The sequence below is a fragment of the Vicugna pacos genome, chromosome 32 (genome assembly GCF_048564905.1).
Source record: "Vicugna pacos chromosome 32, VicPac4, whole genome shotgun sequence".
Classification (NCBI taxonomy): Eukaryota; Metazoa; Chordata; class Mammalia; order Artiodactyla; family Camelidae; genus Vicugna; species Vicugna pacos.
Genome location: NC_133018.1, coordinates 17,857,430 through 17,925,507, shown reverse-complemented (window position 1 = coordinate 17,925,507; position 68,078 = coordinate 17,857,430). Strand labels below are relative to the sequence as shown.

At 48.0% G+C, this 68,078-nt stretch overlaps 2 protein-coding genes across 7 annotated transcripts; one reads left to right on the top strand and one right to left on the bottom strand.

The window, feature by feature from the left end:
- The first annotated feature begins 11,666 nt into the window (after window positions 1-11,666).
- On the top strand, window positions 11,667-47,977 carry CCDC63 (coiled-coil domain containing 63). 5 transcript variants are annotated; one of them, XM_072953568.1, is made up of 13 exons: window positions 12,132-13,476; window positions 13,812-13,967; window positions 17,911-18,020; window positions 18,419-18,582; window positions 21,456-21,645; window positions 28,081-28,200; window positions 30,336-30,517; window positions 31,363-31,544; window positions 35,199-35,419; window positions 39,924-39,998; window positions 43,692-43,884; window positions 45,486-45,689; window positions 47,775-47,977. In XM_072953568.1, exons 3-13 carry the CDS (start codon window positions 18,012-18,014, stop codon window positions 47,918-47,920), a joined length of 1,686 nt encoding a protein of 561 aa, XP_072809669.1. In that variant the 5' UTR covers window positions 12,132-13,476; window positions 13,812-13,967; window positions 17,911-18,011; the 3' UTR covers window positions 47,921-47,977. The 5 variants fall into 5 exon arrangements, with proteins under 5 accessions (XP_072809665.1, XP_072809666.1, XP_072809669.1 ...); XM_072953566.1 differs by having other exon boundaries at window positions 12,133-13,476; window positions 18,416-18,582; XM_072953564.1 differs by lacking the exon at window positions 47,775-47,977 and having other exon boundaries at window positions 11,667-13,476; window positions 18,416-18,582; window positions 45,486-45,936.
- Window positions 47,978-49,837: 1,860 nt separating this feature from the next.
- MYL2 (myosin light chain 2) lies at window positions 49,838-55,891 on the bottom strand. Of its 2 annotated transcripts, none has more exons than XM_072952893.1 (6): window positions 55,841-55,891; window positions 53,606-53,681; window positions 52,396-52,500; window positions 51,750-51,828; window positions 51,604-51,652; window positions 49,838-50,201 (listed from the first exon to the last, which is right to left on the bottom strand). In XM_072952893.1, the coding sequence occupies exons 1-6, from the start codon at window positions 55,874-55,876 to the stop codon at window positions 50,103-50,105; spliced, it is 444 nt and encodes a 147-aa protein (XP_072808994.1). In that variant the 5' UTR covers window positions 55,877-55,891; the 3' UTR covers window positions 49,838-50,102. The 2 variants fall into 2 exon arrangements, with proteins under 2 accessions (XP_072808994.1, XP_015095224.2); XM_015239738.3 differs by lacking the exon at window positions 55,841-55,891 and having other exon boundaries at window positions 49,838-49,948; window positions 50,066-50,201; window positions 53,606-53,677.
- Window positions 55,892-68,078: the final 12,187 nt, after the last annotated feature.

Below are 68,078 nucleotides of genomic sequence, written 5' to 3'. Positions count from 1 at the left end.
GCATATAGCGAAGATCTTGTTGTCTCTTGTTTCACATAATTGTGTGTTCCCTTTCTTACCAGCTCTGTGACCTTGGGCAAGTCCCTTCGTTTTTCTGAGCTTCCATTTCCGTTTGATGTTAGAAAGATGAAGGGCTCATCCAAAGTCACATACTAGTAGAAAAGAAAGCCAAATTTTTTTAACCACAGAACTTTCCTGAGTTCTTCATACATGAAAACCTATTGCTATTTTGGGACAGGAAGTGGGCAGAGCAGATTAAAACGCTACTTCTGCTCTCAAGGAGATTATAGTCTCTGGAAGGTATAGCAAATGCGGTTTGTTTTTTCTTTCTTGACAGATGGCTTGAATCAATTAGTAATGGCTGCCTGCCTGGACTGCGGCAGCCCGGTCTGTGGGAAAGTGTGCCGGGATTGATTAAGAATGTCTGCCAGGGGATTCCCCGCGAAGGACCAAGTGTTTGCCGCGCCTGGAGTTGGAGACGCCCGAGGTGGTGTTTGGAATGGCCTTTGAGGTGGCCAGACGGGGACGACTAAGAACAAAGCGAGCGTCTGCATGGAGCTACGCCGCGGTGAGGGGAGGAGAGAGGGGAGGCAACCATTGGCACTGCAGGGAAAGCTCCCTGGAGGCGGCAGGGGTGCCCCGAGGGAGACGGGGCGGACTGTGGCTGCGGAGGCGCGCGGGGTGGCGGCTCTCGCGGCTGGAGGTCTCCGGCGAGACGCGCCGGCGGATGCGGAGCGCGCGGGCTCCGGGAGAAAAGACGCTCTGAAGTCAAATCCTGACTCAGTCACTCGTTTAATGCGTGACTCGGGACAGACCATTTAACCGCTCGGAACCTCCGTTTCCTGACCTGTGAAACGGGGGAGGGTTATTGGGTTGACTGCCGAGTGCTTGCCGCTGCCGTAGTGAACGCAGACTCAGCAGCCCACGGAGGGCGCGTTGTCCTTGCCGGACGCCGGGGGTGGCGTCCACCCCGTAGCCTGTGAAAATGGCGCCCCCAGGCGCGCCGGCGTGGACGGTTACCTCCTGGCGGTGTGTGACGTCCCGTGTGCCTGGATGAAGAAACAAGACCCAGAGAGGTTGAGTCATTTGCCCAAGTCACACAGCTAGCACACGGCAGAGGTAGGGTTTGAGCTCAGGTCTGTCTGACTCCACAGTCCAAGCCTGTAACCACCATGACCTCCTGCCTTCCACCGATTTGCCAAGCCTGGAAAAACGGTTTGAACTTTGGGAGAGTGCTTAAGCTGTGTAACTTCCCTATGTGGATTTTTCTGCAGGGATAGGTAGCAAATGAGTTCATTTTCATGCGTGTGAAAATCCGGAGCAGTGCCTCGTTCATGGTGAAAGTTACCCAGAGCCGTAAGGGTGAGGGCTGCGGGGAGATTGAAACCCACTCTGAAACTAAGTGTGAGGAGGGTGACCCTAAAAGAAAGAGCGTGGCAGTAGGATTTTCAATGAGAGGGAAGCAGGTGAGTCCTTGGGCCTGGGACAAAGAGGTGAAGGCGGCTGAGGAAACAGATTTGAGGGGTTTAGAGGGGTGCTCACTCTCAAAAGGGCTGCTGATGTATCCATCTGCAGGGATGTCAATTGAATAGGGTCCCAAAGGGGACGTGGGGGTAACTGATGAGCATTAGTGAAGGGCTTGTAACATAGCTGTGGGCTGGGAAAAGGGAACAAGCAGCGGGTGGTGACGCTCCTAGGACTGGCAGGAGCAGGGAGCTCTGGGCCTGAAGGAGTGAGGGGAAAGGCTGCTTTGGAACTTGGAGAAAGCTGTAGCCTTGAGACAGAGCCAGGCTATAGGGAGAGGAATACAGCTCCCATTGGCCAGGCCACCTGCATCCAGGCAGCATGGGGGCACCCCTTGCAAACCTCACAGACTGGGAAAGGTCAAGGGATAAACATCAAAGGGGAAACTGGGATGCTCTTAGCACAAGAGGGCAGAAAAACTCGACAGACATTCATTACATGACCCTGACCCAGATGATTTCTGAACATTCTGGCAGCTCTCAAATTCTTTAATTGGATGACCATTGACTCTATCAGCTTTTATTTTCTGGGACATTAAATTCTGTGGAGTCTGGTGGAACTCTCAAATGATGCAGATTCAGTGTGGGTAGCTGAGGGGATGGGGACCAGGGGTGCAGAGATGCATATTTATGTACAGCTTGACATCAGACAGCCTCCATGTTCAAGCCAGAGAGGCTCCCAGAAGGTGAAAGACACGCCATCCACAAAGTCCCTGCTGTTATTAATCAGCAAACGTCTCAGGAGCAGGTGTGCATGAGTGAATTTTGGGGTCACGGCAGGTAATCCAGTCTGGCCAGGCTGAAGCAGGTGACCTGACTGTCCGCCTGATCCTGAGCCACTGGATTAGGGGATTAATCTAAATCTCTTGGAGGAGAGGACGATTTTCGAGAAAGCCTGGGACCCAGAAAATGAAAGCTGGTCTTAGTGACCTCAGACTCATTCCCTGGAATCATTTAGAAAAGCTACCATTGCTGTTGAGACCTCCTGGGATGTGGGGGACAGAAAACACGGAGCTCAAAGGGGTCTGGGAGTAATGGAGATAGAAATCAAGGAGAAAGAAAATTCAGGGAGTTCATGCACTTCCCAAGGGGCCAGTTAAGATCCAGTGCTAGTTGATGGTTGCTGAATAGAGCCAGACAGGCTGGATTTGGATCCTAGCTCTGCCTCTTACTTGTTGTGTAATGTTGAGCAAGTCACTTCCTCTCCCCGTGCCTCAGTTTCCTCATCTGTAAAACTGGACAATAATAAAACCCACTTTATAAGAGATGTTCTGAATGAATAAATGTTTGCAAATGCCTGGTATGTAGTAAAAAGCACTATATATAAATTTTTGCTACATAAATAAGAACATAAGTCCTTCATTGTCAGGTCTTCCAATCTTTCAAAGGAAGTAAATTTGTAAATCCAACTTTTAATAATCATATTTTCTTCTTTTTTTTTTTAAATAGAGATACTTGGGACTGAACCCAGGACCTCATGCATGCTAAGCACACACTCTACCACTGAGCTGTACCCGCCCCAACAATAACCATATTAATAGCAAACACTTAGGCAATTTAGAAACACCTTAAGTACTGAGTAAATGTTGTGAGGTAGAGACTATTATTATCCCATTTTACAGATGGGGAAACTGAGGTATGAGAGTCACATGACTTGCCCTAAAGTTACACACTAGTAAGTAGTAGAACTGGAATATAGGGTGACCAAGTGTCCTAGTTTTAGCACTGGAAGTCTCATGCCCCAGAAAACTCTTCAGTCTGGGAGGACGAGGACTGTTGATCACCCTGGTTTCAAACCTGGTCAGTCTGGTTCCAGCATTCTGCTCTTAAGCACTGTATTCTATTTCCTTTTGCATGAATGTTCCTGATTTTTAACTGTTGGCCACTGTGGGCCAAATAATTTGCAATTCCTGAAAGAATCGGATACTTCCCAACCTTAAATTTCCCATTTGTTGTAGAAAAGTGCCTCTGTTTCTTCATCTGTAGAATGGGCAAAGAATAACACAGACTTCATAGGTTTGTTATGAGGATTAAATGAAGTCATGTACGTAAGGTACTTAAAACCGTGCCTGGTGTGAAGAAAGTGCTCGATAGATGTTTTCACGTTATCACTGTTGTTAAACATACATCCTCAAACTTCCTGAATCTCCTGGCTTGGAGTCTGGGTATCTGTTATTATTGTTATTGTTTTTAACACCAACTTCCCCAAGGCAACCAACCAGGTTTGGGAGTAAGGAATCCTGAGGTCAAATCTGAGTTCTACAGGTAATGCACTGTGTGACCTTGAACAAGTTTCTTCACCTCTCTTTCTTCCTTTTGCCAAGGACTAGGAGTTCTGCCTCTCTAAGGGGATTAATGTTTAGGGGTTTAGAGGCTTCTAGAACCTCTTAGAAAGGGAAGACATTTGATACAAGGCAGGTAAGGAGGTAAAGAAGTAAGAAGGAAAGACCCACATTGTATTTGGAAGGGACTTAGGATTCAGGCTTGGGGCTAAGCTGCACGCTAGTCAGGATGGACTAGGCTATGCTAAGTAACAAATAGTCCCAGTACCTCAACAGCTTAAAACAAATGTTTATTTCTTACTCTCACTCCATGTGCTAGTTAATAAGCTGCTGTCTCCCAGCTCCAAAGCTACCCTTCTGTACTCTGCTCTGTGATGCTGGGGCTGGGACCCTGCCAGCCACATGCCTGCTTTGTCAGCTGCTCCTGGTAGGCTCTGCCAATAGGGGGCAGGCTGGAGGAAAGAGAAAGGTCTTAATTCTTCCTTCCTTTTGTTTTCTGTTCAGGTCAAGGTCACCCAAGCAACACTTCTGCATCCTGGCAGTAGACACTGGTGCCAGTCTCTGGGCTTTTTACACACACCCCTGGAACCAGCCTCCTTGTGTCCCCACAAGTGCTTAGCACTCCCCACTCAGAGGTCGGAGTCCCAGCTCCAAGGCCCCACTTCTCCAAGGATCTGGTTTCCGACACTCCAACCTCCATCCTTTGTCCACCGGCCCTGGGGACAGTTGCTGCTTCCTGAGCGTCTCTGAGTTGTCTCGTTTCTCTCCTTCGCTTTTCAGCCCTCCAGCATCCATTCTAGTTCTGTTAAAATGACTGCTGTGGTTTCTGTTTTCCTGTCAGCCACCCTGACCCATACGCTCCATGTCCACGATGGAGCTGAGCTCACTCTGAGACCCAAGGGAGGGAGTAGCCTACCTGGAAATTGCCAGGCATTGTGGCACAGGGGAGAGAGCCTGGTGGACCACAGACAAGCTCTTAAAGCTTCTGCCCAGAAATGATGCATCTCTTCTGTCCACATTTCATTGGCCACGGTAGTCACGTGACCACATCTGAGTTCAACATGGGAAGAGCAGTGAGTATTTATGACCAATAGTACTATCTACTAGTGAGTCCTTGGAAAGACACAGAAACGAAACTCAGCTCTCCCTCCTGGCAGTCAATCCTAATCAGGTCCCTAATTAGATTTTCCTAAATAATAACCAGAAAGTTATTACACATTTACATGTGCTAGTCTACGTGCTGATTTGCAGATAGTCCACGAGGTAGGTAGTTATTACCCCTGTGTCTCAGAAGAGAAACTGAGGCTCGGAAAGGGGACGTGACTTGCCTCAGGGTACAGAGCTGTGAGAGGTGAAGCTGAGATTTGCACCCGAGTGTGTCAGACTGAAGCCCAAATTCTTCACCTCTATACTCTATGGGGTGTCCCTTCTTGCTCCCATTCCAGAAGCCTGAGGGAGGGGAGACAAGGAAAAGCAGGTATTTAAACAGGCTCAGCCCCTTTAACTGACAAACCCCGCCTCTCACTCAAGGTTGCAGCTTCTCTGAAGGGCAGCCCAGATCTGGGGCTCAGCAGTCCAGAAAACTCTCCAATGATCTGCCCTCCGGAGCCCACTCCGGTCTGGCCAGTCCAACTCTTTTCACCTTCCAGCAGCCTCAAACTGCCCCTGGCTCAGCCCTAGTCTGGCTCAGAACGGTCCAAGGAAGGGAGGTGGTGCCCAGGATTTGGGAGCCTGGGAGCCTGAGCTGTCCCAGGGCTCTGCCCCGACTCAACATTCAGGGGACCCTGGTCTGTGCTTGGGACAGTAGCCACTTGAGTCTTGTCCCAGCAGGCATGGGGATCCCCCAGTTAGAATATAAGCCCTTAGAGGTCTGAGCTATGTCTTTTGTGTCTTCTGAACAATGTTAGTGATGGCTGGTTGGCTGATGCCCTCAGGCACCCCAGGTACCAGGCACCAGGCTAGGTGACTGTTTCAAGGGTACCTGGGGCTTGTTTCAGCCAGATGTGGTGAGACACACAGACCCAGAACTGACTGCCATGAAGGGAGACGTTTCTACTCTCAGATCCCCAGAAACAGGTGGCACCACAGATAGGAGTGTTCAGGGAAGACTCACTTCTCCTGTGTTCGTCCTTTACTCTCACACTGTCACAATATCACCAGACGTGTGGGGGTTTTCCCATACCAAGCAATCCTCTCTGATGCCAGCTGGGTGTCCTACAATGTAACTTAATTCTGATTCTCTCTTCCTGGAATCAGCCCCACATACCATAGGTTAAGCGTTCAGTCCCATGAGACTGCCCCCCCCCCCCGCTTTAGATGCCAATCGCTGAGTCATAGGTCTCCAGGTTACCTACAACTTCTCTCCAACTTGGCTATAAATCAGAGATTCCCATGGCCGCCTCCCCCTTGGATTCGATTATTTGCTAGAACAGCTCACAGAACTCAGAGAAACACTTACATTTACCAGTTTATTATATAATAAAGGATCTGACTCAGGAACATCCAGATGGAGACGCAGAGAGCAAGGTGTGAGGGGAGGGGCACAGCACTCCACACCCTCTCTGAGTGGGTCACCCTCCCTCACCTCCATGTATTCAACCAGGAAGCTCTTCAGAGCCCATACTTGGGGGGATTTTTATGGAGGCTTCCTCACAGAGGCATGACTGATCGTTAAGGCCATCTTCAGCCCCACTCCCTCTGGAGAATGGGAGGTGAGGCTGAAAATTCCAAGCTTCTGATCATGGCTTAGGGTTATTCTGGTGACCAGACCCCATCCAAGAGCCTACCATGACTCACCTCCTTAGAGCAAAAGACAGTCCTATCATCCAGGAAATTCCAAAGGATTTAGGAACTCTGTGTCAGGAACTGGGATTGAAGATCAAACGTTAGGACAGAAGATGCTCCCAGTGCTCTTATCACTTAGGAAATTCCAAGGGTTTTAGGAACTCTGTGCTAGGAACTGGGGTGGGGGGGACTAGAGACCAATATACACTTCTATTATTTCACTGTGGGGAGGGGCACATATGGGGATGCACCAGGGTCAGCTGGGGGGGGGAGGGGGAGAGGTGGGCAGGAGGCTCTACTGTGGTTTCTGCAGGAAGGAACAGGCAAGGCAGGGTAAGCAGTCTGAGGTTTAGAATTAGCTCATTTGATTAATTCCAGCAGGCTCTGGGGGTGTGAGTTCCTTCCCCAGTTGTCTGGTACCTTGCCCTGGGGTGATTAGGGCAGAGGGACATCAGCCTGGAGCTAAGAGCTTGATAAAGGAGGTAGTTGGGGGTGTGGACTTTGGATTGGTTGGTTTGCAGGTAAAAGTTTCACTCCCAGATGAGCTGTCTGCTCTCTCTAGGAATTAGCTGACCTTGGGAGAGGCAGTCCTTCCAATGTCAGCAGGGCTCCAAGATGTCAAACAACGCATCAGAATAAAAAGACATGCTTACCACAGTGCCCTCCAAGTATCATATTGCTGGATATTTGCAACCAATCTATTGTATCAGTTAGAGTGAGTTCAGCAGCCAGTAACAAAAGAACTGATTAATAGAGACTTAAGAAATAAGATGTTCTGTTCAGTCTTGACGTAACAATAAGTCTTGAGGAGGAAACTTCCAGATTCAGTTTGTCAACTCAACAGTATCATCCAAGACCCAGACTTTTTCTGTCTTTTGCCTTTTTTTCTGCTCAGCATGTTGGTGACATCTTTCCATGTAGTCCCAAGAAGCTGACTCAGCTCCCGGCATCAAAGGCCCGCACGACAGCATCCCAGCAAGAGGAAAGGTACTTCGGTTATCTATTTCTGTGTTACCAACCCTGCCAAAACTTAGTGGCTTAAAACAAGGTATTGTTTCTTATGCTGCTGTGGTTGACATGAGTACCACTGGACAGCTTTTCTGTCCCACATGACGTTGGCTGGGGCCAATCCACTGAACTGCCTTCAGCTGGCGGCTGGGCTGGGCTGGAAGGTCCAAGAAAGCGTCATTCCCACATCTAGGGCCTTGGTGCTCTTCCTTGTGGCCTCTTCACGTGGCCAGCCTGGGCTTCCTCACGGCATGGTGGTCTCTGAGAAGTCAAATGACTTTCACTGTGGCTGACTTCCAGGGCCAAAGTGGAGGCTGCCAGGCCTTCTTCAGTCCTACCCATGGAACTGGTACAGCGTCACTTCTGCAGCATTCTGTGGGTCAAAGCAAGTCACAAGGCCAGCTCCAGTTCACGGGGAGCTGTTACCCCCAGTAAAAGGAAGAAAAGGAGGGGAGGAGAGAGTAGATACTGGGGAGGCAAATGGCAACGTCTGCCACTTGCAGCCTCAGTTTCCCCGTGAAGAGGAGACCATTGTTCCTCAGAGCAGCCCAGAGTGGCCCAGCAGGTGCATACACCTCAGGAGGAGTCGTCTCTTCCCTCTCCGCTCTCTCCCAGCTCAGCTCGCCCTACCTGTTCTTTGCCTGTTGGGACCCTGCCAGGGAGAGGAAGACAGCGCTTGTGGGGACGTTGCGGGGGAGGGAGGCCCCATTCACTTGTTCAAAAAGATGGAAGCATTTGGCACCGCTCCTGGTGCCAAATTGAAATGAATGCTGGCTTCACTCCCAGGCTGGTTCCCATCCCTTCCAGAGGGCACGGACTCTGCAGCACTGAATCTGGGAAGGTCACTTGATTGTCACAGGGGAAGGTGGGGGAGGGGCCGCTACAGTCAGGGCCCCAGAAGACAGCAGAATCCGGTTCAGATGGCTCACGGGACTGTAAAGAAGGGACTGCTCTCAGAGTGTGGGCAGGGTCAGGGGATCAGAGAAGGGAGGCTGTGACACAGAGAGATTAGCACTGAGGGAAGCCATTACCACAGTAAAGGCAAGAAGAGGCTGAGGAAGGAGCTGGTGTGCCTGAAGCCCCTCGAGGGCAGGAGCTGGGGAGAGGCGTCCAGACAGAGCCTGGAGCTGGGGACGTGCGCAGCCACCGCCATAGCCAGGAAGCCGAAGCCAGGAGAGTTTGAAAGAAATGCCCCACCTCCCTCTCCCCCTGCCTTCTGTCTCCTGCCAGTCCCTCTCATTGGCTACACCCGGTCAGAAGCCAGAGGGCAAGGGGTGATGTGGGCCATACTGTCCACTTCTGGAAGACACAGGGGAGGCTGGAGAATGAGTAACACTATGCATATGCCCAAAAGATGTGGTTTTCTTTTATAACTGTTTTTCAGTACTCCAAAATGTTCCATTCATAGATCTGCCACAATTTACTTTAAAAATCCTTCTTTTATTCTTCTTTGTAGAGAACTGTTTTATTGCAGTGCAGTATACATATGTACAGTGTACGTGTCAGCAGTGCACAGCTTGATGAATTTTCACAAGTGAGCTCATCCATGTAACTAGATCAAGAAACGGAGCTTCCTCAGCACCCTGGAAGCCCCCTGATTCCCTGCTCCAATTTCCCTCCCTCCCCTCCACCAGAGAACCTGGATTCTGACTCCCAGTAGCACAGGGTCATTCTCCTGTAGAGGTAATGTTACAGTGGGCATCTCTGTGTCTATGGATTTTTTTTTTTTTTGCTATTGACTTGTTTTCTTAGGCTGAATCTCCAGATTTAGGTTTCCTGGGTTGAAGCGGGTATACATATTTATAGCCCTTGCTGTGTGAGGCTGCATTCCTTTCTGAAGGATGTACAGATTCCTTGTCACTCCTTATCTCAGACGTCTGCCACTGAGATTCTAATCGGTGACTCTGGCTTCAGGGGAAGGGAGGCCAGGAGAAGGGCACTTCTGGATCCTATCAGGGAGGAATCTGAAGCTCTGAATACCAGCAACGCTCCCTCTTTTGTATAGGACAGTCTTTGATTGCAAACGACAGACGCTGGCTGGTTTAGGCAGATACCGAGATCGTTGCAGGCAGTTAGGCAGTCCACGGATTCTTGGGTGGGTTTGTGGCTGTGCAACAGGAACAGGACTCAGATCCCCTGGCTCCCTGGGCCCAGGCTCTTCAGCTCACACCAGGCACTCTGTGCGCTGGCCATTCAGCCAGCATCTCTGTCCTCGAATCCCCCAGCGGACTTCCCCTCTCATCTCATTGGCCACCCTAAGACCTCGGATTGGGCTCAGTTTCTGTGAGGTTCAGTGTTCTCCACTCAATTCTGGAACACAACCCAGGATTTTATTAGTAAGGAAGACGTGAGGGAAGGGCTTTGAGCAGTCCATATACTTGGTGAAAATGGCTGCCCAGCCCTGACTTAACACAATTTCTTGGCTCTGGCACCCAACACCTATTAGTCTTTTGTTTCCCAGGGAATTTTGTGTCCAAATTCTGTTTCCTGGGAAAGAAGCTCTGATTAGTCTAACCTGGGTGAGGAGTTCTAATTTCATCCAATCAGCCACTGCAGAAGGGAGGGTTGGGTAACACCACGTGCTACCAACACAGAGATCAGGGCTGAAAGAGATGGAACAGGGCTGGAGCAGGTAGCCTCTACCGAGTTACCCAGACAAAAGAAGACAGTACCGAGGGCACCAGTAAAGTAGGGACACCCCAAAGTATTGTTTTTCCAAAATGATTTGTTATTTCATTTAAAAAAGCATCATGGCAAAATCCTGTCAGACTGCCCGGCCCTTATCTTATGGATTAGTACTGTTTTTATTTTCAATGCCAGAGGTGGGATGAAATATTTTACAATCCTTTCAGGCTTTAAAGCTCACAATTTGGCCCTGGCAGCCTGAAGAAATTAAGGCTCAGAGAAGTCAACTGACTTTCCTAAGAGCACACAGCAAATCAGAGGCCAGGACTGGAACCTGGATATCCTAACACCTTGTCCAGTGTTCTTTCCATCATATGACTGTGCCCAGTGTTCCTTCCATCATATGACTGTGCCCCACCCTTTTTTTTTTTTTGAGAATTATTTTCAAAGTCCCTGTGGAGGGGCTATTGTGCCACCTGATAATGGCCCGCTGGCCCAACAGTGAACATCAAATCTAGACTGGCCAAATTGGATTCTCTTTCCTAGGAAGCTGAGTTTAAGAAGACATCGATTACTTTCTGGGCTTCAAAATGGGAATTCATAAGAAGCAAGCTGAGGGGAAGAGAAATTTGTCTTTAAAAATAAGAGGCCAGGTTGAGAGACCAGGTGATTCCAGAGAGAGGAGCTGCCTTGATTTCTGACAGTTTTCTGGTTCTTGGTTCTTGTTCCTCATGGGGATCTGCCTCCAGCTTACTTGCAACAAGCATGATAGTCATATAATTTAGCATGCTCTTGGTGGCAAGTCATAGAAATTGCAATCCAGATTGGCTTAAACAATAAGAAAATGTATTAATTCCTTTAATAAGAAGTGCAGCCCCATGGAGGATTTCAGGTATGGTATGATCAGAGTTCCATCTATACTGTTCTACAATTCTCTGTAGGCTCTTCCTTCCATAATGTGTTGGCTTTGATGTCACACTGCCTTCCCTTATGGTTACAGGAGGGGTGCCAGCAACAACAAGGTGACATACTTCCTTGTTCCCATCCATGGAGCTAGAAAAAAGCATCTCCCCTCCAACCCTGGACTTTAAATCCTTCCTTTCTGTCTGATTAGGCCACTGTCAGGTTATGTGCCTATTTCTGGACCAGTTGCAGTCTCCATGAGAATGCTATGCACAGATTGGCTTAAAATTAGGTTCTGGATCCAGTCATTGGCAAGGAGGATGGGAAGACTGTGATGGGCTGAGGGTAACTGAGGTCTGTCTTGGAGATGTGTGTAAAAATCAGTTTCTTCTGGCGAGCTAGGCTGGATGGCAGAGGGATGGTTACCTGAACAAGTTGGGATCTGCTAGGAAGAGCGAAGGGGGAACAGATGCTGGAGAGCAAAAAAAAAAAAATCATTTTGAGTTTTTTTGGATGGCTTTCTGATCCTTATTGTCAAGAAGACACTGGGACAATCAGCTTCTTGGTCTGTGGCCAAATGCCTTTGCCCAGCCCCTCTGCAGCCCGAGTCTAATTTCCTCCTCCATTCTGTAGACTCTGCTATCGCCAACATTTCTCACCACTGGCTCATCGTTTTGGCAGGCTGGCATCTCACTCTGCTCCAAGCCTCGCTGATGAAGCTGAAGATCTCTTTAGCAGAATTGATTCTGGCATGTTCTAATTTAGAAAGCCTTGCACTTCCCTGCATGGGGGCTGCTGAGATCTGTGCCCATAAAGGCAGAGAGAGTAAATTCTTCTGACGAAAGCCTATTTTTAACAAGTCCTGAACCTAATTGAACTTAATCATTTTTCAGTGGTTGACACTTGAAATGTATGAGTCACTGGGCTATATATGGAGCTGAGGGCTACAACAGCCTTTTAAATATCAGAGAGTTGGTACATATCAACTTCCAGAAGAACTTCTCAGGTGTGGAGCTGTGGTTTCACTCAGGACTGCGGTAAAGCACGGGTCTCTCGAGACAGACAGCCATGGGTTCAAATCCTGGCTCCCCCACTTACTGCAAAAGTCACTGTTTCTCCAAGCCTCAGTTTCCTCATCTGTAAAATAAGGATGGTAACACTTGTCCCAAAACACTTTTTGTGAATCATCAAGGCTTGACATGAGGCTGCTAATGATCTTTATTTATTCTACTTTTCATTAATAATCATGTTTCTTTGCAGAAATGTGTTTGGTTTTGACATGTTGCCCAAATCCCACATGTAAAATATACCATCACACTAACTTCCCTCATGGTTGCCAGCAGGGGCAACATGCTACCTTGTGCACCGTATTAGCTTTCTGAAACCAAAAAATACGGTAAGTTCTAAAACGTATCTTGTCCCAAGAGTTTAGGGATGAGAGAATGGAGATCTTAGTAAGGCTGAGCCACAATTCACTCAAGGGGATGGAGGTAAGGTGAAAATCACGGGCATCAAAATTACCCTGGAAAACCAGTACTCCTAGTCATTTCCCTTCAGCAGTGTGGCTGCTTCTTGAGTTTAGCCCCAGGGGAAATGGTCAGCTTGTGTTTCAGTGCCCTTTGTATATATATAAAAAAAAGTTTATCTTTAAATGATCAAACTTGGTAAGGTCGGTGAAAAATGCTCACGCCAGGAGGGGCGGGTGACCTGGGTCAGAGAGGGGTGCCCCATGTCATGCTCACAGAGGGTGGGGGTGGGTGCTCCCAAAGAAAATTGATGGACAAATTCCCCTGCACTGGTGGGTAGCTGTCTCAAGTTATTTCTCTTTTTTGCAGAGCAGGAGGAATTGGGTTCCTTAGTGCGTGTAAAATGTGTGCCCAGCAGTTGCTATAAGTACGCCTGAGTGTGAGAGGGGGAGTAAGAAGACCGCGGGGAGGAGATGCCAGTGAATGAGAGAGGAGACGGGATGGCGACTGAATGGCGGTGTGAGTGGCCGAGTCAGGGAAGGAGAGCGTTGATTGAGTTAAGAAGTTAGCGGCCTGAGGGTTTGTCTAGTCTGGCAGGGGGTCGCGTAGGAGGGGTGTCGCTGAGGGATGTGTCACCCCCCACACCCCTCAGCTGCTCGAGTCCTCACTAAAGAGTCCGGCACCCTCCCAGCACCTTCCAGGGGAGAATGCCCCGTCTGTGCGAGTCACAAAGGCGCCCGTTCCAGGGGTCCGAGAACGCCCAGACGTGGGGCTGGGGATTGGCGCAGCACAGCGGCGCAGCAAGCAGTCCTGCCGGCGCCGTCAGACGCGCAGCCGCGGCCGCCGTCGGACACGCGGTGGGAGCGGCCCTGCAGGCCGCCCCTGGTAAGTTTCGCCGCCCGTGCAGCCGCGCCTGCTGATCCACAGCGCCCCCTGCTGGGAAATGCAAAGACGTGGTGGTTGCCCCTGGCCCCTGCGGACGTTTAGCGGACCCTAAAGCTGGAAAATATCCTAGCCCCCCTCAGTTAAACATAAATAAATTACAGCGCGTAAAACAACTCCAACAAACTTCCATTTACCCCATAAACGACCCCAATTTATAAAAATGTGTATGTGTTTCTGCACCCTTGCTTGGTTAGTGCTCTAGGCATACGTTTAACATTCCATCAGGTTAGGAAGCCGTGGCTTCGTTGTTTTTTTGTTTTTTTGTTTTCCCACAGGATCCTCCTCTCTCAGACCTGACCCTTACAGTGGCCTGTCCCAGGGATCCTGCAGAGCTCTTCAGGGGCCAGGCTTTTCTTTTAAAGCGAGATGTTAACATTCAGCAGCAGAGAAGGAGCTGGCCTCCTCCACCCCAGCTAATTGCATATTAGACGGTAAAGATAATAGCCCGGGAGGAGACTGCACTCAGTCAGATAGTATGTGTTAAGAGCTTGTCATGTGCCCAGGACTAAGACTGTAGTGGGTAGACTGAAGCACAGGGAGCGAGAGACACTTTCCCGATGCTTCCTGGCCTGGACCCCTGGACTTTTCAGCACTTTCCAATGCATAGACAGGCTGGCAGTTTTGAGACTTCTCCCAAGAACTGCATACTCAAATTCCTGCTGGCTCCAGGCTGTTACAGGAAATGTGGGAACTGGGGGGAGGAGGAGCTAGGCCATGAGGAGGAATGGGGCCTGTAGCCAGGAGAGTGAGTGCATGACCTATATTCACACTTTAAAACACTGCCTGCTAAACAGAGCTGAAGGCAGGTTGAATTTGCCCTGTGGGCGTCAAGTTTGAGAACCCAGAATGAGAGGGTGGTGTGCCAGGGGCCAGGACTCCTGCAGGGCTCTTTGAAGGCCCAGCTGTGAGAATGGGGATGGATCTGTTCCCAGGGGACAGAGTGGGCCCAGCCCAGAGGGCACAAAAAGGGAAAGGCCTGGGTTGGTATCTGGAACTGGAGAAAAGCCAGTGTCCCAGCGGAGCCTGGTTCTGCGTGTGTGTGTGTGTGTGTGTGTGTGTGTGTGTCAGGGAATGGGTGGGAGTTGATGGAGCTTCCAGCTCCTGGGGAAAATCAGCACAGCCAACTAACTCAAGGGCAAGATAAACTGATACTTGAAAAGCTGGTTCACAGACAAGCTACATTCATCAAACATCTGTTATGTGCCAGAGCTTTATATATGTTATTTTATGCTGAGGGTAGGGTGAGTATCCCCATTCTACAGATGAGGGGACTGAGGATAAGAGAAGTAAAATCACATTGTCAGTGAATGTCAAGTATACTTTAATCATGCTTCTAAAAAGGTGCATTACAGATCCACTTGGGATCAAAAAAGCCCTTGAACATAGAAAAGCTCCTGGATCATATGAAATTAGAGCTGCACAAAATTCTAGAGTTGAGAGAGGCCCCAAAGTGAATATCCTTTGCCCAAACCTTATCGGTCTAATAAATTCTGTTACAACACCTACCCCTACCTTGAAGGCTCTTCCAGAAAAAATCAAGTTATGGCACCATTGTCTTTACCCCAAGTTCCCTGCCTGTGGGAATTTTTCAACATTAGATATTTTCCTTCAAATATGATTTACCAAAATTCAGTTAGTTCCCAAACCCTCTAGAACATATCAGGGAAATGCCAAGGGTTCTTACTTTCTCAGCCACTACTGTCCTATCACCTAGGAGCTTGAGAATCATTTTCAAGATCAGGTAAGACAGGAATGCCCTAGGCTGCAAGGAACAAAGTCTTTGAAACGGGTGCCTTAAACAACAGTGACCCTATTTCACTGAATGAGCCTAGAGGTGGGCAGTTCCAAGAATGGGGCAGTGGCAAACAGTGTCAGTAAGGACTTCAATTTCCCCCATATTTTGTCTTTGTTCTCCTTAGTGTGACACTGATACTTCTCCTTGCAGTCACAGGATGGTTGCTCCAGCACTACCTATCGTGCCTTCACAATAATGTCTAAAAGCAAAAGAGAGGGGAAAATGGACAAGTTCTTTTTTGTCACAAAGTACTAGGAATAGACTTCTTACATCTCATTGGCCAAATCTGGGTCACATGCTCATCTTTTGACCAATCATTGACAAAGGGAAATGGGGTTACTATGATTAGTGGGAACCAATCATAATTCATCCTCTCAGACTGGGCACATTGAGGAGAGATAAAGTCAGAGTCCTGTTAGGAAGGAGGAAGTTAGAGTGTTCTTAGAGTCATGCTAGCAGCTGTAACAAAGATATCCCCACATTTCATTGGCTTAACACAACAATTTCTCTTTTCTCTAACGGTTGAATGAGGATATTCATGGTTGGCAGGTGACTTCTTCCACAAGGTGATTTAGGGGACCTGCCTTGTGTCTCTGCCCATTTATGGCTCTGCCTCCCACAAATGTCACATGGGGGAAGAGAAGATGGAAATGTACATCCACTTCTTAAAACGTCATGGTCTGGAAGTGACTCACTTTTCTGCTCACACCCCATTGGTGAGAACTCATGGCCCTGCCTGGATTCAGGAGGAGCTGGGATGTGTAACCCTTGACCAGTCAGCTACCTTAGCAACAACTATTCATAGGAGAAGTGGCTGATGGGAGGCAATTAACTCATCTCTTATAGGCTGATCTCCTTTCAGCCCTGCTTTTAAGGATTATCCCAGCTTTTCCAAACCTCTTTGCCAGTTACTTCCAGTGGCTGCTGCCACCTACACTAGACCACACATCAGTCTCTGAACACTCCTTTTATTCGCTTGCCTCCCAACCTTTGCCCAGGCCGTCCTCTCACCACAAATTCCTTCCCCACTTTTCTTCTCTGCGTGGTAAACTCCTATTAATCCTTCAAAGCCCAAATTGAAAATCATCTCCTTTTGCAGCTTTTCCCATTCTTTTACCCTGGGCAGGGTTCCTAACACCTTGAAGGTGACTTATCACTGAATTCAGTTTAGCACACAGTAGGGGATTAGTTTGTGTGCTAAATAGATCTAGGTACTTCAGGCATGAGAACTCATTTGGTTGCAAGAGATAGAAAACTCATCTCGGATTGCTTTAAGAGAATATGTTGATTCATGTAATTGGACATGACCCAGAGGTATCTTCAGGCTTGGCTCTATCCAGGGGGTTCAGATGATGCCCCCCAAGTTTCTATCTCTCTCCATTTTGTCTTTTCTCCTCCATGACAGCTTTATTCTCAGGCTCCCTGCAGAGGCAAGACAGCTGCCAGCCACTCTTGACCTCATTCACTTAGGTTAAAGTGCAACAGGGAACGGAGTTTCTCTCTTCCTGAGTGTGCAAGCTTAAATCCCACTGCTCGCTCTACTTGGACTAGCCGGGGTCATGTGCCCATCCCTGAACAGATCACTCAGGCCAGGAGGCTGGAATTATGTAGACTGTCCAAGGATCTTGCACTCTGGCCCGTCCACGGATTCAGTCCTGAAGCTGGTGGGGTTGGGGTCACCCCAGGTGGGCAAAACGTGACCAGGAGTGAGAGGGGTTGTGGCTTCCCACGGGAAATTCCAGGTATTGTTACCACAGGATAGAGGAGTGCTGGGTGCCCCAGAAGCCCACATAAATATGTTTTACAGTGGACCTTCACCACGTGAAAAGACCCATATCCTACCATAGCATAACAGCCGCTATTGACTGAGCGCTTAACCTTGTGCCAGGCTTAGTGCCTTATAAGCCGAACAACACGTGAGGTGGCTTCCAGAATTTCTCCTGTTTTCCACATGAAGAAAGCAGGGCTGAGAGAACTGAAATGACTTGCCCAAAGTTCACAAGTGGCCAAGGAGGGATTTTTGCTGAGAACTGGCGACTGACTCAGCCACGCTTTGAACCGCTGCACTGTAGGACCCCTCAGCGTATGGCCAAGCTGGAGGTTTCTGTTTTAGGGGTCTGGGAGTTGGGGTACAGTGGATCTTACAGGCCTGTAGGGCTCAGGGTTAACATTGGTCCCTCCTTCGAATACCCAGTGCCTCTCAGTACCACTGGATCCTGCTTTAAAAAGGTGCAGGAGGGTGAATTTCGCTGTAACCTCATGGGGATACACTGCCCTGACGCCATTTTGCCCCTCTTCTTCGGGAACACAGGGAGCAAGAGGGTAACTGACACTCGCCAGAACCATCTGCCCAGCTCCTAATAATAAATCGTGAGAGAAACAGGTTTCAGGCAAACATCGCTGGAAAAAAAAAACCCCTCTTCTCACACCCGGGCGGCCATCTGCCGTGTCCTCCTCATGTGCCAAGCTGTGGGAGGAGGAAGGTCTCTGGGGGGTGGGGAAGGGAGAGGGTGCTGCTGGGTCCTGCACCGCCAGCAGGGGTGGCTCACAAGTTCTCTTCCTTTCACCGCTGTGGACAGGGCATCACAGAGAAAGAGAAAAGAGAGAGAGAGGAACACTTGCTGGCTTTGCCCTCCCTGGGTACAGTGTCTGAGCAGAGGGAAAGCATAATCCCTTCAAGATGCCAATGGTAGGTAATAAGAGCTCCTGTGTATGGGGGGCTTCCTGTGGGGTCAGGCATTATGCAATCCGTTGTACGTATTAGCTCATCTCATCCTGACAACAGTCTGTGCGCATCCATTATATAGACGAGAGACTGGAGACTCAGAGATAAGTGATTCATCCAAGGTCACACAGCAAGGCTGCCTCTTCAGTATGCAATAATGAAGCCCAGCTTCCTCTCCACCCTGGCAACCCAGGGTGGGTTTTCCATGTAACACATAAGCAGTTAACATCGTCACCCAAGGGTGGTCTTCCAACTTCAGCCCTGCCCCAAGTACCCCTTCCTGCCCTCCACCCTTGAGCTGAAATGTGAGTTTTTCTAGTCACCTAACTTGTGCTTAATACCCACCCCATCTCACCCAGAAGAAGCACAGGAGAAAAGACTCCGAAAATTCCCGGGAACCTTCGGAGAAGACCAAAGAGCAGCTGGCCGAGATGGAGCTTCGGAAGCTGAGGCAGCAGTTCCGGAAGATGGTGGACAGTCGAAAGTCCTTTAACTTCCGCTCTCAGCAGGAGATCATGAACCAGCAGTAAGTGTTGGCCAGAGTTTTGTACTTGTGAACTTGGAGAAAATGTTAGGTTTGGGTTTACGGGGCTTGCCTTCTCACGTGGCCTCTGGGGCTGGGACCCGCTTGGGATAGCTTCAGTGGGGAGAGGAGGGTTATTCTCAGAATCCAGGGTGTCTCAGGGACTCCAGAGGGAACAGGGCACCCATGTCTCAGGGAGGGACCCAAACGAGAAGCCATTTCTGGTTCCTGTTTTTTTCATCACATGGGTTTTGCCCCTCCTTCTCTAAATCTCAGCCCTGGCTGGTGGGAGGTGGCTGCCTTCAATTCTTGAGCTACCAAGGGCCACACAGAGAGAATGTCCTTAACCAATTCCAATCCCAAAATTGCCAGGAGAGGGAGAATCTGATTGGTTTAGCTTGGGTCCAGTGTCTACGTCTGGTCCAATTAGCTGCTGCCAGGAGGTGGGCCATATAACAAAAAATTGCTCTGGGTACTCTTCCCACAGGTTCTAGCAGTGACGGCGGGGAGTTCCCAGAGAAGGGGAAATCACCAAGCCATGAACACCCCAAAAGACATTTCCTGCTTGTGCGTCTTTATGGGATCTGCAAGATTGAATATTTGAAATTAGGTTGCCCTAGAAATTATGATGTGTATAGTTTCTTTGGGCAACAGAAAAGTGTTCCCTGGGGCTGAATAAACATTAAACAGGCATTCTTAGATTCTGGCCAACGGTATATAATTCCTTAACCACATCCATAATGTTTATACAAGCAGCAACTGCCTGTTATTAGAAAGACAATTTTACTGTTAGATGATGCGTGAAGTTCAAAGGATAAGGAAAAGGGGTTATTTAGATTCTCCATGGATTTGACTCACTCAGAGCCACTGCTATTCCCTATGGGATCTTCATGTGAAAAAGGCACCCTTTCTCAAGACCCTTTACTGCCATCTGTTGGAAACATTGTCATTACTTAGGGATTTTGTCAGAACAAGACAAAGTACCTTCCAGAAAAGTGTAATAAATCAACAACTCAGTGATCAGTTTTTAAGCAGAAGGTGCTCCTTTGGGTTGTGCAGTCCACAACCTGCACATCTGTGCCCAGCAACCCTGATTCACAGTCTACCCTTGGTGGGCATCAGGAAATGCCTCCTTCCTGGTGTGTCTCTGGCAGTTTTCCTCGAGCCTTTCTTACCCTTCTGCACCCTACTTTACCATACCTCGATCCATTTGGTCTGGTTTCACTGTGGTGGAACTGAAGGGGAGGGGAGTGGAAGAGTGGAGATAAACACCTATAAGTAAGAGGGGTGGGGTGAGCGAGGTGCTTAGGGCACAATATTTAAGGAGGTGCTTTTTCCCAGCACTGATCCTGCACCTATACCACCTGAGAGTGAAGACTTCCTTAACTTTTGAGGTGTCTCAGTCCCCTCACTGCAGTCCCAGCCCTGCCTACAAGACAGACAAACCTTCATTTTGTTTTTACCACTCCACCTCCACCCCTAGAAAGCCCAACTCAGATGGACTATCCCACTCTCTTTTCTCTCCACCTTAACAAAGACCTCTCCCAAGAGGGGCTTAAGAGGGGGAAAAGAGTCCCAATCGTTAGGTTGAGGAGAGAAGATGCTCTGGAACTGGGTGTGCACACCAGTGGTCCCTAGCAACATGCAGCCATTTACATTTGCAAATAATTAAAATAAATAAAATTAGAAATTCACTTCTCCATTTGCACTAGCCACATTTCAGGTACTCAACACCACACGTGCCTGGTGGACGCTCAGACAGCACGGCTAGAGAACATTACTATCACTGTAGAACAGTCTATCAGACAGAGCTGCCTTAGAGCAGCAGTCAGCCATTGGTGACCCAGGGGCCAAGTCTGGCTGGCTGCCTGTTTTTGTAAATAAAATTTTGTTGGAGCACAGTCATAACTATTCATTTATGTGTTGCCCATGGTTGCTTTGCTGAGTAGTTGTAACAGAGAACCTCTGGACCACAAAACCTAAAAAATATTTACTCTTTGGCCCTTTATAGACAAAGCTTTGTAGACCCCTGCCCTAGAACATTCTTTTCTATTCCAGAGTGGCACTTCCAAAACTTTAAAGTGCATACAGGTCACTTGATGATCTTGTTACAAAGCAGATTCTGATTCAATAGGTCCTGGGTTGGAGCCCGAGCTTCTGCATTTCTCCAAGCTTCCAAAGGATGCTGTGGCAGCTAGTCTGCAAACTGCACTGAGCAGGGGGTGCAGGCCGCCCAGACTGTGCCAAGAACTCAGCCTCTGTACCATTTCCCGTCGATCAGTTGCTGTGCAGTCATCCAAACCTTCTTTTCTCTTTTCGAAATTCCCATTTGCCCACATCCCCCACCCCATCTCGTCTCCAGAGTAGACAGAGGGAGAGAAAGGAGTCTCATGGCAACTAGCTTAATAAATCATTAGCACCCGAGTAGAGAAGCTGGTGGGGGTGGGAGGTGACTGCATCTCTGTGTTGCATAGTTGAAAAATCGTGCCTGATGGGTTTGCCTCTCATTACTGGAGATAATTGACTGTAAAGTCTGGAGAATCTGCAAAATCAGACAGATGCTAGTGAGCTGCTGGCAAAAAAGAACCTGGGGGCTCCCACCATGTCTAGGTAGTGGGTTTTGACAGGCACAGCTGCAAACTGTTCCCAGGAGAGGGAGAAAAAAGACAGCTCTCAGAGAAGGGCGGAGCAGTGGAAGTGAACTGGGTTGAAGGCCATTTGAGTTCCAGACCTGAATTGGAGACCTTAGGCAAGTCCCTTCCACTTGCTGGCGTAGAAAGCACCTCTCTGAGTTTCCTCTCATGGCCAAGGGGCCTGGAGCGTCTGATCTGGGTAAACTCGGGCTCAGGGTTAATCACACGCTGCTTTCCCAACAGCAAGGAAATCAAGACCCTGCAGGAGGAGCAGGATGAGATCACTCTGCTTTTGAATCTCATCAAGTCCTCCAGGAACTTGGATCTGAATGAGAAAAACTACATGGAGCTGCGTCTTCTGCTGCAAACCAAGGAGGACTACGAGGCCCTGATTAAATCGATGAAAATGCTGTTGGCTGAACTGGATGAGAAGGTGTGGTCTTTCTCTTAAAGGGTTAACCAGAACATGGAGCAAAGGGAAGGAGTGGGGAAGTGCCCATGATGTCCTAGGCCAGATCTGACACACCCTTCTTCTCCACACCCCCACCCCTGCTACTGTACCTCCCATGGTTGGCTTTTCTAAAGTTACTGTGGTCACTGTCTCCACCACCATTGTAACCCTGATCTCCGAGCTCTATTAATCCATTTCTCCACTCCAGTGCCTCCCTATTACACTTGGAATAAATGCCTAGATCCTTATTATATCAGTCAGGAGAGGTTAGGTTATGTTGCAGTAACAAATATCCCCTCTTCTCAACTCAGTGGTTTAAAACAATAAAGGTTTCTTTATCACTCATGGTTTAACTCTATTATGGATTGGCTAAGGGCTCTTATATCCCCTCACCCTAGGGCCAGACTGATGGGATAGCCCCCATCTTGAACATTGCCTGGTGTTGTGGTAGAAAATAAGTGAGATACTGAGGGTCTCACACTGGCAATTGAATGCTCCGGTGACGTGTGTCACTTCTGCTCATGAGTCATTGGCTCAAAATAGTCTACCAAACCCACAGATACCTCAAATACCCATACTCACACCCCAAATAGTCAACTCTACCCATTCATAAAAGGCTCTAGGCAGTGCAGCCCTCATGGATCCAGAAGGCAAAGAGCTGGATACATTTGCTGGACAGTGTTAATCCCTTTCTATGGTTTGGAAGGCCCTGCGTGATCTAGCCCCTGCCTACCTCTCTGACCTCATCCCATGTCATTCCTGCCTTAACTCTTCTCATCCCAGCTGCAAAAGACTTTTTTTCCCCAAATAATGCCAAGCCTTTTCTCACCTCAGGGCCTTTGTACATGTCCCCTACTGCCTCATCCTAGTTGCTGATCTTTGCTGATCTAGTTGCTTATCTCAGCCTAAAAGTGACTTTCTCAGGGAGGCCTTTTCTGTGCCCTCTCTCCAGTTTAAACTATATCCCCCTTGGATTAAGTTCCTGGCCAGGAACAAATAGCACACTCAGTAGGGTTCTCAGAAGAGTAGGGCACTCTGAAACCTGAGACAGGGAGCAAGACAGGGGGAGTAAATACCCCAACCTCTCTCTCTTCTCCCTTGCTGGCCCCCAGGACAAGGGAGCCGTTGTGGATCCTTCCCAGTCAGCTTCTTGGGACACAGAGCAGGGTGGAGAGTGGATCTCGGGGAGCAAACAGGCAATCCCAGCACACCCCATTATCCTCTCACAGCACCCCACACAGCATCTCCTTCACAGCACCTTGCACAGTGGTAGTTATGTCTTAACACCGGTGTTGTCTAACGTCTCCCTAACCTGTCACCTCCTTGAGGACAAGGACCATGTCTGTTTTGTTCCCTATTATACCCCCTGTGCCTATCCCAGTGCCTAGCACATAGTAGGTCCTCAGTAAATATTTACTGACTGACTGAATCTGGAAATCTCATTACACCTTCCCTCTGCCTCAAGCTCTTCAGTAATTTTCTGCTGTTCTCGCGATAAAGGCCAAACTCCCAGGTGTAGTTGCTGGCTCTGCTGCATCAGCCTCTCCTGCCTCTTCCACCTTTTCTCCTGCCACCTCCTCCTCTGTGTTCCATCCACACTGGCTGCCTTCATGGGCCCACACTGCTGTCTCTCACTTCCAGGCTTTTGCACATGCTGTTCCCTCTACCTGGAGTGCCCTATCCCCTTTGCTTGGGGGAACTCCCATTCACTCTTCAGGTCTCAGCTCAAATGCCATTCCTGCTGGATAGTCGTCCCTTTATCTTCTCCTGCTAGATGCCCCTACTGCGTGTGTCCAAAATACCTTCTATCTCCCAGCTCCTAAAGCATCACACTTCCTGGCTTGTTTCCAGCCCTAGACTGTAAGTTCCCTGAGGGCAGGGACCACTCTGTCTTGGTTATCATCTGGCAGAGAGCAGGGGTTTAATAAGCATTGATGAATGAATGAATGAATGAATGAAGAGTGAACATGTGAATGAATGAGGAAGGAGGCAATAAGAGCCAAGGAAGAGGGAAGTTGAAGAAAAATGGGGACATGGATCCTCAGAAACATTAAGAAAGGCAACCTAGTTTAGGAATCCTCCAAAGAAAGTGGCACTCACCGCCCAACACAGAAACCCTCTTGGCCCAATTCCACCCCAGTGCAGGCAGCTCCCAGGACCCTCTCCTGCTGCTGCCACCACACAATGCCCAGTTTCATCCTTTTTAGGGCTCACTGGAGGCAGGGTTGTCACTGGGTCCTGCTTGGCCTCACAAAGTAATTAATAAGCCAGTGCCTTCATGCTGGACATCTTGTGTAGGTGATGCATTTCCCCCATCAGCCACAGCCTTGAATAATGTCTCCCACTGGGCTGAAGCCTAATTACTTTCAGCATCACAAAAGCAACATCTGACACAAAGGTGCCAAAGGGAATAGACTCTGAATTTAATCACAAGAGCTGAGGTCACGGCTTCCTTTGACAAGGAACTGGAGCCCGAGGACTCCGGGGGTCAACTCAGGCAGGGGCAGGCATCCCTTCAGAGCAGGTGATGCCACGCCTAATATATGGGACATATTAAAACAAGTCATTTGTTTTATTTCACAACAGAGCTGGTGGGGGTTTGTGCTGAGGGTGCTGCCGGTGCTTAGGACAGGAGAGGACAACAAAGTAGAACAGGAACCTGACTTGAACCTGACTTTGTCAGCGCTGATGAGGCAATTTGTTTTTGCTCTTAGGGAATTTGGTGGGGAGTGTGTGTGTGTGTGTGTGTGTGTGTTCATGCTAAAGTCTAAAGTCTGGCTAATATTGATCATAAGTAGCATTCATACACCTCACCAGTTTGTGTGAGATCCAATGGTTCCCTTGATGCCCAATCTTCTGAGCCACCATCTTGTCTGAGAATGTGTTGGGCTGCAAGTAACAGACTTCTTGACTGGAAGCAGCTGGAAGAACAGAGCTGTTTTTCCTCATGTTATAAGATGTCTGACTGGAAATAGGCCATCCCAGGGATGGTTTAGCAGCTCTACAGTGGTGGGTTGTTTTTCTTCTCTCTAATCCTCTTGGTCTGCCATCCCCTCATGGTCACAAGATGGCTGCAAAAGCGTAGCTGGTATAACTTCTCATGTAATCGTATTCAAAGATATGGAGAAGGGATGGGAGGTTTTTGTATGTGATATTGTCTTCTTACGAGAGAGACTATTTGACAAAATCCTTTCAGCAGGTTTTCTCTCATTGGCCAGAGCTCGGGTATATGCCCATTTCTTGGCCACTCACTGGCAAAGGGAAATGGAATTTCCATGACTGATTTGGGATATACCAAGGGCAACAGATTACAGGTCAAGCACCAAGCCTGGTCTGTTTGTTTACAGCCCTCCAGCAAAGAATGGTTTTTACATCTTAAAAGTTTACTTTTTAAATGGTTATATGAATACCTACATAATAGTCTCTTGTTTCCAGTCCTCAAAGCCTAAAAAATTTACTCTTTGACCCTTTAAGAAAAAGTTTTCCAACCCTTAATGTGGACCAATGATATTTATCCCTTGGGTCTGGGGCAGAGCCCACCTTCCCTGAGTAGGTTATTGGCGATAAGAAAATGTTTTTATCTCATATAACAGTAAGTATAAAGATAATAGGAGCTTCAAGGTTGGTTCATTCAACAGCTCAAATAGGTTATCAAGGTATTTGTTTCTGTCCCTTCAGGGCAATAGAGCAGCAGCAATTCCAGACACCACATTCGGATAGAACAATATCCTCCGAAGAAGATAGGCCATCTCCTCCTATGACTTTCTTTTAGGAATGAGAAAACTTCTTCCAGACACTTCCCTACCAGACATTCCTTCTCACCTCAGAGGTTCCAACTGGTTTAGTCCTGGCCTATCCAGGAATAAATAAATTATAGGAAGAGTGGTTAGAATTATCATGGTTGGCTTGGATCAATCTTCTGGGGTGGGGCCCCAGAACACCTGTGGTGGGTCAGCCACAGTGCTAGCTATTGTCAGCTCTGCCAGCTGCCTGGTTCTGGAGCATTCTTCTGTCTTCTGCTTCTCTTGCTGCCTAAAAACCATTGTTCACCAGTTTACTGTGGTTCCTCCATGGCCCTAAATATGTGAGTAGATTTGTGACCTTCAGGACAGGCTAAGCCTGACAACCTGAAGGCTTTGGCCTAATGTGTTAAAAATCGAGAGATTTCATGTAAAAACTTAGATATCTGATTTCTCTTTTAAAAAACTGGAACATCTGGCAACATCAGGCTAGAATTCCCTTGGAGCATCTGTAACTAAATAGTGTTATGGCTGACACTGACAACTCTTTTACCCATTCTCTGTGCCTTCCTGAAGTCACCAGACTTTATTCTGGATGAGCATGTACCCAGCTAAAAAGCTACATTTCCCATCTTCCCTTGCAGCTAAAGGTAGACAATGAAACATAAGAAGTCTGTTGCGGGGTAGGGCAGGGAAAGTCTTGCTTTCCAGATACAGGTCTTACCCTTCATCCATATTGCTTCCTCTACTTTCCTTCCTGGAACATGACTGTGAAGGCTGGTGGAGTGGCAGCCATCTTTTGACTATAAGGGAGCGGCCAGGTGAATTACAGAGATATTATGCTTCCTTCTTTGAGTTACTGAACTTAAGCCAGCAATGTATTATGAAAGAAAGATAAACTATAATTTGTTTAAACCACTGTTTAGTTGGGTTTTCTGTAATTTGTAGTTGCATGTGTTCCTAACTGATACAAGCAGCTGCTCCTTAAGGCAGGGTGTACGTGCTCCAGTTTGCTACAGTTTCTACCACCTCATATTATCTTAGAGCTGGCCCACTTTATTCTTTTATGCCACCTGCCTGGTCACAATTTGCAATGCCTAGTATGTATGTATGTATGTATGAGCTATGTATATGTATATGTATATGTGTGTATGTATGTATGTGTTTGTGTGTATATATATATAATTTTTTCATGGTCATAGCTGTGTAAATTTCCTGAAGGCCTGAGGGCAAGTGAAGGGAATGAAAACTCAGAGATGCTGACACAAGGTCCCAGATGCAGCTGCTCCCAGAACTCATCAGCCCAAGCTCTGCATCGGAGTTCCTTGCTCCAGCTCACTGACAAACTTTCTATTCATCACTCCAAGCGCTTAACCTCCCTCATCTCAATTCCAGGACAGGAACTGGGCCATTCTGCCATTTGGCCTTGTCGAGTATGTGCACTTCACGTCCGATTTCTTTCACTCAAATGCCAACACCCTTTATTAACAGCAACTATTTTGTAATACCTCCTTTACAATCCTGAAGTGAAATTCATCAATGATGTAATCCTTTACCCTTACTTCTTTTAAATCAATATGATGCCCTAACGGTAATATAAAGGAGAGATAAAGGGAAGTTATTTATAGTAAAATTATATGTGTTTCAATATGTGAATGTTCTGGCCTGACTCACCAATACTAGAGCCAGGAAATTCTTCTGCACAGGGCCTGAGAGGAAATATTTTGGCTTTGCAGGCTGCATGGTCTGTGATGCAACTACTCCACTCTGCCTTCTTAGCAGGAAAGCAGCCATAGACAATGCAGATGGCTCTGTACCAATAGAACTCTGTTCGTAAAAACAGGCAGTGGGCCAGATTTGGCCCAGGGCCTTAGTTTGCAGACCCCTGGTCTAAAAGATGCATTCAGAGGCCAGTATTATTGATATGCAGAATCACTGAAGATTCCATGCTGTAGACTGATTGGGGCTTGTTGTATTCACAACTCAAAGAACATGACCCAGATTGTGCCAGTAACATGATTTCCAAAACAGCAGCCAACTCTTGGTAAAATTCCAAGTAAATCAGCAAACATCTCTTGATTTATACAGTGACTACATTCCTGGATAATTAAGTGTCTATTAGGACTGAATGAAAAATACTGTGTATGTAAAAGTTTGATTCTTGGTACAGAAAATTATAGAGAGGTTTTTCACCTGCCAAACATTCAGAGGGGCACTGCAAAGTCACAAGGGATGGGGGACAATTCTTGGATGTCTGGTGATGGCTGAGATGTTGCAGGGGTGTGACATCTCATCATCTGCCAATTAAGTGCCTCTAGTGTCCTCATCATTGCAAGAATGAGTAAAGTAAAAACAAGGTCACAGAAGGCTTCTTGGAGGAGCATGCCATTTCTGCTGGAAACCAAGGGTTTAGGGTTAGGTGAAATTTTCACCCACAGATGAGTGAAATTTACATGCACTGGTGAGAGTAAAAACTCTATAAATTGCCTCATTTTACCCCAAACTGGCTAAGATTAAATTGAATTGAGCATACACCCAAGAGAGAAATTAAATTCCAGGAAAAGAAAGAACACTGCAGTTTTTGTTTTAGCACACTTGAGTTAGTGAGCTGTTGCATTTGTAGTCATACAGATATTAACACAGCTGGGTTTTCTCCCTCTCTCTTTTTTCCCCCCAGATTGTTCAGATGGAAAAAAAAATTATAAACCAAAAACAAATCTTTGCAAAAATGCAGGAGGCCAATAACCCTCGGAAACTGCGAAAACAGATCCACATTTTGGAAACCCGCTTGAATCTCGTATGTAAGGTGTTCTCTGCAGCTCTGGAAATAGCTCTGCCTCCCTTTGCTAAGAGGGATGTCTGTGACACCATTAGCGGAACATACCCATTTCATTGGTTGACTCAGGAGAAGGTGAACTGATGGTGGGCACACGGGCCAGGCAGCTGTTTAGACTCACCACCCACTTGTGTCCACCCACTCTTATCGCGCTGTGGCCTGAGGAGCCTTTCTCCTTCTCGATCTCCACACCTTAGCACATGTTCTTGTCCCCCCAACCACTCCTGGGATGCCTGTTCGTACTCCCCTGCTTCAAAAACTCCTGCTTGCTTTCAAGAAGCAGCTCAAATATGACCCTTCATCAGGCAGAATATTAGACTCTTCTCCCCTATGTCAATCTGCTCATGCTTCTCCTAGAGCCAGTGCTTCTTGATGGCAGTTGTTTGTGTCTCTAAGAAATTAGGCATGAACATGCATAACCTGGTAAAGAGAAAACTGGTGTTTCCTGATCACCTTCAATTTACAACGACTTTAGCATTAAGCAGGATTCTCTATATTGCAAACTGGCTTAAGCCAAAAAAAAAAATAAGGTAATTTATTCATGATAGAATTGGAAAAATTCAGAGGGATAAGTTGAGCCTCAGGCATCGCTGGATCTAGGTGCTTCAAACATGTCTTTAGGACACTTTCTCCATTGCTCCTCTGAGTGGATTTCATTCTTGGGCTGTCCACAACATGAACAAGCATGGTAGGCAAGCGTCTCTTTCCTAAGGGTTCAATCACAAGTCCCAGCGAGGGTTTCCATTGGGCGAACTTGGGTCATGTGCTCACCCCTGAAGTCGATCATTGTGATTGGAAGAATGGAGCACCTGGATTTAAGTCACATAAATGTCCTTGTACCACCCACCTCAAGTCAGGGGAGGGCAGTCCTATCTAACTGTGTGGACTGAGAGTTGGGGAGAAGCGGTTCTCCTGGAAAAGCAAAAAGAAGGGGAGAAGGAATGCTGGGCAAGTACACACCACACATTCCAGTCTGACTTGTGAAATTGTCACTCTTACAACACGAGCCAGGAGAGGAGAGTACATTGATTAGGAGGAAAGCCTTACTATTACTAAGAGGAAAGCTCTTTCCCAGAACTCTGACTACCAGGCTTTAACCAGCCATGGTTGAAGCTAACTGGACCTGACCTCTCTCTGCATTCCCTCAGTAGCCTGAAAGCTGCCCGAGGGCAGGGCCATGTCTTTTCGATATCCAGATACAGTGATACGCAGCCATGCCTAGGATGTGTGTTAAAATGCAGTTTCCTGCGTCTTCTCCAAATTCACTGAATCAGAACTTCCAGGGCTTGGCCCCAGGCATCTGCACTTTCTTAACAACTCCAGTGAGGCTGAAGTCCCCTTGATTTAAGAATCATGATGCCTGGCACAGTGTGAGGCTCAGAGTGGTGCTCAGCAAGCATCTGTTGATTGAATGAATTAATAAATGCATGCATGCTTTCATGATGACTTGTCCACAGAGGTCTGCTTTTTTTGACAGGTCTGTTCAGATTTTCTGTTTCTTCCTGAGTCAGTTCAGTAGTTTGTTTCTTTCTAGGAATTTGTCCATTTCATCTAAGTTATCTTAATTTGTTGGTATATAGTTTTTCCTACTATATTCCTTTATAATTCTTATTTCTGTAAGGTCCATAGTAATGTCCCCTCTTTCATTTCTAAGCGGTCTGCTTTTTTTTTTTTTTTATCTCAGACTGGTCCCCTTTCTCCTCTTCCCTGACCAGGTCTGGCTGTGCCTCTTAGCTGATTAGGGAGCTGTCTCTAAAGGTTATTTCAGGGTTCCAGAATATGCCGTGATCTAAGACTTGGCTGATTGTTCCCTCATGGTGTCACTTAGCTTGTTCTTCTCTCCCTTGTAATTGCTGAAAACTAGAAGTTAGGCATAAAACCAGTTGATAAACTTGAAATCCAGGATAAAAGAACTTGTCAAAGGCCACTTAGCTAATTGGTGGCCAACTCAAGCCTCTCACCCCGCCTGCAACCATTGCTCTGTGGGTGTGCGGTGGGAGGTGAGGGGAAGACCTTTCAACCCTCTGGCTGCCTTCTGGAAGCTTGACTCATGCCCCCAGAGTGGGCCTTGTTGTGAAGCACTGCCCCCCTTATAGGTCACTGTACACTTTGACAAGTTGCTGACCACCAACGCTAAGCTCCGGAAGGAGATTGAGGACCTGCAGTATGAGAAGGCTGCTTATGACAACGTCTACCAGCAGCTCCATCGGTGCCTGTTGATGCAGAAGAAAACAATGAATGTGGCCATTGAGCAGTCTGCGCAGGCCTACGACCAGAGGTGGGCTCAGGGGAGACCCTGGGGCAACAATGTCTCTCAGCCCCCTGCTGAGCTTTCTGCTCTGGGCCACCTCTACCCCCTGTGCTTATGTCCTCGGGAACCTTAAATCATCATCATACTAACTCTGGGCACTGATTGTGTGTCTGCCAGGCATGGTGCTAGATGCTCTGGGTAGTATTTCAACCCTCACAACAGCCCTAGGAGTTATTATCCCCATTTTACAGACCAGGAAATGGAGGCTTAAAGATGCTGAAATACTGACCTGAGATTCAGGTAAATGGCAGATATGATGGAGATGAGACTCTGCCATCTCCTCCAGGTGCCCCTGCCTCTAGCCCAAGGGCCCTCTCAGTCAGGACTATCTCCTGCCTTCACACCCAGAGGGGCAAGAGGCATACAGTTTAGCTGTGATGAGTACACATTTTGGAGTCAGAGAGATCTAGGTTTGAATACTGGCCCCATCACTACCACATTGTTGTAGGACCTCTTTGGGTGGTAGTGAGGAGTAAATGATATATGTACATAAGGGAGTGTCCGGGACAGTATTTGACAAGTGGTGATGCTGATGGTAATCGTGATGATGGTGATGGTGGTGATGACAGTGATGAAAATGGTGATGGTGGTGATGGTGATGGGAAACCACTTCCTGGGGGTGGTCTAGAGCTGTCAGCTCCTGTCGTTCAGGTAAGGAGGGATGTTCCTCCACTCCCAGAAATGTCATGATTAAAAGAAGTGATGGTCGTTGACCAGGCAGGAAGTCCGTCTGGACTGGTAGGGAGAGGTGGGGAGAGGGGAGGGGAAGGAAGGAGCCTCTGGACACTCAGCCTCTTGTCCCACCTGCCCAGGCTGGAAGCCATGGCTCGAATGGCGGCCATGAAGGACCGCCAGCAGAAGGACATCTCTCAGTACAACCTGGAGATCCGAGAGCTGGAGCGTCTCTATGCTCACAAAACCAAGCTCAAGTCCTTCCTGCTCATCAAGCTGAATGATCGCACTGAGTTTGAGGAACAGGACGAAGAGGAAGAAGGTAACACGGTCCAGGTTCTCTTTCTCTCTCTCTCAACTGACAGTGCCCAAGTCTCCTGTTAGTAGGGTCCCCAAATTTAGCAAATCAAAATACAAGACGCCTAGTTAAAAATTTCAGATAAACGATAAAATTATAGTCCCATGCAGTCGTTTGAGACATACTTATACTAAAAAATTATTTGTGCTTTATTTACAATTGGGACATATTTATACCTTTAAAAATATATTGTTCATCTGAAATTCAAATTTAACTGGGTGCCTTGTGTTTCATCTGCCACTCGAAACCTGTAGAATGTATCCTCACTTTGTGGCTCTGCTTCCATTGTTTAGAGGAGGGTCCCCAAGACCTCCCCCAGGTTTGGTGATTCTCTAGGAGGACCCACAGGACCCAGCATGTGGTTGCAAACATGGCTGTGATGTAGCGACACAGAAAAATCGGCAAAGATGAAAGGTGCGTGCGGTGAAATCTAAAGGAAACCGGCCCAAGCTTCTGGGCTCTTCTCCCAGGGGAGTCACGTAAGACACGCTTAGTTCCTCCAGCATCCACTTACGACAGCACATGTGAAGAGCTGTCTGCCTGGGAGCTCATTAGAGACTCGGTGCCCAAGATTCCTACTGGGGCTGGTCACGTACGCATCCTGTCCCTAGCACACACCACAATTCCAGCCTCCCAGAAGGAAGGCAGGTGTTCGGCGTAAGCCACACCATCTGTACAGTCTAGGCACAGCAGCCACTCTGACCATCTATGGACAGTTTTATGTCAGTATAGGGAACTGTTTACCATTTAAGGTCCCAGATGAAGGCCAAGGGCCAGCCTTGCAAGCAGCCCTTTCTAAGGGGAGAGCTGTCTCAGGGCTGCTATGTTAACTCTCTCCTGAACAGATCAAAAGATCTGAGCTGTTTAGAGAGCCCCTCTGTGCAGCTGCATTTGGTCTCTGTTCTTTCAGCCCCTTCTGTCTCTTCCTGCCTTATCATTTGAGACTGTATGGTTAGAAGTGTGTTTCTAAGAAACCCCAACTGTCACTCTCGAACATAACAAAAACCACCTTTGGATCTTCTGTCCACTTATCCCTCCATCCTTCCATCCTCCACCCATCCATCTCTCCATCCCTTCATCCTCCATCCACCCATCCTTCCATCCTCCATCCATCCATTCATTCATCCTTCCATCCTTCACCCATCCATCCTTCCATCCTCTACCCATCCATCTCTCCATCCCTTCATCCTCCATCCACCCATCCATCCATCCTTCCATCCTCCACCCATCCATCTTTCCATCCCTCCATCCTCCATCCACCCATCCCTCCTCCACCCATCCATCTCTCCACCCTCCATCCTCCATCTACCAATTCATCCATCCTTCCATCCTTTTATTGAGCCACAGGCTCATGCCAGCTTCCATTCTCCGCGTTTGGCATGCATGAGTTCCATTTAGCCCTCACAATATCTCCAAAAGGCAGACATTATTATTAATACCCCCAGTTGACAGGTGAGGACATTGCAGCTCAGAGTGGGTACATGGATACAGCCAAGGTCTTCTGCAATGTAAGTAACAGATCCAGGATTCCATCCCTAATGTGTTTGTCCCCCAGTGCCTGAGGTCCCTACTACCATCCTCTTCTTTATCCTAATCCACTGAGCAGCCTCAAGATTCCACTAAGCATCGAAGACCCAAACTGTGGAGTCAGTCAGGAGTTCCTCTCATTCTCTGCCACCCGGGTTGAATCATGCATCCATCTTTCCTCTTCTCACTGGCTCAGGCCTGTCATCTCCCCCATCACATTCCCTCTAGCAGCTCCATTGTCTCTCCCAGCCTCCAGGCTCCTCCTGTTTCAAACAGCTCTGCCTGTGACTCTGCAGGGGTATGTTCTTCAGGATCAGTTACTTCCTTCCTTCATCCATCCAGCTGATGCATTCCTAGTCTTCCAACACATTTTAATGATTGCCTACCCTGAAGTGGGCACCATGTTGGGGACCGGAGATGGAGTAGTGACCAAGACAATGTTAAGCGCTGATGTCATGGAGTTTACGTTCCTCATGTGGAGACAGAAAAAACAAGCAAATAGACAAATACAAACACTTCAAGTTGTAATAGAACCTTTGAAGGAAGAAAACAAGCGGTTGAGATGGAAAGGTAACTGGGGGACCTCTCTTGGATAGGGGGGCCGAGGAGGGTCTCTGAGGAGGAGGTGTTCAGGCTGTGATCTAAAGGATGAAAAAAATCCAGTTGTGAGGGTGAGGAATCCAGGCAGAAACAAAGGCCCAGAGGCAGGAATGTGCTTAGTGGAGCACAGAGGCGAAACTGGAGAAAACTCTGAAGGTTCTGTCTGAAGGCAGAGGCTACTCCTGCAGGACTGACTGTGTGCCAGGAACCAGGCTGTGTGTCGGGAGACAGCAGGGAATAAGACAGAGATCCTGCCCTCCTGGAGCTGACCTCCCGTCAGGGAAGACAACAAATAGGCAAATGCAGACTTTGATCTCTTAGGAGCCCGTGAGCGTGATGAAGAAAACAGAACAGGGTAATTGACAGAGTGACCAGGGGCTGCTTTATCTAGGTGGTCAGGGTGGGTCTCTCGGAGGAGGTGACATTTGGGTAGAGACTTGAATGACACAAGGGAACCAGCCAAGTGGAGTCCTGGGAGAAGCGCATCCCAGGCAGAGGGAACTGGAAATGCAAAGGCCCTGAGGTGGGAGTGAGGTTGGCATCTTTCTAGAACAGAGAGGAGGCCAATGTGGCTGGAATCAGTTGATGCCAGCAGGAGAGTAGTAGGAGATGAGATTGGAGTTGGTGAAGGAGTCAGATCACAGAGGCCCTTCTAGGCTGCACAGGGGAGCTCGGCATTGATTCTAAGTGTGGTGAGAAGTCAACAGAGGATTTAGGCAGAGTGGTGACTGCCTCTGACAGTGATGAGGCACTGAGGGGTAGAGGGGACCAGATCTTAAATGATGCCGAGAAACTTCAGCTTCATCCCAAGGACAGTGGGGAGCCACACACCCCTTCTTAGGGGTGCCTAAGAAGACCTAGAGGGACCCTTCTGATCACCATGTGGAGGCCAAATCAGAGAGACAAGACTGGGTTCAGGAGAAGTGGGGCTGTTGCATGTAACAGGCTGGAGAGCAAGTCTTGGAGACCTTTCTTGATTCTAATTCCTTGAATTTGCCAAGCTCTGAGCCTGCCTAAGACCCTCTGCCAACAGGGCTTCCTTGGCCCTCATCCTGCTCATTTTTTCACCTCCTTGGAGAAGCCTCCCCTGGCCACCCAACTCCCCCCACCCCCTCCCCATCACAGCACCTTTTACATCTCCTCCATTGCAGGGGCCACAATGGTAATTACTGGATTTCTTTTTCTTACTTGGATGTCTCTTTTTCTTTTCTCTTTGTGGCCAATTCCTCCACACAAGCTCCGTAGGACAGGGATGTTGTATCCACAGAGCCCAGTGCAGTGTCTGGCACGTAGCAGACGCTCAGTTAGATATTTGTGAAACAGCGAAAGAGGGAGGCTCCTGCCCGCCCCGTCTCTGGGAAAGTCGAACCCCTCCCGGAGGTGCAGTGATAACGATGCGGGCGCATCCCGCCGCCTGGCGCATCCCTTCGCCTGGCGCTGCTCTTAGCAGCTCTCCTTTCCGACGCATCGTTGTGGTTCCTCCTTTTCTAGCTCTCAAGACAAAGCAGCAAGGGAAGAAGAACAAGAACGAGAGTTTTGAGAGCTACGAGGTGGCTCACCTCCGGCTGCTGAAGCTGACGAAGAATGGGAACCTGAATCAGCTCATCGAGGAGTTTCTGGCCAAGGAGGAGAAGAACTTCGCTCGGTTCACGTATGTCACGGAGCTCAACAATGACATGGAGATGATGCACAAGAAGACGGAGAGGATCCAGGTCGGGGCACTTCTTCTCTCCCAGACAGGGGCCCAGCCATTCCCACAGCAGCCTTCCCCACAGCGGGATCCTCAGACCACTCCTTGAGATGCTCTGTAGGAAAAAGGGCCTCGAGTCAGATCAGTCTGGGAAACACCGTGTTCACCCAGGGTTCTCCCCCGCCGACATTTTAACCTTCCTGAAATCGGTATTTGTCTTTCAATGGATACATAGACTTAATGTGTTCATGGCCCCTCACCCCCAGTAAGTGACATTCAGAATCCACGGTACATTTTATAATCCAGAGTTTAGTAAACTATAGCCATCACCAGATATGGCCTTTGGCCTGACTTTGTATAACCCATGAGCTAAGAATGGTTTCTCACATTTTTAAAGGGTTATAAGAAAAAGAGAAGCGTATGCAAGGCAGACCGTCTGTAGCCTGCAAAGCCCGAAATAGCAACTATTTGGCCCTTTGCCTTAAAAGCTTGCTGACCTCTGTTAATCAACAGTTTCACAGAATTGAGGAGAGATGGTCAATGGATCTTGGAGAGACTTAAGATACATGAGCACAGTCAAGGCTCTGACAAGTCCTGCAGTAAAGAACCCGTTTACCTTTGCTGAACCTGTAATTTCCCAAACTTAATTGGCTCCCTGGGGCTACTTACTCCCCTGGACACACATAAACAGCCTTTGGGACTGTCTGCACAGGAGAGAGTCTAAACTCCTTGGTGTGACACTCTAGTCCCTTCAAAATTTGGCTGCAACCTGCCCCTTGCAGCTCAGTTCCCATCACAACCCCCAGGGCACTCTCGGCAGCTGCCCATCCCAACTGCCCCTGCATTTCCCTCCGCTAAGGCCCCCTCACCCCCTGCTTTTCTTTAGAAATACTGCTGATTAGTCCTGACCCTGCACAAATGTCACCTCCTCTGGGAATTCATTGCACTTCCCTCTGAGGTCCCTGCTCTCTGTTTATATGACAAGGGGAGACACTTCCTTTTGCAGTGTCACTGCTTCCTGGGTGTGGGGCCGTGGCCAAGTCCACAGTAGCTAGAATACAGGTGAAAACATTTTAATTTACTAGTGATGAACTAATTTTTTTTTAATAGAGGCACTGGGGATTGAGGGATTGAACCCAGGACCTTGTGCCTGCTAAGCACGGGCTCTACTGCTGAGCTATACCCTCCCCCGGTGATGAACTACTTTTAATAAGGATTAGGAAAAATATAGCCTGCAGAGCATGGTGAGTCAATGGAGATGATTCCTTAGGGGTGATAAGCAATAACAGTAAACAAATAATGATAAACGTAATAATAATGTGGTCAATTTGAAGAAACTAATAGATGATAATAGTGATAGTAATAGCGCAGGTGGCACATAGAAATGGAGGTGGTCCTGTCAGGGCTGTCACGGCAAACAGATGGCACTTCCAAAATGGGTAAATTGAGGGATTTTTTAAAAGGGCCAATTTACAGAAGCCTAAGGAAATTAAGAAGGGAGAGTGCAGAACAGCACAGCTGAGCTCCAGAACCAGTGAGTGGAGGGAGGAGTGTCTGGAATCAGGAGACAGCGGTGTGGAGAAGGCTGTCTGTGTGTCTTTCCTGGAGGCATGTGGCCAAACTAGTGACCTGCCAAGAGGGGGGACAAGTATGCGTACGCACACCCTCACCCTCCCTCCACTGTCCAGTCTCCAGCTGGCGTCTCCCACTGGCTGGGTCCAAGCCCAGCTGGAGGGCAGAGGGGAGAGGAGCTTCTGCCTCTGCCTCTCTTCTGGAAGCCCGTCTTCAGAGGACGGGCACCCTCTTGTATACCCGCTGCCTTCCCAAAGCCCAGGACGGCCCTGCACACACACAGTGGAAGGCACCAGGAAATGGCTCCCCAACGGTAGCTGACCTTGACCTTCCCTGTCACCTGGAGGGAACCCTCCTTTCTGCTTTAGCCGCACAGCCTGTCTCTGGTGTGAGGACAAGCGTGTCTGAGGAAAGATGGCCAGACTCCCGCCCTCTCTGGGCTCCAGTCTCCCCATCTGCAGAATGACATCCTTGGACTGGAGCAGTAGTTTCCAAACTTTTATTAAAAAGCTACAGGACTTTTTGTTTAAACCCAGGTTATGGGGTGACACCAGCTTATAAAACAGATGAAATGGAGCGGCCCTGGGTGAAGGGGGTGGGGGTGGGGAGGGATAGGTGATTGGAGGGGGTGCCTGGGACCTTATATTTTGCCTTCTTGGGGCACCTCTGCTCAAATTAGGATAAAGGTTTTGTTTTGTTTTGTTTAAGTTAAAAGCAATTAGAATTCTAATATATGACTTCTCCCACCCTGGAGAGGTGGGGTTGGAGGCCCTAAACTGGATGAATGCAGCCTTCATTCTTCTGTTGCTTGGTCTTCCTCATACCCAAATTTTAAAATTGGTTAGTTGCCAACATTTTAAAAATCAGGTCATTCCACGTGAAAATGGATTTCTGGTTTCTCTTGGAAAATCAGATCTGATAACTCCGGCCCACTTTCCCGCGGGCACCTGAGTGCGGCTGCCCCTTTAAGCCAGTCAGGCCACGCTCGCCCTCACCCGCCGCTGAGACCCGCTGGGTCTGATTCGCTTCTCAGAGGCCAAGCGGTCTGAGGCCGGCGGAGCCCTGCTGGCCTTTGGGTTTGCGATCCCTTCTTTAGGCGTCTCACCACTACCCTCTGGTGGCAACCTTCAGTATTTCTTTCTTCAGCAGGAAAGGTTTTCGAAGGTCAAAAGACCGGAAGGAAGAGGATGGAAGGATTGGTTCATTTGGGACCTGGGAGTGGACAGGATCCTGAATGCTCATTTTCCAGGGGGGAGCACCTTACTAATCCCAGTGCGATGACAGAGAACAGCTAGAGCAGAGGGATGCGAGCACGTCAGTCAGAAAGTGACCCGACTGGGGAATGTTTCCTGAAGTGAATTGGCCTTGATCTGTCTCATTCACCTTGGCGGTGCCCTCTCTTAGCTACACAGCCTGCCTCTGGCGTTAGGACGAGTGTGTCTGATGAAGGATGGACGAGTACCTGCCTCCTCTGGGCTTCAGTTTCCCCATCTTTAGAATGCTGTTTGGACCAGAATAGTAGCTTTTGAGTTCTCTCTCTCTCTTTTTTTAATTGAAGTACAGTTGATTTACGATGTTGTGTTAGTTCATTATACTTATGCTTCTTTTTTTTCAGATTCTTTTTAATTATAGGCTGAGCTCTTTTTTTAAGTTGCAGAACTGTGGGAGAATGTAATTCAGAAATATATAAAGAAAAGGTACAGGTAACTAAAATATCACCACTTGGAGATAATGTCCATTAATGTTCTGGTGACATTGCTTATGAAGACAGTGTGTCCCCAAGCATGTGCCTGCACACACACACACACACACACATACACCCAGATGCCCATTTATAGTACTGGGATTATAATAAGAAGTTCATGCTGTTTTGTAAACATTTTTTTCCCAACAATTCATCATAGACACCTGCCAACATCCTCTGTGTTCTTTTTAGTGGTTTCTGGAGACCCTGATGGTCTGTAGTGGTACCACAAAATGCTTGTCAAACAGCTGATTATTTCGGGCCCTATTCCATACCTACAACACCTAGGTGCGCTGAGAACAGGCCAGGAACCTGCATTTAAACCATATTTTTATTTGAGACTCTTTCCGCCTGTGACATAAATGTACCATCATTTATTTAACCAATCCCCTACCAGTAGACATTTGGTCTGTCCCTAATGGGGTGGGGAGCATTATAAATAATAACACAAAAGACAACCTTGAGTGGCCCCCTTTGCCCACATGTCCCACTATTTCCGAAGGACAGATTCCTAGAGATGAAATTGCCGCATCAAAAGGTGTGTGCCTTTTAAATTTGACATACTCTTCTAGCCCAGGAGTTCTCAAGCCTGGTCCCTGGACCAGCAGCAGCAGCATCTCCTGGGAACTTGTGAGAAATGCAGATTCTTGGGCCCCACCCAGACCTCCTGGATCAGCATCTCTGGGGTGGGCCCCATCCATCTGTGTTTTCACAAACCCCCAGGCGATTCTGATTCATGCCAACGTTTGAGAACCTCTGCTCTGGAGCTGCCTATCCATTATGGTGGCCACCAGGCACGTGGGAGGAGATTTACGTTTAATTTAAATTAAATTTAAAAATTCATTCATTAGTGGAAATAGGCACATTGCAAGTGCTCCATGCCCACGTGTGGCTGGTGGCTATAGTCCTGGACGATGCAGATAGGACATTGCTGCCATTCCAGCAAATTCTATTGACTATAGACAGTTCCCCAGAAGGGAAGAACCACCTACCCTCTGCTGCCCTCATCCTCCTTTTAATTAAGAATCATCAAAAAAAAAAAATCATCAGAAAGAACCTTCATGGGCATAAGAGAGGCCTGGGGGTTCTGGGGCTCCTCGAAATGGGTCATTTAAGTTCTCATCACCTCCTGGAGGCAATGGCACGTTTCTAGGTGTGGCAGGGATGGGAGCACTCACTTTTCCTTATGGTCTGGTTCTCTATTGAGCAGAATGAGATCATCCAGTTGCGATCCCAGCAGAAATCATCCCATGATGACAACCACTCCATCCTGACGGAGCTGGAGGTAAGACCACGGTGGGGAGGGAGGGAGGAAGGGAGGCACAAGGGAGTCGCTGTTGCCTGTCAGGCCACCTGTCAGTTGATTCTCAGGAGGAGCAGGATACCTGCCCCGTGACTACTGACCTGGGTCATGTCTTGACATGTCCTGACGCTTTGTCACAGGCAGCCTCTGCTATAGATGGTGCTGCAGAATTTTGTCCGTCAGGGCCTTCTTAGTCCATTTTTAAAGACTCCACCACTTCAGGAAGCCTATCCCAGGCCCTTGTGCCTATAGATCATCCTAGACTAGCAAATTCCAGATAGATCTCTGCTTCAGTCTTTTCTTCTCTCTCCCCCTTTTCCTGGCTGTGGCCTGTTCTCAATCAATAATAGTAATTACAAACACTTCTTGAGCAACTACTATAGACCAGGCACTGGGCTAAGTGGTTTGTTTGCACTGTCTCACTGAAAGCCCACAACAGCCCTATGAAATAAGTGCTGTGATCTCTCCATTTGACAGATGAGGAAACTGAGGTTTAGAGAGGTAAAGCCCAACATCATGGAGCTGGGATACTATATGAGCTTTGCATTGTATTCAGCTGCTAATAACAGTGACCCAAAATAACAGTGGCCAAAGCAAGAAAGAAGTTTCTCTACTTTGTTAAAACATGAGTCTGGAGATAAGCACTTCAAGGCTGGTCATGACATCATCAGTAGCCCAGGCTCCTCCTTTCTGTTTTGCCATCTTTAGTGTGTGGCTTAGATTCCCAAGGATGCCTCCGGGTTGTATAATGGCTGCCAATGGTCCAGCCATCACAGATACATTCCAAGCAGGAACAAAGTGAAAAAAGGCCTTACTAACTGAGTTAGCCAGCTTAAAAGGTCTTATGACTTCTGTATTTACATCTCACTGGCCATCCCTATTGCAAAGCAGGGTTGGAAATACAACTTTTATCTGGCACCAAATACAGTCAGCGTTTTGTTACTAAGGCTTAAGGGGAGAATGGATAGCAAATGTCTGACAAAGACATAAGCCCAGAGAGCTTGACTACAAAGCCCTGTTCTAATCCAGTAGTTCCTGGCCCAGGAACTGCACTCCCCGGTCACATCCCTTCTTTTCTCTGTGACTTATTTCTGTTCTTGGCATGCAGATGATCAACAGGGATGGTGGTGCCATTCTCTGGTTGGCCACTGGAGGGCAGCAAAGCACAAGCTACCCATTGAGCCTCTCTGGCTCAGCCACCTCTCTGGCTCAGCCACCTCTCCCAGGACCCAGGACTGAGGAATATAGACTCTTGGCAGGGTTCAAGTCCAGGGAGACCCTCCCCAGGCTAGACACATGCCTGGGGTCCCATATTCTCAGCTCAAGGCCATCCAGCATCCAAATGCTTTCTTCGATTGGGACTGGTGCTGCTCTGCATCTCAGGGTTTTGAAAGCCTAAAGAGGGACACAGCTTGGGGAGGCCAACCAGGCAACTGCCAGCGTCTCCCCCACCTCTGCCTGAAGTCTGCCAGAAGCTCTTTGTTCCTTTGGCTTTAGCATGAATCCTAGAGGCCTCTTTTCAAATGCAAATACTCTAAGGGAATTTAATTGTAATCATGAGAGCCCACTTTTCTTACCCCCTGCTAAAGGTCACTTCTGCCTCCTCTGTTCTTGGAACCTTTCCACTCATCTTCCATTTCACCATCCCCTCTGGGAGAAGTGGTGGGATCGGCGGTGGGATTAACGGGAGAGTTTTGCACAGGAGTTAAGCAATCAGGCCTTGGGAACAAACGCTTGGGTATGACTCTCAGAAGTGTTGCTGCCTAGCTGTGTGACTTTGACAAAGTGACTTAACCTCTCTGAGCCTCAGTTTTGTCACCTACAATATGGGGATAATAATTGACTCACTTTGTAGGACTGTGAAGTTTGAATAAAATCATGCATTACACGCATGGCACCCTGCAGGGCAGAGCTGTAAATGCAGCTATAATTATTGTTGCTGTTTTCCACAGAAGTCAGTAAAGCCTCAAATTACCATCTCCTTATTACTAAATAATTGCCCAAGTAGAGTTGAGCCCAAGGTCAGGTATTTAGACAACTCAGGGGGGCTGAATACAACTTCACTTTTCTTCTCTGACCTCAAATATTCGTCATCTGAAAACTGGGGCCGTTGTGAGCAGTTAAGATGATGTGTATAAAGTGGCTGGAGCATTTTAGGTGCCAGATGTGTGTTATCAACATGACATTAGGCTTTTAAACCTAATTACCTCCTCCCCCTACCCCCCCCCAAAAAAAACAAGCTATGGAGAGGTCATCCCCATGCTTTGTGAAGCTGCAAGAGGAGCAAGAAATGGGTAATACTTAGAGTTTAAGTATTACAGATGTCACTTCTGATGATGAACGGTCAAAAAAAACCCCACATCAGGCTTTAATAATTTTTTTTAAGCATGTGATCTTCTAGTGCACCTTTAGAAGGAGAGGGCAGCTCTTGCTGTCATATGAGGAGATGCATCCCTGGGAACTGAATATTCCAGTGGCTGGGACAGAGGAAGCTGCCTGGTGGTGGTTGAGAGACATTACAAATCATGGCTTCCCTCTCCTGGCTGTGTTCGTCAGAGCCTCAGTTTCCTCACCTGGAAAATGTGGGTGTGGAGAGGGCCCTTTGGGATCCTTATTTGGGATGGCACAGAGCCTGTGTGGATGGGGCTGGTCCTTTCAGGGCTCAGGTCACCTTTGCAAGCTGAGAACTCAGAGGGAGAGGCAGCGGTTGAAGCCCTCATCCCCGAGCAGCGATGCTCGGGCTGGGCTGCAAGTCAGAATCTCCTTGGAGGCTTTCAAATTCCCGATGCCCAGGCTGCATCCCAGACCAAGATGTCTGAATCTCTGAGGCTGGGGTCTGGGCAGCAAATAGTTTAACGCTCCCAGGTGATACCAATGTGAAGCCCAAATCACAGAGGGTTCTCATACTTTATCATGAGTCAGAATCACCTGGAGGTTCACTAAAACACAGGTTGCTGGGCCCACCCCCAGAGCCCTGGTTCAATCAGTCTGGACTGGAGCCCAAGAATTTGCATTTCTAACAAGCCCACCCCACTCCCCTGTGAAGCTGATGCTGCTGGTCCTGGGCACCCACTTTGAGAACCACTGGGCTCTAGCAATATGATTTAAACTGGTGAAACTGGTTTGTTGGATTGCAACCAGCATTTAAAAATAACAAGACAGAACAGAACAGAACAGCATAGAATATATTAGAACACACAAAAAGAAAATCGATTTGTGAACTTTAATTTCATTTGATTAGATAAATACACACATGTATGTGTGCATGTACTAGGCGGCAATGTAAAATGTGTTTCTCCTCCTGTGGACCACAATTTTTAAAAAATGAGTCACCAGCTTTCTGAAAACACTGTAATCCAGTAAACATGTAGACACATCTGCACGTGTATAAGTGAAACAAAACTTACATTAAGCAGTATTTACCCTCACTACCTGCAATGCATCCTAGTATTTTCTCTTCCTTTTCTGTTCTATTTTATTTCATTTTTTTAAAATGTAGGTTGAAGCCCATTAAATTCATCTTGCACCCCCATTAGAGGTTTGAAAACCGGCAGCTTGGAGACCCTGGCCCCAGAGGGTCCCAAGCCCTCCTCGTCCCACTGAAAGTCCTCATAGTGGGCTGAGGCCAGGGTGGCGGCCGGGCTGACCTGGATGGGAACTGGGGTCTGCCACCAGGAGAAGCTAAAGAAGACCAAGGAGGAGGCAGATTTGTACGAAAACAACTACAAGGAGATCAGCAAGACCTTGGAGTATCTCAAGAACTCAGTGGAGAATCTGTTTAAGAAGATAGATTGTGATGCCACCAAGATCGTGGTGCAGTTAGGGGAGACGGGGGAAATCACAGATACCAACCTCCCGCAGTACTTTGGTGAGTTACGCTGGCGCCCGCTAGACTCTTAGCGATGATTTCCAGGGCTCCCTGTGACAAGGCACGAGGACTTGTGCCAGTAGGAGGTAGTGAGCCTGGTGGTGAAGCATGTGGGCACTAAAGCTGGCCTGCTTGGGTTTAAATCTTGGTTCTATTCTTGTTAGCTGTGTGACTTTGGGCAACTTTCTGAACCTCTCTGTGCTTCCATTTTTTTTCATCAAAAAAAAAAAAAAGAGGGGTAAACCCAGAATCTACCTCATGACGTTTTTGGGGGGTGTTAAATAAATGAGTAGTTCTTAGGGGAAAACCACATGATCATCTCAATAGATGCAGAAGAGGTATTTGACAAAATTCAACATCCACTCATGATAAAAACTCCCAACAAGCTAGAACTAGAAGGAAACTTTCTTACCTGATAAAGGGCATCTGTAAAAACAGCTACAGCTAATCTCATACTTAATGGTGAAAAAACAATGCTTTTCTTCCAAGACCAGGAACAAGGCAAGGATGCCTGCTCTTATAGCTCCTCTTCAGTATTGTGTTGGTGGTCCTAGCTAACGCAATAAGGCAATAAAAACAGACGAAAGGCATACAGACTGGAAAGGAAGAAATAAAGTGCTCAAAGCAATGCCTGGCATGTAGCAAATGCCTGTTAACTGTAACACACATTTCCAGGCATAGTTCTTGAGCTCAGGATAGAGGGGCAGGATGCACCTACAGAGATCACGGCAATTTAAGATGAAAGACTTCCACTGTTCTTAGAATGAAACCTAAGGTTCTTAACACAATCTGTGTTTGGGAGAGTCCCAGGACCTCCTGCCCACCAGTTTCGGCGATTCACTTGGCAGGCTCACGGGTTCAGCAGAGAGTCATATCATGGCTATGATTTGTTACAGCAGGATACAAAGCAAAATCAGCAAAGGAAAAGGGGGCATGGGGTGAAGTCTGGAGGAACCCAGCAGAAAGCTTCCAGGGGTTCTCCCCCGGGGGTGGGGGTGGGGGTCACACAGGATGCGCTTGGTTCCCCCAGCAATGGGTTGTGACAACGTTAGTGAAGTGGTGTCAGTCGGGGAGGCTCATGAGGTACTCATTGCCCAGTGCTTGGGCTGCGTGAGGCACAGTGGGAAGGACAGCTCCCTCAAACTCAGGGAAAGCATTGAGGAAAAAAACAAATCAGCCGTTTGAGGTGGAGCTTGCCCATGGCTCCACCAATTTTTAGTAGAACCCAGTGTTTCTCAGTCTTCTTTTCATGATTGCCCCCTAAGGAACCGTTTAGACACTCTTCCTACCTGCCCCTCCTCGAGGAATTTTAATACTGTCGATATACACCATACAACTGTTTATGTCCTGTATGCATATCTGTGCCTTGTCCACTAAAGAGATTGTTCTGCTCAAGAACCAAGTTGTGCCCCCTGTGGGAGATACTGCCCTCTTTGCGAACGCGCGTTGTAACCCAAGAGAAAGCCCTTGTTCTTACAGGATCTCAGGACCCGCCCCCGCTCCCTGTCCTTCCCTTCCTATCCAGCAGGGGGCGCCACGTTTCGCTCCCCCGGGACCCGGGGCTGTTGGCAGCCGTCTTGGTTCTGCTTGTTTTTTTCCAGCCATCATTGAAAAGAAGACCAATGACCTGCTGCTGTTAGAATCCTACAAGCGGATCCTGGATATGCAAGTGGCAGAGGCCGATATCCCGCCACCCTTCATCAACCCCTTCTGGGGCGGCTCCGCCCTCCTCAAGCTTGCAGAACCCATCAAGGTCACCCCCCCGGTGCTCGGGGCTGACCCCTTTAGTGACAAGTTGGATGAAGGTGAGTTCTCTTTCTTCCCGGATCTGCGCAAGTTGCTAGGAAGCGTGTGCAGGAGAGGGTCCGCGGTGTCAAGCCTCAGTTTCCCCTTCTTTCTGAGCCTCCTGGGCCCATCACTTCCACTGGGTAACACCTCGGTTGTCGCCAAATGGATATGTTACTGAACCAGGTTTCGTTTTTCGCGATGTGTGGCAAGCCAGATGCTGAGATGCCGAGGTTTGCAGCACAGAGAAGGGTTATTCGTGAGGTAGCCAAGCAAGGAGAGGAGGTGGGAGAACAAATCTCAACTCCTGCCTCCCCGAAAGCAAGGCGCTCGGGGTACTTACAGAATAAAGAAAAAAAGAAGGGTTGTCCGCGGTGTGGGGAGCGTGGGGAGCAGCGATTGGGAAAAGGTGCGGTGATCATTCGTCTGTGCGCTGGCTTAACTCAGCTGCGGTGCTCTGCACGTTCAAGAGGTCACCGAGTCACCCTCGTGCATGCCCAGTTGAAGGGTCACTGTTCATCCAGTGTTAACCAGCCTAGCTGGAGCTAGACATTGCTGACTCTTGGCTCAGCTGAAGTGGATGCAGCTGACTCCAAGTTCTTGGGAAACAGCTCAGGCAGACATCTTATTGTCTAGGCTACCTGCAGTTTGGAGAACAACCCAGTCTTTTGCAGCAATAATTAAAGCGACCTTGATTAGTGAAGGCACGTTACAGGTGAAATGGATTTAACTAAAGATTATCCACAGTTTCAGTTACACACCTTGAGCCTATAGTCTTTCTTGTGGAGGTGGGTCCTTCAGAGAAAAATTTATTCGAGGGTCAAAGGTGAAAGTGGGAGGATGGTGGAACTGGAAACGACTGAAATGCTCACCCATTAGAGTGGTTAAATAAGTTATAGTTCACCCATCCATGGATGGAATACTATGCAACCATTAAAAAGAATGCAATAGGGTGTTATAAACCGACACACGTATGTATGGCATGTAGTGGCCAGGAATGCTGCTAAAAATCCTGCAATGCACAGGACAGCCCTTCACAACCCTGATATTTAAGAGTGGGGTGGGGAGAAGAGGAAGGAGGAGGAGGAGAAGAAAGAGGAGGAAGGGAGGGTGGGAAGGAGGACAGTATCCTGATTATACATATAAAATGAGGAGGATGTGTAGGCTGACTTACGGTGGGTATTTCTGGAAGGTGGTTTGCAGAGAACTTTGCATTTCTAAGTTAAACAACCTGTATTGTTTAGAATTTTCTTTTACAATGACCTTGCGTGACTTTGGTATTTGGAGAAAAAAAATTTTATTTTTTTAAAAAGCAGCCCCACTTCTCTGAGCAGTATTTCAAGTGTGCAGGTGTGCCAATGTGTGCACAGATAGACAGGCAGGTGCACACCGCTTGTTTGTTTTATTCAAGGCAACTGAAACTTAGCAGGAGTGAAAGCTGGGGCTGGTGTCAGCCACCTTAGCACAGCTTCCCCTGGCCCTTCATGTTCCTAAAAGAGGAGAGTGGCAGGGCATAGCTGTTGCTAACGCTATCCTCACAAGGTCAGGGACGTACAGATGATGTCTTCACTTCTGTTCAACGGAATGTTGATAAACACTGGGTTCTCTTAGCCCACTAGCCTCTGTGGCTTATAGGTGTGAATTAGAAGAGGCACCCACTCTGGGCAGATTAATTAGGAAAAGGAGTCCCTGCTGGGTGGGCATGGCTTCGCAATCAAGTGGAGGGATGGATTTCAGCCCTGTTTTTACCAGGTGTCTTCGTGCAGTCTACATCTTGGTCAACTGCACACAATGGCCTTGTCTCCTTGGTATCAAACCAAACTCAGCTTCACATCTTCATCTGAGAGAAAAAAACAGTTATTGTCTGGGCATCCTTGAGCAGTACATCTCCACCTATCCTCTCCCTCCCTGAACTTAGAGAATGGTCACACTCCAAACCCCAGCACTGTGGAGGGGTACCTTACAAAGCTTGGACATCCTTGAATAAGGCAGAGGGGCAGTGTCCCTAGGAAGAAACCCCCCCCACCCCACCCCCCACCGCCTCCTCCACTGCTGTGTTGGGTTTGATTTCCAAACTCCTCACACAAATCCTGTCTTTGGCACAGTGGACCAGCCCCTGGACCACAGCAGCCTTCGGCAGCTGGTGCTCAGCCATCACACTGCAAAAGAGTCTCGAAACAGGGAAGTACACGTGGAGAGTGTGCCTGAAAAAGGGGACGATCTGAGGCCCAAGAAGAAGTTAATGGTCTGAGACGGTTGGGGCCACATTTATACCATAACCAGGGAGAATAAATGTTTTGTTCTGTAACCCCAGTGCCTTTTCACACTCATTACTAAGAAACTTGGGTGATGGAGCCACCCCAGGAGAGGGTAGAGGCAGAAGGGTTGAGTTCCATAGCTGGCACAGGGGGCAGGAGTGATGTGAGGTCACCATGGCCCTCAAGAATCCCTGAGATGGTGACCAGCAGAGGTCACCCCTCACCATGGCCCACCAGGTAAAGCGTAGGGGCCACGTGGGAGCCAAAATACTGATCACACCCCAGAACCATACGGGATGTAGCAGATGCTCATAGGTGGGACCCGGGAACCACGGAGATCCTGAGTCTGTATCTGTGTGTGTGTGTGTGTGTGTCTCATGCATGAATGTGTCTGTAGGGCTGTGTCCAGAGCCTCTTAACCTGAAACACAAACTCCACTTGAGGGCCCTGAGCTGGGTCCTCTCCCAGGCCTGGCTGCGTGTCTGCAGGAGTCCCAAATCACAGGTTTTGGATGCGAGAGGCATGGATCGTCACAGGGTGTGGATCATAGCAGGCCATCACGGGGTTGGGGGCACCCCAAGTCCCTGCCTGCCCAGCTTGCTGTTGGCTTTGAAAGGGATTCCATTTCCCAGCAGTCAAGAGTGATGTTGTTGGTCGTACAGATAGAGCTGACCCTGAACTCCCCCTGCAGGGGCTCTGTGGTTATTCTTGAGCCTGGAAGACTCGCTTCAGGTCTGGCTTCTCCAACCCCCAGACCTCCTCGTTCCCTCTAGGTGACCCCAGCTGTCACTCTCACCCCCAATTTCAGCTCTATCTCCAACACATCATTCGCTTTGGCTGTGTCTTGGGTTCTTGGGATGCTCTTAAGAACTTAGAGTACCGACATCCACTCCATATTCTTCCTGAAAGGCTTCTGGATTTTCCTCTGGGGAACGGCCCCTCTCACCCTCTGGCCACATGGTTTGGAAAGAACTGATTTCAACCCAGGTGCGAGGGTTAATATCATGACCAGGTCTGCCAATCAGAGCACTGCACTTGTTTCAGAGTTGGTTCAGGAGTCCCACGGGCCCTGTTCTGTTACTTGTGTGGATCTGGGAGAGAGAGGTACCCTCTTTCCACTGGGATTGCTGAGGGGATAGACAGGAGCCAGGAGCTGCTGGTAACCATTCTGCCACCACTGAGAGCAGAGCAGCATGAGAGGAAGCGAAGCAGCGGAGAGTCCTCCTCAGGTTCAGACGGCACTGTTTGAGCTCCTGGATGTAGCTATGCCTGAAGCCCTTGGACTTCTCAGTTATGTGAACCCATTTGTCTCCTAAGTTGGGATTCTTGCAGCCAAAACAGACCTCAGTGCTTCAACAATGACTTTGATCACTCAAAATCAAGAGTCAACTCACACCTAGGCCTAGTTCTTAGACCCTGGGCAGGGACAGAAATCAGTACCTGTATGCATCTGTATCCCTCCCCCTATTTGCCAGGATAGGAATACAGACAGCTTCTACTTTATCTGAAATTAGAAATTAACCTCCTACAATTCATGATTGTGATTTTTTTTTTTTTTTTGCCAAATAAGCCATATTCTTAGCGTGCATGTGAGGCTTCCTCTTCTTAGCTTGTCCTGGGGCCTGTCTAAGCGCACCTAGGGGAGAAACATTCCAGTGATGTCCTAAGGGAAAGGGTGGCATGGAAACTAGGCTCTACCAGTGCTTGAACTCTTTGGAAGAAAGAGTTGTGGTCCTTTAGTTAACATTCCAGTACAGTTTGGCCCTTGATAGAAATAGTCCTGAGTGGCTGTGAAGGTCTATTTTAAATAAAGAGTGACTAAGATTCAACAATGACAGCAGGGCCATTACTGGCTCAGACACCACCTTCATGGGAACTAGCAAAGGGTCTTCCTTACTCAAGGCTCTCTGTCAGAGAAACACCATAAACAAATAGATGACGTCTGTTTATTTGAACATGACCTCTGGATGGATTTCCATCTGTAGGCTATGTGGCCACATGGTATCTATAAGGCATCCAGGCTGCAAAGAAGATGGAGGTGGATAAATGAGGCAGCCACACAACCCACAGGCCAGGGGCAGGGGTGGCGGCATTACTGGGCAAAGCAAGAGGAGGGCAGGGATGCCCCTGCAACCTACCCAAAGGCAAGCCCAGGGCTGGGCAGGGAGCCCCCGCTTAGTCCTTCTCTTCTCCGTGGGTGATGATATGCACGAGGTTCTTGTAGTCCAGGTTGCCAGTTACATCAGGGGGGAAGGCGGCGAACATCTGTTCAATCTGCAACGAACCAGCAACATGTGCTGAGGACAAGGTGGAGGGGCAGTGGGAGGGAGGGCTGCATGCCGGGCAGGCCTGAGTGCAGGGCGGCCGGGGGCGTGGAGGACACGGGGTGTGGTGGACATCTCCCTCTGTGTCCTCCTGTTTCCTTGACTGTCCTTGCTCTTCCACGGGTGCCGACCCCAAGGGCCACCCTGCAGGGATGTTCCTGGGAGCTCAAGCTGTGATGAGGAAGCTAGGCTTGCAAACTCAGGTGTGCAAATGGGCAGGGCAGGTTATGGCAGGGAGCAGGATAGGCCTGGTGGGGCCTGTGACTAAATGGAGACATAGTCCATCTATAGAGGTGGCAGCTGCTCAGGGCCAGCCAAATGAGGCCATGTGGGCAAGGAGGTCAGACTCTGGGAAATTTGATTCTTTGAGGAAAACTGGAAATCTAACATTTTTTAACAGGCAGTTTCCACATTTAAAAAGTATTGACTAATTATTTTAAAACGTGGGTAACACTTAGATTGCCTTATCACATGTCAGCATTTTATGCATGAGAACTCACCTAATTCTCACAGTGTACTATGAGGTAGACTCTGTTATTGCCCCCACTTTACAGATGGGAAAATTGAGGCACAGTGAGGTTAAGGAGCTTGTCCAAAGTCACAAAGCTGGTGGGAGTGGAAAGTCAGGCTCTTTCAACTGATTGAGTTTGAGGGGAAAATCTAAATAAAATTTTTAGTAAAATGTGGAACTTGACAGAATTAGGCCTGAGAGGCTCCAAGGGGCTATTTTAAATAGACTCATTAAGGTTCATTAGTAATGTTGACAAGACAGTTGCTTGTTCATACAGGACGTTTGGTGAATTAGCAGTAGTGCCCCTTCTTCCAGGCACGTTACTGCCACCTGCCAGAAAAAGGCATATATTCTGATTTAAAAAAAATTATATTATAGGCACTTTACTGCCATCTGCTGGAAAACTATTGCAACAAATAAATACTCTACAATATATCTTAGAACTGTGTCCAGGAGGACTGTGCAGTGCGCAACCTACACAACAGTATGCAGTGACCCTGCCTGCCAGCCTTACTTACTCCAACAGGAAACTGATGCTTTTACCAGGTCTCCATACATTATGGAGTCAGGCAGACCTAGGTTTGAATCCGGCCTCGGCCTTTCTCAGTGTTGTCCTTTAAGGCAAGTGAGTTTATTTCCCTGGGCCTCAGTTTCCCCATCTGTAAAATGACCATAATATTTGTCCCTACCTCACAGGGTGATTGAGACGGGCTCAGTAAACAAGAGAAGATTCTCTCTCAGTGTGGGTTCGGGGGTGTTTTATATAAGAGAGAGTGAGGGAGTCCCCAGAAGTGTGAGGCCAGGAGCTGGGGTGCAGAGAGTGTCCAAAGGGCCCAGTTACCTCCTCCTTGGAAAACCTCTCGGCCTGTGTGGTCAGCATCTCCTTGACGCTGCAGAGATAGACATGCAGGTATTGGCACCAGGTATGTGAAGGGGGTTGGGGAAAAGCAACAAGCCCTCATGTCCTCCCCCGCAGACCCCACTCACTAATCGGCCCTGAGCACCCCTTTGCCTTCAGGGTCAAACACTTTGAACGCGTTGAGAATGGTCTCCTCTGGGTCTGCCCCTGAAACAGAAGATGGGGTTGAAATGTGCCACGGATGGCTGGGAACCTCTGTTAAGGAGGAAAGACCCTGCCTTCTTCTGAGCCCTGAGCCTTGGTGTTTTGAAAGAGTGGGCTGAGAGTCCAGTTACTTCTGAGCAAACCCAAGGTCAAACATGGATCCAGACTTAGAAAGTCTGGGACTCAAATCCTGACTCCAGCATTTGTTAGCTGTGTGGCCACAGGCACGTGGCTTTCTGTCTCTGAGTCTCAGTTCCCTATCTGTAGACTGGGATAAGAATAGACCCTACCTCCTAGATGCGGTGAAGTATGTGGTAATGCATATAATGCATGTAAAGTGCTTAGCATGAGTCTGGACCAGGGTAAGCCTTGGAGCACTGTTAACTGCTGTTTTTACTCCTTCCCCCCTCCCCGATATTAGTCTGCTACCCCCTGCATGTTCTCCTAGCATTTTAATTCATGCCTAAAGATGAAGACATAAAAACAGACAAGACACGCCCACACAGATACACAAACACAGACGTATGTATGCATACGGCTGTAGATGCACAGATATTCACATGAGCTTACCCTTAAGTTTCTCCCCGAACATCTGTAGGAACACAGTAAAGTTAATTGGACCTGGAGCCTCCTTGAGCATTTCATCAATTTCCTCATTTTTCACGTTCACACGCCCTAGGGCAGGAAACACACACTCAGCAATTCCGAGCTGGGACAGAAACAGCTATCAGGACACTGGCATTTGCCCTTGTAATCCCACTTCAAGGAATCTAGTCTAGGAATAATCAGAGACAGAGCAGATGGGGCCAAAGAGTCACATGAGAAGATGTTCTCGAAAGTGTTATTTATAATAGCCAGACAATTGGAAGCAACCCAAAGAGGGTTTAGTTATTCTTAAAAGTGTCTTTAGAATCTGGAGCATTTTATACAGGTATTTTAATATTTTACTCAAATGGGAAATGCTCATATTATAAATTAGCCCTTCTCACTTGGAGGTGGGAGAGACGGAGTAGAATTACCTGAAAGAACTTTTCCAAATTGTATCTGTTGTAACCCTTGGGGATTGTGATATACCTGCTCTAGCCACTGCCACAAGCCCGTATAGTACCCCGTGTAAATCAGAAAAAGCCACCCCTTCTTAAGATAATTTATGTTTTAAATGTAGAAATCTGTGGTGGCTACAAATATGAATAGTACTCTGTATACTTGTGCAGTGCACAACCTGCACAGCTGTTCATGGCCATGAGTTCTGGGGATAGGAGTGGAGGAAAGGTTAGTGTTGGCAGCTTGGACAGGTATGTTTTGAAACAGCTCCATGCACTCATGCTCACCCTATTAAGATGTTAAATTTAAAAAACTGAAACTAAAATAGAATGATTCCATTTATTAAACACACACACACACACACACACACACACACACACAAGACATGCCTAGAAGAAACTTAGGGGCTGAGATGTTAACAGTGGAATGTGGCCTAATAGCCAGTGTTGTTTTCGCCTTTATACTTTTCTGAATTTTCCAAGTTTTCTATTGTGAATTGCCATTGCATTCAAAACCACACACAAAATTATTTTAAAAGATAAAGAAAAGATATGTGAAGACACTCAAAGACTAAACACTTCTTTCCTACCCTCTGAAATTTGTCTTAAAGGCCAATCCTGGTCGAGCTATTTCTTTGACAATGACACGCTGTTGACCGTTTTGGTGGTCCCACCTCCTGCCCCTCATGAGGGGAGGGTAAGAAGACTCTCCTGCAGGTGTGGAGGGGGCAACATACCGAGAGCAGCAAAGGTGTCCCTCAGATCGTTCTTGTCTATGAAGCCATCCCTGTTCTGGTCCATGATGGTGAAGGCCTGTGAGAGGGAGGAATTTGGCTGGTCAGCCCAGGAGAACTTGCGGGGAGGAGCCCAAGAGATTGTGCCAAGGGCTGGGGGAAGTGGGATTCAGGGGAGCGTCAGAGGCGTTCAAGGAGCGTCAAAGGACATTAGATAAACAGGCTAGCAGTTCCTCAAAATGTCAGGCCTCGAGTTAGCATAGGATCCAGCAATTCAACTCCTCAGTGTGTTCCCAAGAGGAATGAGAACACACGTCCACACAAACACAAACCCACGCGTCCATCAGCTGAGAAATGGATAAACAAAATGTGGTCTATCCCCATGATGGAATATTATTCAGCAATAAGAGGAAAGGAAGTTCTGACATGTGCCACAGTGCAGATGAACCTTGAAATACGATGCTAAGTGAAAGACATCAGACACAAAAGACCACATATTGTATGATTCCATTTCTATGAAACGTCCAGAATAGGCAAATCCATAGAGACAAAAAATAGATCAGTGGTTGGCAGGGCCTGGGGGAGGGGGGGAGGGGAAGTGACTGCTAATGGATATGAGGTTTCTTTTGGGGGCGATGAAAATGTTCTAAAATTAGGTAGTGATGATGGCTGCAAAATTCTGTGACTATATTAAATAACCACTGAATTGTATATTTACTTGAAAAGGGTGAATACGTGGTATGTGAATTATATCTTTAGAAAGTTGTTATTGAAAAAAAAAAAGTTACAAACTGGAGTCCCCTCTGTCCTCCAACCCGAAAGTTCACGTTATCTGTGAAATGGAGCCAGCTGATCTTTAATCTTTAATCTCCAGCTGGCTCCCAGGGAGACTCCAAGAGCTTTGTAAATGCCCAGGTATTTTACAAATGATGTATCATGTCTACATTTTTTGAGTTCTTTTTGCAGCTGGTTCCTGAAAGTATTTGCACCCCCAGCCCACGCCCCTCACAGCTGATCTCATTCCAGAGGTTGGGACCCAGTGAGGGAGAAGAGAGAGTGTAGTCTTCACCATGGAAGGTGCCCATTTCAAGTTCATATATGACATTTTGTCCCAGGAATTCCTCTTTCCCTGGTGGCCTATGGGGTATAGCGTTCCTGTGATCCAAATGTTGATGGGGACAAATGGGGCAAGTGTCCCACTGGAAGCCCCAAATGGTTTCCCCTTGCATATAAATCACAGTGGCCTCTTCAGCACAGTGTTTACGTATTTTCCTCCAAAGGGCTGAACGAGAGTGTGGATGACTCAATGTGAGCCATCACGACTGCTGGAAAATTAATTCCAAGTCTGTCCTTCTGAGCCTGCGGGCAGTTGCTTAATTTCGACTAACTGGTACTTAGGTTTGCTCACTAAGGCAGCGATTGTGATAGTGTTTCAGACCCAGCTAGCATTCAGCCATTGAGGACTGTAAAATTTAAAATCTAAGATGCTTTTTTTTCATCTCTTGGACTGGCAAAAATAATATTTTAGACATGAATACTCAATGTTGATGGAGACGTGGGGGAAAGGCTCTTTCTCCTCTTGGAGCTGATGGGGGTCAGATTGAGCACAGCCTTTCTGGAAGGCACTTTGGACCAGTGGTTGTACTTGTGTTTAGTTCCTTTCTCTTTTAAGTTCCTTTAATCCAACTGTTCTGCTTTTAAGGAGTTACCCTCAAGGAAATGACCAGAGATACAAGCAAAGATGAGTTATTTATAATAGTAAAACCTTCTCAACGTTAACATCCAACCATAGGAAGTGGTTTAAAGAAATGATGGAAAATGTTGGTACTGAATTGCTCAAAGAAAAACAGCAGGTACCAGTCAGCATACATAGAAAATGGTAACTTTGTTTAACAAATATGTTGATATGTAACAAAAATAACTGGAAGGGTGTATTCCAAAATGTGAACTGATAATCTCTGGGTGGTAAAATTGTAGGTCGTTTTATTCTTTGTGCATTCTTGAAATTCTTTCCTACATTTTCAATAAGACATATGCTTCACTTTGATGATCAGCAAAAGTTATTTAAAATAATTTCTTTAAGTCGTTCACACACATGTTCAGATTGAATTTGGGTGTTTTCTTTGGAGGATAAAAACACCGAACTGAGAGGTCCCTGCAGGGAAACGGAATAAGGGAAAGGCTCTTTCAGACGGTGGGAATCTCCACCGGGGCGGATGATTCCACAGCTGCACCCACCTCCTTAAATTCCTGGATCTGGGTCTGTTCAAACATGGAGAACACATTGGAATTGGCGCCCTCGGCTCTCTTCTTGGCTTTCTTAGGCGACTGGGGGGTAAAAAAAGCATCAATTAGAAGGGTCAGAAGCTGGCAATTAGAAAAGCAGATCAAGTCCCATCTCTGGATAAGATTCAGCTGCTCATCTGTGAAATGGGGTGTGGTGTCCCCCACTCATCTCAAAATAGTGATGCTGGAAAGATAAAAAGGTAAAAGGACACGGAATAAAGTTTCTCAAAAGCACCCCAGCTCTGGTGGATCGTGGGAGATTGTAGGTCTTGCAGCAGCTCCTTTGCAAACTAGAGGAGGGGGTGGGGGGGTGGAGGTGTGTCTCTGGGGATGGAGGCCCCGGATTGCACTTTACAAAAAGTTCAGTAACGCACAGAAGGAGGGTTGATTGGAGGGGGAAAAAACAAGTCAGGCTCACTAAACCATGAGGAATGTGGAGATGAAATAACACTTTTTCAGGGTGTTAAAACCCAAGTGCTCTGTCCCCCTCGATTTTCCCTTGATCCAAATGGCAGCAGGATCTCCTCTCTAAATGTTCTGTCCTTGCGTTATGCTAACGGAGCAGAGAAGAGCGAGTTAACATTTCCCCCACCCACTTCTGACTTCAGTTACAGCAGGCGCTTGAACACTGCATATGTTATTGCATTTAATCCTCATAACTGCTCTGTCAAGTCGAGGCTATTATTACCATCGCCATTTTACAGGCCAGGCCCAGAGAGGTTGGGTCATTTACCCAAGGTCACACAGTCACAAAAAGGCAGAGCCAGAGTTGAACTGGTGCAGACTGACTCCAAAGTCTGTGCTTCAAACCACAATGCTGCACTGACCCTGATCCGGGGCTTCCTGCTTTGGGAGGGGGCACCTCTCCCAACAACAGAGGGAGAAAGGTTTTAAATTTGCAAGTTCAAAAGGTGAAAACAAAAAGATTCTTTTCCCCAGCTGCCTGAACAAGAGAAAAGAATTACAATTTGATCCTTAAAAGCGTTCAATCCCATTTTGCAAGCCCTGGGAGTTATTGATTCCTCCAGAGGTCAGTAGACAAGCCATAAAAAAGCCAACTCTCTTATTTTGTTTTTGCGAGTCTCCGGGAGCTGCTGTTATTTGTGGCTTATCGGGGCATTGATTGGGGTTCCTCTGTGTGCACACAGCAAGGAGTGCTTTTTCCACCAGGGTCTGGGCCCCTCGAAAGCCGCCTTTCTCCCCCTCCCCTCTTTGGTCCTTTGCTTGTAGGTGGCGTCCCCTCCTCACCACCCAGCATCACTCACCTCCAGGAGCCCTCCATACTCACCATGGTGGGAAGGACTCAGCACTGCTCCCCCAGAAGAATCCCACAGGCTGCCCAGCTCTCCTCGGCCTGGGAACAATAAATACTTCCTCCTCAAGTTTAAAAATAACCCCATGACCACTTTTGGCAGTAGTAGGTGAGGCGGACACCACCTAAGGCCCCCCCACCCCATGCCGTTCTTCTGAAGTAAGGGCAGCTCACTCGCCACCCGGTGACACGTGAGACCCAAAAAGGCATTCAAGGTTAAAGAGACGGGCGGCCGGTTCACGGGGAGAGATGCTGCATGCTTTCTGCCGCGCTTGGGAGGCCGACACTTGTGCTTGTCAATTTTGAGAAAGAAAATGGCAAAGAGAGGAGACTGTTAAAATTCTCCAGCATGATCAGGCATGAATCCCACCTCAGGGCCTTTGCACCTGCAGTTCCCTCTGCCTGGAATGCTTTTCCATTAGACATCTGCCAGGCTCCCTCCCTCACCTCCTTCAGGTTTTTGCTCAAATGTCATCTTCTCAGTGAGGCTTCCCCACCACCCTATTTAAAATAGCCATTCAGGGGAGGGTACAGCTCAGTGATGGAGTGTGTGCTTAGCATGCACAAGGTCCAGGGTTCAATCCTCAGTACCTCCATTAAAACAAACAAACCTAATTACCAACCCCCACAAAAAAGAAATACTGAAAGATAATAAAATAAAATAGCCATTCACCCCCTGCCCTCCAGAGTCCTTTCTCTGCTTTGTTTTTCTCCCCAGCGTTTATCGCTTTCTAACAAACTCTGCAATTCACTTACTTATTTTGTTCAGTGTCAGTGGACAGTCGGCTCAGGAGGGTGGGTCCTCTTGATTTCCCTCATCACTCTCTCCCCGGCTCCTGGCTCGTGACTGCCACACAGCAGCTGCTCAGCAAACATTTGCTGACTGACTAAAGCAATAACAGCTCTCATTTACTGAGCCCTTGCCACGTGCTCGGCACTGGGTACACGTCTCGTGCTCATATTTAAATTTCGAATCAATCGTCCTGTGTGGTAGAGACACCTTATTTTCTATGTCCCTATTTCACAGATGAGGAAACTGAGGCTTGGAGGCAAAGTGATCACGCCTGGGATCATGTGGTGATGAAGCTGGGAGTGGATCTGAGGCCCGTTTACCTCCATAATCTATGCTCTTGGGGAAAAAAAGGGCCTTGGGAAAGACAGCTTGCTCTCAGAGCCCAAGACACGGTAGTTGTTAATCCCTCTTTGGATGGTTTTCCTCCTGTGGCCTCGCAGGCAGCCTTGGGATCCAAGGAATCAGAAGTCAGGGCTTGGAGTCAAGTTGTGCCTTATTTATGGCCGCTAGTACTGGGCTCCAGAGTTCATGCCTCTTAAGAAGTAGAACATTCTCTCAGCTATCCTGGTGGTGTAGCCACAGGGCCGACGGCCGAGCCAGCATTCACCCGTCTCTGTGGAGCCCCACTGTGTGCCTGGCGCGGTGCTGGTGTGGGGGAGACACCCTGAGCAACACTACGTGCAAGGGGTAAGATGGACAGAAATAAACAACTGCGCAGCCCAGATCATTCAAGGTGATGACAGATATTACGTAGGGATGAAATAGAGAGGTGGGAGCTGCTGGCTAGGAGCTGCCTCGCCTGGGCTGGGGGCACTTCTCTGAGCAGAGACCAGAGGAGAGTGCACTGGCTGCGGAGACACAAAGAGCCTCAAAGGAGGATGAACTGGGAATCTTTGAAGCGCAGAAAGAAGGGGTACAAGGTGAGGTCAGCAAGGTGGGCAGGGCAGATCGCGTGGTGTGGCTTTGGGATTTCATTCCAGAGGCGAGGGGAGCAGTAGGGAGTTATCTAACAGCCCCCGGGGCTGCTGATGTCCAGTGATGTCCTGATTTGGGAGCGAGGCCAGCAAGCATCTCACTTATCAACCAAATCCATCCACAGATACATGCTGACGTGCTGAAACCTTTGTGGATGTTGCTGGAAGCCCCTTGGCCCCCGGGAATGAACAAAGTAGTTAAACAAGTAACACAGACTTTGCTTTCTTTGTCAAGGGCCTGAGTGGGGATTGTTACAACATTTCCTTTCAACCTTAGGTGGTTTGAGGCAGTAGAGTGGAGTGATTTAGCCCTGAGGCTGGGAAGTCAGATGAAATTGCATTTGAACTAGGCTCTGTGTGACCTTGGGCAAGTGGCTTCACCTCTCTGAGCAAATAAAGTGGGAACATTAAAAAGACTTTCCTTATAAGGTTTTCCAGAGGGCGAAGGGAGGTGGGGTCCAGGCAGTTCCTCAGTAAATGGCACCCATTACTCACTTCCCTTCTCAGGTGAAAAAAATGTTTCAATTTTGGGGGTACAGACCCAAGAATTATTTATTGCCGAGACAGAAAAAAAAAAAGGAGATGTGGAATTTTTCCTCTTTCCAGCCATACTTAGGTTAGAATTATTCCGGAGCCTCTTCTTAAAAGAATCTTCAGTAACAAAAGATGTGTTTTCCTGTTTGTTCATAGGCACACACACACGCCCACACTCATACACACACATGTGCACACGGACAGGTCAAAAGATCTTTTCTGTCCAAGAGTCTCTGACAACACCAGAACAAATGTTTCCGTAGCTAATAGGCACACCATGGATTTTCTTTAAAACGCTTGTGCAAGCAGTCAGGAGCTATAAGTGGCCAAGTGAAAAGGCTGTTGCAGCCACAGCAGATGAGCAGAGGGCGTGGTGGGGCTGGGGAGCCCCCGCTCAAGGGTTAGGGTGGGCTCAGGCCATCCAGAGGCAGGTGGTGCCTCTGATGGGCATCCTACAACCCGGTCCTCTGCAAATGAATTTTATTCAACTGGGCCTTTGGGAAAAGGTGCTGGAGGGAGAGTTCTGGCTCCATAGACAGAGGGGTGGGGTCTCAGTCAGGGCACTAAACCTCTCAGGGCCTCAGTTTCCTCATCTGGAAAATGGAGACCAGACTAGTACACACATCCCCATAAGGCTGTTGGGAAGATTGATTAGATGAGATTGTGTGTCTCGGGGATTCTGGGAATGTGGCGGCCTGAGAAGGGCGTGGAGCCACATGGCTGTCAGGACTTGGGCCCACAGGCTGGGTTAGGCCTTGGGTTCTGTTGAGAAAACTGGAGACCCGGATACCCCTTCTTGTCAGTGAATCGGGTCGCTACTAGGGAGCCCCCCACAGCCCTAGGACAAGGCCCTGGGGGTGGCACTCTAGGAAGACTTGGATTTGGGCCTGAGTGGACATTCAGGGGTATGATTCAGCATCGGCCTTCAAGAGTACGTTGCGGGGGGCAGCTTCGTGGGCGTGCTGAGGCCTCTCTGTCCTCGAGGCTACGGCACCTCGCCTGCGAACGCGCCCCCCCAGGGCCCGAGGCCTTGCTACTGCCGGTGGGATGCTTACCGCTAAGTAGTGTCCAGCACCCAGACTGGAGTTCCATGGAGCCAGAGAGAAAAATAACTGCCCACCTGAGGGACTCAGACGCCAGAGAGAAGAGCATTGCACAGGACGACCAGAATAGGAACTTGCAGAACAACCGGAGAACAAACCTAGTGCATCAGCTTTCTATTGCAGCTGTAAAAATATTACCATAAATTTGGTGGCTTAAGGCAGCCCCGGTTTATTAATCTCGCAGCTCTGGCGATCAGAAGTCAAAAATGCAGGGCTGCACTCTCTCTGGAGGCTCCAGTGGCGAGTCCATCCCTTGCCTATCCCAGCTTCTAGCGCTTGCCCGCACTCCTCGGCTGGGGGCCTCATGGCTCCCGACTCTGACTTCAGTCTCTCTGATCCTCCTGTTTCCTGTCCGTCTTCCGAGGACCCCTGTGACTGCAGTGGGCCCACCTGGGTAATCCAGGATAATCTCCCCACCTCCGGAGTTTTAATCGCATTGCAGAGTCCCCTTTGCCACGGAAGGTGACATCATCATCACGGCTGAGGATTAGGACGTGGACATCTTTGGGGAGCTGCCTCCCACATCTTGTGAGCACGGGAGGAAGCAGACCAGGAGTGGATTAATGTTAATTACAACAATAACACTTAAGCGTATAAAATTCATGTACACACAAAAAGGCCAATTTTATTGAATGGTAGTTTTAAAAATTACCCATTGACAGATTTCAAAGAAGGCATGAGGAGAGGGGAAAATATGTTAAACAATGCTTATAGGTGTATAACTGTTTTTAAGCAAGAATGATTTTTGACCCCAATTTCAAAAGACATGAATTACTTAAATACTTATTGGTGCCCCCTGTCACACACAGGGTCCTGTTCTAAGGGCCTGATGTATGTTAGTAAAACTTCGTTCACGTAAGGGGAGATACACACATTCTAAGCTTCAATTTGAGAAAAGGAGGACTTTATATTCAACTGTATATAACAGTTATCTTCTATTGAAAATGTAACAGTGTATTAATTTCATTATTTTTCAAAGCCCATATGTTGGTTTACTACATAAAACAAAAGTTAACAAACATAGGGAAATGCCAGTGAAACAAAAATATGACTTCCTAGAGCTTTAAGACCTGATTTCTGAACTTAAGTAGATGAATTACTCAAAAAAGTCCTGGTTGCAATCCACATAGTGGCCTGGAGGATGATTTGCAGGGAATATCTTGGAGAAAAATAAGGAAAAAAATGCAAATCATGAACATTCCAGAAGGAGAGGCCAAAAGTAAATAAGTAATACAAGAAAATTTTCTTCAGCTGAAGTGAGAACAAAATCTGTCAATTGAAAGACTCCCAAGCTCCATGCTGGATGGATGAGGGAAAAAACATCCATCAAGGTATATCCTGGCAAAATTCACACACTCCCGGGATTAAGAGAAAGTCTGACACATTCTAGGCAGAAAGAACACAGCTCTGGTGGAAAAAAAAAAATCTAACTAACATCAGACTTCTCCTTGGCAACACTGGAAGCAAGGAGTTAGAGAACACGGGGCTGTGGCCCTCAGACCCCAGGTCCTACAAGGAATCATCTTCTGCCAGATCAAGGACAGGAGGAATATGTGCTTTTGATGCTCCCTGAGATGTCCTGATGTGGCTGCTCAGGGCTTTGGAATCAGAAAAGAGCAAGGTTTGGCTCCAGGCCAGCTGTGTGATCTCAGGCAGGTTATTCCTCTTCTCTGAGTCTCAGTTTCCTCATCTGTAAAATGGGGATAATAATGCATCACCTTGTAGGGTTGTCCTGAGGATTAAATAGGGTGACGCATGGTGAGCTTGTGATAAATGTTAGCCACTGTGATTGTTTTGGGGTGCTTGACTGTTAGAACTGGAACCCCACTTGGGGCCAGGAAGTTTCTCACCTTTTCCCAGGCCTGGAAAACGTGGTCTGACTGGTTGGAGTGGAATCCTTGAAGGGTCAGTCCTCTTTGCACTGATCATTTGGAGTCTCTACAGGGAGTGTCTCAGAGTCAAAGTCCCCATTTGAACTTGGACTCGATGCCTTTGGGTTGACTGTTTTCAGTGGGTAGACGGGGGCTTGGAATGAGAGGAGGCGGGTGAGGAGACTTTGGATTCCTCTAAGCCTTTGATTCCCACTTTGCTGATCATTGCTCCTGGTACTTTTCTAAGGTAAATATTAACATTCTGAATTTCAAAACAGTATATGGATGAAAAAGCAAAATGAGAATGTGCTGTGAGGGATCTGTGAGGGTAGTAACTGAGGGACCTCTATGGTGGGATTACCAGGTTTAGCAAAAAAAAAAAATGTATATATATATATATATATAAAATGCCCAGTTAAATTGGAATTTGAGATAAACAGTGAGTAATTGGAGGGTCTTCTGGGGCACTGGGAATGTTCTGTATCTTTTTTTTTTTTTTAAGTACAGTCAGTTTACAACGTTGTCTCAATTTCTGGTGTACAGCATAATGTTTCAGTCATACATGTACATACATACATTACCTTTCATGTTCCTTTTCACTATAGGTTACTACAAGATACTGAGTATAGTTCCCTGTGATATACAGAAGAAACTTGTTGTTTATCTATTTTATATGTAGCAGTTAGTATCTATAAATCTCGAACTCTCATTTTATCCCTTCTCATCTTCCCCCTGGCCCACCATAACCATAAGTTTGTCTTCTGTCTGTGAGTCTGTTTCTGTTTTGTAAATAAGTTCATTTGTGCCACTTTTAAAGATACCACATATAAGTGATATCATATGGTATTTTTCTTTCTCTTTCTGGCTGACTTCACTTAGTGTGACGATCTCCAGGTCCATCCATGTTGCTGCAAATGGCATTATTTTATTCTTTTTTATGGCTCTGGGTGCTGGTTACACAGATGTGTTATGTTTGCAAAGATTCATCGAGCTGTATTTTTATGATCAGTGCCTCTCTCCATGTGCATCTCTGTGAAAAGTTAAATTAGTACAATGTGAATGAGTACCTTCTTCCTATAGAATAGTTTAAAATGTTACAGAAATATTTTGACTAAAAAATCTTCCTTTCTATCATTTCAGCCACCTCCTCCCTTCAGGGAATCAGTGTTTGTGGCTTGATGTATTTTTAATTTTTTGCTTTTTAAAAACTGAGATACACCTGTAGTAAGGCACACACCTCTTAAGATGAATTTTTCACTGGCACGCACCACGTCACCATCACCCAGGTCAATACACAAAATATTCCACCTTTTTTTTTTTTCCCTCTAGCACCAAAGATTAGTTCTGCCCTTTCTAGAACTTCAGAAAATTCTTCCCAGACTTTTTTAAAATAAAAATTTAATTTTAGAATTTAGAGAAAAGTTGCAGAGTTCCCCTTTCCCCCTCGTCCAGTTTCTCCTTACGTTGACACCTTCCGTTACCATGGGACATTGGTCAAAACTAAGAAACTAACATTGGTACATTACTGTTGACTCAACTCCAAACTTACTGGATTTCACTGGCTTTTCCACCATTGTCCTTGTTTCTGTTCCATGATCTAATCCAGGATTGCATCTCGGCTTCCTCTCTCTCCCTCTGGCCCTCTCTCTTAGTTGCTCTCATTTTCACACACAAATACACGTTTTCACATTAATATCATACCGCACACATACATACGTGCACATACTAATACGCTTTTTCATATTAATGGTATCATTTTACACACACACACACAGCACACATACACACGCACACACACCAGCCACCTGGACCTTTCTACTCCACGATGTGCCTTGGAGACCTTTCAAGCAGTCCACCGCCCTTCCTCACCGATGGGGACAGGATGCGTGTCCTCCCATCTGTGGCTGAGCAAGAGGCTGGTGGCAGAGCCAGGTCACGCTGCAGACACACTCGATACATGCTTGGAGCACCAGCTGAGCAGGGGTGCCAGGAACAGAACAAAGGAAAACCCAATGTACTTTTTTGGGAAAAGGATTAGATATATTTTTAAAGAGGATGAAAATAGTCACCATGGGGGAAAATCAGAACATCGTGGGATGTTCTTACGCTGGTTTGACCATGTCGTCCTGTTTTTATCTTGCATTTCAGATGAGGTGGTGGGAGTCAGCGCTTTTTCCATTTCTAAGTCTTTTAAAGGTTTTAATCCAGCTCTGGGTGGGGGTATTTTTAAATTCGTTTCCTTTGTAAGTACTTTTTCCTCTTTAGCTCCTGGATTTCAAGTCTAAGCCTTTATATCCCACCTTGTAAGGTAGAAAGGAAACCCTTCTCTGTATGGTTGTTTTATAAAACTCTCCAGTGGATCAAACACATACATATATTAATATCAGTGAATTAAAGAGTTAATCTAGTAACACATGAATATTTAGGACAGAATCGGGCACAGGAAAGTGCCTGTCCGTGCTCCTGTGATGCCACTGGAAGCAAACTGGCTTAGCGGGTGGGATTGCCTTGGGCGTAATGCCCCTTTAAGGAGGGTGATGAAGTCAGCCATCTCCCGATAGAACAAAGGCATACCAGGCCCTGCCAGCCCAAAGCCAGGTGGCTGATGGGCTCTGTCACCAAGTGATAGCTCCTATCTCCCCGTGTCAGGGCTCCCAGGCGTCAGCGAGAGCCACCAAGTGGGGAAGGCAGCTTCTCCAGCAAGTCAGACGGACTGGACAGGCTTTATGCCCAGAGGGGATGGGGTGGCCACATTGAAGGGGCACCTACTGTGTACTGAGTGCAACTTGGACCAGCAGCATCAGCAACCCGGGCCCCGATTTCCTCATCTGTGACACGGGGGTAATAGAGGTGCTTATTTCCAAGTGTTCCAAGCACTTGTGTGAGGTTTGAATGAGTTAACTCACGCTTGCCAAGTGCTGGAACACTGGGCACGCAGCGAGTGTCAGTAAGTGTCAGCTCTTATTCCTGAGCGCTGACTGTCACCTGTGTCCAGGGAGGTGGGGGTAAAAGAGGTAATATATTCAAGTATGAATTTGTTTCCTCTCTTCTTGCTCCACCAAAGCCTTTGTCCATTAACGACCTCACTGCTCTCTTCACCCAGAGCAAAATCCTCAGCCGTCTTGATTCTGCTCCATTGGTAAAAAAGTCTTTCTATTCTGCCTCTGTCTTGTCTTGCAAATCCATTTCCCCTACATCTGCCCGAGGTCTGGCCCGTGGTTGTAGATCTCGGTTTGTTCGGGACCTCTCTTCTCTTGCCTTTCCACCCCTGCCTTCCGCGTACCCCACTGCAGTGCTTTCCCTCATGCCCAGCTCTGATGATGACCAACACGTGTTCCAGAACTCTCGCTGGCTCCCCACTACCTGCGGAGGAAACCTCCTTTCCTTGGCCCAGCACTTGGAATCTTTTGCCACTTGCCCCTGAACTACCAGAATGGTATAGTGATTGCAAGCTGGGTTCTAGGTCAGCTCCCCACTTCTTTGACTAGGGCCCTGGACATGAGACTTAACTACCCTAAACCTGAGATTCCTTTCTTATAAACAGAGGAAACAATAAGCTGACTTTCAAAGATTGCTTTTAAAGTGAAACCAGACCATTGTGATGCTAACGACAGTCACTAACGTTTATGGTGTGCTTACTCTGTGCCAGGCACCGTCCCAGGTGCCATCCTCCTGGTAACTCATGCAATTCGTGTGAATGGCTTCGCGCAGCGCCAGGCACAGAATGTGTGCACCACGAGTGTGTGCCTGCGTGTGTGGGGTGGCTAGTTATTTACCGGTTACCTTTCCAGCCTCATTTCAGACTCCAGCCCCACCTCCCCTTCCAAGCCCCTTGGGCAGAGCTCTTGGGGGAAGATGATCTGTGACATTTGGCTGCTTCCTTTGTTGAGTTGTTCCTGCCTTCAGTGACAGCTTCGCAGTGGAGGAGGGACACACACGAGCTGGCCGAGTACGAGCTGGCATGTGCTGGGTCTTGGAGGGGATCTCAAGGCCTGTGCTGGATCCTTGGGGGTAGGTAATAAGGCCTGGAGAAAGCAGGCCTGCCCACCGTGGCCACCGCCCAGTCACTGCATCATGAGCTCACCAAACTGAGATCCCCAGAGAAATCAAATTGTCCCACTTACCTAGAGCCCCCGGTGTGACAGGTGCTGTGCTCAGCGCTTTACCCATCACCCTATTTCAATCCTCACAACAACACTGTGAGGGAGATACTAGTATTAGGCCCATTTTCCAGATGAGGAAACTGAGGCTCAGAGCTCAGAGAAGTACAGTCACTTTCCAGGGACCTCATGCTAGTGCCTGACAGATCTGAGCCCAGGATGTCAGACTCTGCAGGGATCTGCCTCACCCTGATATTCCGGTCTGGGGGCCTGGGGATCTGATTCCTAGCACTCATCACCCCTGGGAAGCCCAGAGGTCAGAGCCAGCTCCAGTGAGCCAGACAACCCTCTGGTGGCTTTTTGTCTCCTGGTATTTTTAGCCCTTGGTCATCTGTCTTGCCTGCGTGGGGGGACTGAGGCACCCAGACAATTCCATTTTTACTGGTGCCCTTCAGATGCCCGCTGCCCACGCCCGCCCGCCCCGCAGGCTCAGCTGTCTTGGTGGCGTGCCTGGCATTCCGGGAGCATTGTTCCTCTCGGTGAGGCTCAGATTCCAGCAACAGCTGCTGCCCCGACCTCCACCATCAGCTTTTCCGCACTCCCCTGTCCGCCTGTCTGAGCCCCCTTTGCGGAGACCGAGGCCCCGTGACAGCGAAACTGTCACTAAGGCCTTGCTCTGGAGCTGTATAAAGGCTGCGCTCCTGGCTCATTAGTCATCCGACCTGCGGTTCTTGAGTGAAGGACCTTTCAGCATGTCTTCGGCTAACACGCAGCTTTGCAGGGATGGACCCCTGCCCCTTCCCAGCACAGCCGCGGGCGTTCATGGGACCTTGGTTCTGGAGCAGGATTCTCAGCCTCGGCTCTGTCTCGACATCTGGGGGCAGATCGTTCTTTGCTGTGGGACAGGGGGGCGGGACGTTGAGCAGCATCCCTGGCCCTGGTAGATTCCAGTAGCAACCCCCTCCCAGCCTGTGACAACCAAAAGTGTCTCCAGACACTGCCAACTGTCCCATTGGGGTGGGGGCCAATTCTCCCCGGTTGAGAGCCACTGACCTAGGGAATTATTAAGATAGGAGAGATGGGTTCCCTGCCAGTGAAGAGTCTGAGGACATTGAGGGTGCTGAAGTCCCCCTGCCACCCTCTGCCTTTCCCTGCACTGTCTCCTGGCCTGGCCTTGAGGAAGGAGGGTCACTTGGAGTCAGGTCTGGGATAGAATGCCACCTCTGCCGCTTGCTACCTGGATGATGAAGGGCAAGTGGCTCTTACTGAACCTCCTTCTTTTCATCTGTGAAATGGGTTGGGTAAGAACACCAACAGCCTCATGGGGGCTGTGACGCTGGATTGAGATAACATTGAACAAAACGCAGCTTTGTTTTGCTTTCCAATGTCTTCATAAATCCTAGTTCCTGGGGAAATCTATGCCTGCCCTAGGATGAAGAGTCGACTTTTCTGTGCATGGCTTTTCTCTTCACTCTTAGCTAAAAGACAGCCCTATGGTCATCC

Coding starts and splice junctions, on each gene's coding strand:
- CCDC63 (XM_072953565.1), top strand. Junction 21,646..28,080: donor TGGCTGAACTGGATGAGAAG/GTGTGGTCTTTC, acceptor TTTTCCCCCCAG/ATTGTTCAGATGGAAAAAAA. Junction 39,999..43,691: donor CCATCCTGACGGAGCTGGAG/GTAAGACCACGG, acceptor GTCTGCCACCAG/GAGAAGCTAAAGAAGACCAA.
- MYL2 (XM_072952893.1), bottom strand. CDS start 55,876: ATGTTTGAACAGACCCAGATCCAGGAATTTAAGGAG. Junction 51,653..51,749: donor GGGGTGCTCAGGGCCGATTA/GTGAGTGGGGTC, acceptor CTATCTCTGCAG/CGTCAAGGAGATGCTGACCA. Junction 50,202..51,603: donor AGAGGTTTTCCAAGGAGGAG/GTAACTGGGCCC, acceptor GGTTCGTTGCAG/ATTGAACAGATGTTCGCCGC.